This window comes from Eleutherodactylus coqui, chromosome 4 (genome assembly GCF_035609145.1).
Source record: "Eleutherodactylus coqui strain aEleCoq1 chromosome 4, aEleCoq1.hap1, whole genome shotgun sequence".
In the NCBI taxonomy this organism is placed as follows: Eukaryota; Metazoa; Chordata; class Amphibia; order Anura; family Eleutherodactylidae; genus Eleutherodactylus; species Eleutherodactylus coqui.
In genome coordinates, this window is record NC_089840.1 from 257,423,128 (window position 1) to 257,495,216 (window position 72,089).

General features: G+C 44.9%; 2 protein-coding genes across 2 annotated transcripts in view; one reads left to right on the plus strand and one right to left on the minus strand.

Annotated features, from left to right (window-relative positions):
- The first annotated feature begins 27,510 nt into the window (after window positions 1–27,510).
- Window positions 27,511–49,495, plus strand: CUZD1 (CUB and zona pellucida like domains 1). Its single transcript, XM_066598843.1, has 9 exons — window positions 27,511–27,592; window positions 29,326–29,455; window positions 35,122–35,324; window positions 38,310–38,457; window positions 39,469–39,680; window positions 42,670–42,842; window positions 45,067–45,455; window positions 47,153–47,418; window positions 49,137–49,495. Exons 1-9 carry the CDS (start codon window positions 27,511–27,513, stop codon window positions 49,304–49,306), a joined length of 1,773 nt encoding a protein of 590 aa, XP_066454940.1. The 3' UTR covers window positions 49,307–49,495.
- A 20,856-nt stretch (window positions 49,496–70,351) lies between these two features.
- C4H10orf88 (chromosome 4 C10orf88 homolog) overlaps window positions 70,352–72,089 on the minus strand; it is a 10,362-nt gene continuing 8,624 nt past the window's right edge. Inside the window, exon 5 of the mRNA XM_066601148.1 lies at window positions 70,352–71,106. Within this exon, the coding sequence (XP_066457245.1) occupies window positions 70,860–71,106 (247 nt within the window). The 3' untranslated portion in view covers window positions 70,352–70,859. The remainder of the gene's footprint in view (window positions 71,107–72,089) is intronic.

Consider the following 72,089-nt stretch of genomic DNA (forward strand, 5'->3'; position numbering starts at 1 on the left):
GAGGGTTTTATCAAAAATTGCGCAAGGGAAACATGCCACCATCAGATCGCTTTGCTCATTTTTCAGAGGATCAAGAGGATTATCATTAGAACCTGTAAGAGGGGTCACTTGTGCGAGTTGATGCAGCCGTTATTATAAATGTAAGGGTTCTAGTGCCATCTAGTGGTGCAGAGGAGGGATGCACTCACCCTATCATTTTAACCCCTTTTAAGACCAAGCCTGTTAGTGCCTTAATGATCAGGCCAAATTTTGAAAATCTGGCAGAGAATAACTCTGTGAAGGTTTTGTACATCCAAGTAATCCTAATATTGTTTTTTCGTCACATATCGTACTTTAGGTGATAAAAGTAGACCGATATTTGCATATATTTATTAAAAAAACACCAAAATTGAGGAATATTTTTAAAAATTGTGTATTTTTCATATTTTCAAATTCAGCATGTCACCTATGTACTTACCTAATGTACAAATCTTTCTTCAGATACATATTTATATTTGTTTCTATGTTGCATGTTTCTGACCAGTTTAGGAGACTTAGGCCCTCTGTCCACGGGCATTGCTCCCGTGGCCGCCGCCCAGAGCAGGAGCCGTCGCTGAATTTCCGCCGGTCAGCCCTATCTGATAGATAGGCTGACCGCGGAGAATCGGGGCAATTTGCACAATGATTCACTGCTCGTGGACAGATGCTTTCCATAGCAATGCGAATACACGCCCGTGGACAGGGGGACTTACAAAGTTAACTTTAAATTGTAACATTTTGAAATATATTTTGTTTTTAATTTTCATTTATTTTAGAATTTTTAATAAATGGTATTAAATGAATTGATGTAATAACTAATTGATGTGATAAATTAATTTAACAGTATATTTACACCAAAATCCATGGCAAATTCTGAATCCAAAACTGCCCCATTGCTGCAGATATTGGCATGAATATTGATGCAGATTCGCAGCACACACTGTGCAGCTGCATCAATAACCACATCAAAATTTGCACCAAAGGCTTCTGATTTTGGTGTGAATCCGCACCAAAATCTGCTTTGTGTGAGCATACCCATATAAATGTATTTCTATATAAATTTAAAAAATGAATCCTACTCTATACAATTGTACGAGGGGAGAGCACTACTCTTACTGTAGTGGCCCAGACCTGTAGGCCACTTCAGAATGTCTTTCATGTTTGCGTTGTGCCTTTGTATTGTATGCAACTTCTGTGTGCATGAAGTAGGTGTTGCACCTCTGCAGGAATGAAAGAGTTAATGTCTGCAAGTGAGCTGTCTATGTCTAGCAAAGTATCCTTTTGTGTTGTGAGTCTGTGGTCACCTGACCGTGCTATATATTAGTGTGCATGGAAGGGAGTTGTTGCAGAGAGTCTAGCTAGTCAGTCTTGTCTAGACTGCAAGGAGCGTCTGTCTGGAGCCTACCACGCTGTAGGAGAAACTGTGTCTTGTCCTACTGAGGCCCAGAAATGGAGGAGGCCGAGAGGATGGACTTATGGCTGTTTGAAAACTACTAAGCTCAGGAGGTCACAGCCTAAAGTATGTGAAAGAGAAGAAGGAAATCGCCATGCAGCATTGAGAGACGCTTGGACGAGTCAGTGTTGGCAGATCGAGAGTCTGGAGGGAAAAGAAGTGTGTCGTGTCCAGGAGCGGAGCTGCACAGATAACTAGGACTGTGGGCAAGGATTTTCATCCTGTGTTCTGCCTCCATGTCTGACTACCCGTTTTACTTGCACCCATGCTGTATGCTGGCACATGTACAACTGAACTGTTATTGGTGGAGTTTACAAGTAAAGCAACATTGCCAACCGTTCCCGGCATTAGTTTCAACTATACTCTGTGTGTGGAACATCATTTCACCATACAGCTTCACCGCAGAGGAAGGAACAATGGCATCACCCGTGACACAAGCCTCCCCCTCGGTCACCTAGGATACGTCTCTGGCTACCCTCCGAGTGGGAGATAGTAGTGTCACCATGACAATGCTTGCAGCCCAGCCACGCTGTCTCCTAAAGCTAGGGCCCACTCCTCAGTCGCTGCATTACTAATACATCAGCTCCTGGCAGCTCCATGCTAAGCTCCGCCCCCCTGTCAGGCATTACGGTGGGAGAAAAGGACAGCCAAAACAGAACTGTGCGCTACATTCAGGCACACTACAGTGAATTAAGGAGCGCTGAAGAAAGAAACTGTACCCAAGGACCGCAAACTTTCTCAGAGCAAAAAAAAAGTTTTGCTGCGCCTCTTAGGAGAAGTGCAGGGACTTGAGGTGCTGTCATGTAAAGATGACAGAGCAGGAATGCAGAGCAGCAAGGACTGAAAGCAGGGGCATAGCTAAAGGCTCAGAGGCCTGTGTACAAAAGTTAAAGGGGTGGTCTCGCGAAACCAAGTGGGGGTATACACTTCTGTATGGCCATATTAATGCACTTTGTAATATACATCGTGCATTAAATATGAGCCATACAGAAGTTATTCACTTACCTGCTCCGTTGCTAGCGTCCTCGTCTCCATGGTTCCGTCTAAATTCGCTGGCAGCTTGCTTTTTTAGACGCGCTTGCGCAGTCCGGTCTTCTCCTTTCAGCACGAGCCGCTTCAGTGTGCTCCCCGCTACAGCTCTTCTGCGCATGCGCAGATGAGCTGTCACTGCTCGGGAGCGCGCTGGAGTGGCCATTCTGTACCTTCCTCTGTTAGAGGAAGGTGCAGAGCCGCCCAGCTGTCCGGAGAAGCCGCCCAGCTGTCCTGCCGTCCAGCTGTCCTGCCGTCCAGGTAAGTGATGGGCCGGGGGGGGGCTGCCGCTGCGCCGGGGGGGGGGGATGTCGTCGCTGTCGCTGCGATGGGGGGGGGGCTGCTGCTGCGATGGGGGGGCTGTCGCTGCGATGGGGGGGCTGTCGCTAGGCCGGGGGGGGGCTGTCGCTGCGATGGGGGGGCTGTCGCTAGGCCGGGGGGGCTGTCGCTGCGATGGGGGGGCTGTCGCTAGGCCGGGGGGGGGCTGTCGCTGCGATGGGGGGGCTGTCGCTAGGCCGGGGGGGGCTGTCGCTCGATGGGGGGGCTGTCGCTAGGCCGGGGGGGGCTGTCGCTGCGATGGGGGGGCTGTCGCTAGGCCGGGGGGGGCTGTCGCTAGGCCGGGGGAACTAGCGCTGGGCCAGGGGGGTAAGTGATGGGTCGGGGGTGATGTTCACTGACAGGTGAAGCGCTGGACTCCGCGGCCTTCACCTGGGCTCCGGAACCTAGCGCTGGGCTCCGGGGCCTTCACCTGGGCTGAGGGTGTAGCGCTGGGGAGCCGGGGGCTAGCGCCGGTTACCTGCTGCCTGGCGGTGGGTGACTGGTCGGCGGCTGCGGGGCGTCTGGTCGGCGGCTGCGGGGCGTCTGGTCGGCGGCTGCGCGGCGTCTGGTCGGCGGCTGCAGGGCGTCCGGTTGCCATGGAGACACAGCTGGCAGCGTCTCGGGAGCGCGCACGTCGGGCTGCAGCGAGCGACAGGGAAAGAGCCGGCGGCCATCTTGGGGAAACTTTTATAAGTTGCTGAAACGCTGGAACGGTAAGTACAAACCAGCTAGGAAAGTCATTTACAGGGGTAATTAGTAATGTATGTTTAATTAGGGGGACTGGGCAAAAAAAAAAAATCACTGCTTCCTCGAGACATCTCCTTTAAGCTCGGGGCCCCCCCCATACCCATACCTAAATCATGCTGCATACAGTTGCAAAAGGAATTTCCATACATGATTTAGCCCCTTGGCGTAATCTTTCCAAGCATAACACATTTCCTGCACTACATGAAAAATGTGTTTGTAGCCCCTTAGGCCACTCTCACACACACACTGCTTTTTACCGCTATTAGCGTGGCGCCCCGAGCACAATGCTAACAGCAGTACAATGCCCCCATTGATTTTAATGGGGTTACTTAGACCTGAGCAGGTTAGAGAACGCAAGAAGGCCTTGACTCAGGAATACCTCCAAAGATCGAATCTATGTAGATTCCCCCAGGAGGCAATAGCTGTGATGAAGGAGCCAATCTCGCCGTCAGAGTTAGCAGAGGCGCTTGCAGAATCTCAGACAGGGAAAGCTCCGGGGCCGGGTGGGCTCACCCTAATATACTATAAGAAATACGCCGAAACTCTCTCCTCCCATTTTATTAAGGCCTTTAATTCCCTAACATCCAGAAACAAAATGCCCAGAGATACCTTAACAGCTCATATCGCGGTCCTACCTAAAAAAGGGAAGGACCCGTCACAGTGCCAGAGCTACAGTCCAATTTCTCTGCTGAATGGGGATTTGAAATTATTTTCCAAAATTCTGGCTAACCGGATATCCCCCTACCTGCATATTACAATTCATGAAGATCAAGTTGGTTTTGTCCCACTTAGAGAGGCAAGGGACAACATGGCTAAAAATATAAATCTGATACACTGGGCACGTAAACTTTCCCTGCCTTCTGCCTGTATGCCTTCTGTCCACAGATGCAGATAAGGCATTTAATAGGGTGGAGTGGGATTTCTGGTTTGACCCACATGGGATGGGGGCCTAATGTGCCACACTGGATCTCAAGCCTATTCTCCTGTCCAACGGCGTCAGTTAGAGTAAGTGGCCAGCTCTCTGAGCCTTTCTCCATCTCAAATGGTACAAGACAAGGCTGCCCTCTTTCACCTTTTATCTTTATGCTTGGAACCATTGTTGGGACAAATTCGTGCCAATCCCAATGTTCATGTGATCACATTGGGCGACACAGAACATAAGATCACAGCCTACGCAGACGATCTTCTGTTCTTCATATCTAATCGAAGAATTTCCCTTCCAAACCTAATGGCCGAAATTAACCAATACTCCGCATTGTCTAATTTTAAGATTAACAATCATAAATCGGAGGCTCTAAATCTCTCCCACAACCCCTAGTGAGTGAGCTGAAGGCAAGAGACCACATCCACTATCTGGGAATTAATCCCACGCCGGACAACGAGGAATTACACTCTGCCAATTTCTTTTTTTTTTTTTATAAACAATTTTTATTGAGTTTTCAAGAAAAAAGGTTCCATACAGACAAGATTGCAATGATGTAGTTGATATAGCTAAGAATGCTTATCCTAGCAAGAGCTCTATCGACAGTTTTACATTTATCAATCAGGCTGATGTACATTGCATTCTTTGCTTTCTGTGACTACAATAAACTACATTGAAAAAAGGCTTTTCTTTTCATAAACATTAAAGACCGTATTATTCGATCCAGTAACGTCCAGATGATGAGGTTTCTGCCTACGGGTGGGACCATAGTCATAGCTGTACTTGTTCGATTAGCGTCGGTCCACCGTGGCCGGGCCTCTTCGCTTTACGGTCTGATAAAATTAACTGAACATTGGGAGGCTACATGAAGTGCCATGATGGCCTTCGTTCTGTGTAAGCATATTGCAAAGCATAACATAAACAGGGAGGGGATGATGGGGGTAGGGGAGAGAAGGGTGGGTCACTCTAAGAGCTTGTGCGTGGGGTTACTCTCCCGCTCTTACTTTGTAGTCGTATCTTTCGAGGTGCAAGGTGCGTGTGTCGGCTGCGGCCAATATACCATGGGCGGTCCCCGACCGTGTCCGCCTCTGCGTCAGCTCCAACGTCCGGGGCCCCCCCCCCCCCGGCGAAACCTGGGCATTTGTTTCAGTGTTGTGGGTGTGGTTGTGAGTGGGGGCACTCTGCCTTTAGGCCTGTGGGTCCCCCGCCGACTCCCATCCCGGTCCAGGGGCACTCCAGCGATTGTGGAGTGGGCTGCGCTAAGGTATTCTTTTCCACAGCTCCCATTCCTTTATGAATTTATCTCGAGTGTTAGTTTTCCAACTCGTTAGTTCCTCCAAATTGTAGATTAAGTCTACCCTGTCTCTCCACTGTGCTGCGGTTGGGGGGGATTTTTAGAGCCACATAGTCGGGATTAAGGCCTTCGCGATGTCTAGCAGTAGGGCAATGAGTTTATCTTTGAGGGGATGGAAGTTGTCTGTCGGTTTCCATAAGAGCACCAGTTCTGGTGTTAGTTTTAGGTTCGGTTTAATGGTTTTCATTGATTCTTCGATGTCCTTTCAGAAAGTGCCCAGTGCTGGGCAGTCCCACCAGATGTGTCTGTATGAGCCTGTCGCGGTGTCGCACCTCCAGCATTTCTCGTGGGGGGCTAGTTTATGTGTGTATAGCCATTGGGGAGTTCTATACCACCTTGCTAGTATCTTGTAGTGGCTTTCTTGTAAGAGCACACAGGGGGATAGTCCAAAGGCCAGTCTGAGTATGATTTTTGTGTCCTCCGCCGAGATGGTGGTGTTAAGTTCGCGTTCCCATGAGCTAAGATAGGCGAGCTTGTACCCCGTGGAGGGTGAGATGTATTTTTTATGGAGGTTCGCGGTGATCTTGTTTTTTGATGCCCCTTCTAGATAGAATTTTTCGAACGGTGTTGAGGGTCTGGTTGATCTATATCTCTTAGCGAAGTCATCTATTTAATAATCTGAACTTTTTGTAAAAAGGGAATATTTAGGTCTGGGGCTAGGAGGTGGATGGCCTCTTCGGCACCTCAGTGGACTATGGGTTGCAAGTCACCTAACTTGATTCCTGCGAGTTTCTCCCAGACGCTCCTAGACGCGGGGTCTGGAGCAATTCCCAGTAGTTTACCCAGCGTGTTCAATGGAGTGATTGGGGAGGGGTTAGGGGCTATGTTGGGTCTCAGTGAGTCCCAGGTCTCGCATGGGGCTCTCAATAGGGGGTTAAACCCCTTGGAGCTGTAGCGGTGTCTAGCGATATACTAGAGATCGTCTAATGTGGTGTCTCCATGGGAGTGCCTAGCCAGGTTTAGCAGCAAGGGGTCTCTTGCTGGGTGGACTAGGTCCAGCCAGTAGCTTAGTTGAATAGATCTGTATATGTCCGGAACGTGTGGCAGGTCAATGCCCCTCTCCTCCTGGTGAGTAGGGTGTAGGCTATGCGCGGTCTCTTCTGTTTCCAGATATACTGAGAGAGGAGTCGCCGAAGGGATTGAAAGAAGGAACCGGGTATATGAATCGGGAGCATGCGCATTTTGTAGGTTATGATGGGGAGGACATATGATTTGACAATGTTTTTCCTTCCGAACTATGATATGTATGGTAAGTCATAAGTTCGTAGGATGTTTTTAATTAGTGGGAGAAGAGGTTGGAAGTTGGTTGTGTAGAGGTTTTCAATCTTTTTAGTAATTTTAATGCCAAGGTAGTCTATAGCGTCTTCCGTCCATGTGAAGGGGGAGTTGGACTTTAGGGCGGTGCTGAGTGCCCGTGGGACCGATACGTTCAAAATGGTCGATTTTGAATAATTTATTTTGAAGTCCGATATGGTGCCGAATGATTCTAGTAATGAGATCAGTTTGGGGATGCCTGTCGCTGGGTTGGATATCATAAACATGATGTCATCCGCGAATGTGACTGTTGAGAGTGAGTGTCTGCCTGCTGTGATCCCTCTTATTTCTGGGTGTGTTCTGACTTTGTGCAGCAGAGGTTCTAGGGCCAGCACAAACAGGATCGGGGAGAGCGGGCACCCCTGTCGGGTTCCGTTATGAATCCCGAATGCGGGTGAGAGGGTATTGTTAATCCTCAGTCTCGCGTGCGGGTTGCTATATAAGGAAAAGATTGCCGATATCCAGGAGCTTGGGAAATTAAAGTTGGCTAGCACCCTTTCCAGGTATATCCAGTTTACTCGATCGAACGCCTTTTCGGCGTCGGTCCCTATTAATACCAATGGGGTTTTTCGTGTTTGAGCTAGTCTTATTGCGTGCAGTATTCTATGGCAATTGTTCTTTTCTTCCCTTCCCTTTATGAAGCCTGTTTGTTCCTTGTGGATCAATTTGGGAATAAGGTCTTCCATCCTTTTGACCAGGAATTTTGCCCATAGTTTCACATCATGGTTGATAAGAGAGATTGGTCTATAATTCGTACAGGACGTTGGATCCTTGTTGTCTTTGTGTATGAGTGTGATGTGTGCCTCAAGGGCTTGCTTAGGGAGTTCTCCTCCTTGTAGGAGGGAATTGAATGGTTCTTTTAATTTGGGAGCTAGAATTGGTTTAAAGGTTTTGTAGTATCTATCTGAGAAACCATCCGGCCCCGGACCCTTGCCCGAAGGGCTTGAGTCAATTAGCTCCTCGACTTCTTGGTCTGACGCTGGTGACATGAGAGCTAGTGCAGATGCCTCGTCAAGTTTTGGAAGATTTATTGTGCGCAGGAAAGAGTTTATTCTTTCTTTTTGTAGGTCTTGGTCTGCTGGGCTTGGATGGTCCCTCAGATTGTACAGATCAGAGTAGAAAGAGTTGAAAACATTGGCTATGTCGTGAGAGTTGTTGGCTATCCTACCCGTCCGGTCTTTTATCATGTTGATATGGTTTCTTGTCTGGGATTTTTTAAGCAGGGCTGTCATGTATTTGCTGCCCTTATTGCCCTGGATATATCACTCTGCCAATTTCTCAACACTTTTCAACAAGGTCAGACAAGACCTAAATTCTTGGACCAAGGGTACTTTTTCTTGGTTTGGCAGGGCGGCAATTATTAAAATGAATATCCTCTCCAGAGTCCTATATTTGTTCCAGGCCCTTCCTATTCATGTGCCAAGACAATTCTTTTGCACATACACTCATTGATTACTTCCTTTATCTGGGCAGGTAAGTCTTCTCGTATAGCACGGAGTATGTTGTCCAGACCAAATAATGAAGGGGGGATGGGACTTCCAAATTTTGTACGATATTATCAGGCAGCTCACCTTGCACGTATTGTAGACTGGCACCATCACTAAGCCCTTAAGCAGTGGGTCACCATAGAACAAGCAGCCACTCCCGTCTCACTGGTAGCTCTTCTCTGGACTATGGCTCAAAGATCCATAGAACTGGCACATCACCCTACTATTGGCCCCAGAGATGTTAACCGCGACCAAAGTATTGGCTAGGGCAGACGTTTCTCCCAGGCCATCTCCTATGTTCCCGGTACTGGGCAACCCAATATTTCCTCCAGGCTGGGAAAACAAAGCATTTTGTACGTGGCTCTCAAGAGGCAGATTTAGAGCGGAGCACTTTCTACAAGATGGCCAATGGCTTTTAGCGGACGTGTTAATTGGAACAACCGACCCAGCCCCGCTCCCATTATGGCAGAAGATACAACTGAGACACTTTCTCTTAAACCCTCCCTCAGCCAAACACATTTGCTCGCCCAAAAACACAGTTTGAATTTATCTATAGTCAAGAGTGTCCCTCTAGGCATACTTATCTAGAGTAGACAATATATTTAACTCACAACTAGAGGCCTCACCTGCAAGTTAAATTCAGAAATGGGAAGAGGACCTGGAAATCACATTCACCCTGGAGGAAAGGGATAGAATTATCTCCATCACGCATTCCACTTCAATATCTAGTAAAATACAAGAATCAGGATTTAAGGTTCTTTCCAGGTGGTACAGGGTGCCCTCCTATCCACATAAGATTTTTCCTTTCGGTCTCCCTTCTATGCTGGAGATGCGGGTTGGAACATGGGACTCTGCTGCACATTTTCTAGGACTGTCCGTTGCTGGCGAGCTTCTGGTCAGAGGTATGGCAGATCCTATCTTAAGTTTACCCATTACTCCATACCAAAATCTCCAGCTTTCTTTCTCCTGCATCACAGCAATATTCCATTGGCGATCTCCAAAAAAATCAATGGTGTGCTATCCAGTGGAGGTGGTGAGATCTTGCTTTCCCAGACTCTGGATATAGACAGCCCCACTATCCGTTGCATTGTGGCTTAATACAGTAAGATGGATTATGGAGAGGGAGGACGTATCGGCGTCATTAAAAGGTACACAAGAAAGGTTTCGCAGAACATTGTACCATTGGTCATTGTATCAGGACTCTGAGGAGTATCGGCCTCTGCTTAACCCTTAAAGGGGTTGTCCCGCGATAGCAAGTGGGGTTATACACTTCTGTATGGCCATATTAATGCACTTTGTAATATACATCGTGCATTAAATATGAGCCATACAGAAGTTATACACTTACCTCCTCCGGTGCTGGCGTCCCCGTCGCCATGGTGCCGTCTAAAGCTGCCTTCTCCTTCCATTAGACGCGCTTGCGCTGTCCGGTCTTCTGCTCTGTTGAATGGGGCTGCTCCGGCGTGCTCGCGCCGGAGAGCTGGTCTGCACACGTGCAGAAGACATGTGCGGCGCGAGCACGCCGGAGCGGCCCCCTTCAACAGAGCAGAAGACCGGACAGCGCAAGCGCGTCTAATGGAAGGAGAAGGCCGCTTTAGTTGGCGCCATGGAGACGAGGACGCCAGCACCGGATTGGGTAAGTGAATAACTTCTGTATGGCTCATATTTAATGCACGATGTACATTACAAAGTGCATTAATATGGCCATACAGAAGTGTATAACCACACTTGCTATCGTGGGACAACCCCTTTAAGCTGTGTGGTTCTCTTATAGTTATATATTTACATTTTTCGATATCATTATTATCATATATTCTCCTTTTTTTTCCCTTTCTCTCCTCTTGTGTATCCTCAATGTGTCTGGTTGTATATGTCTCGTTTGTGTTAGATATAACAAGTTTCGTTGTTTGAAGAGAAGAGGTTCAAGGATCTATAAAGCGCTCTGTTGTATGTTAATTACCCAGTTATAGAAGAGAAAAGACTCTTGATTTACTGATATTGAAGTATTACTACAATCTGTATTTTGTTGATTGATGAGAGCAAAGGCCCATTTACACTGGACGATTATCGCTAAAACTTCGCTCATCGGTGATCGTTTTAGCGATAATCGGTGCGTGTAAATGGGCACGTGGCACCCGCATTTTGGGCTGTTTCCGCTGATCGCTAAAATCAAGTGAGCTTGATTTTAGAGATCAGTTTTATCAGTCGTTCTCCACGGGGGGAGTGCTGATAGCATTGTGTTGTCCTTGTCCCCTACCCCCCCCCCCACACACACACACACACACCTGTGGAGTACAATGGATATGAGCACAGCTAATAGCCTCCAGCTATTAGCATGCTCTCAGTGAAGGCTTCATTATCCTACATAATTGGCATTTAAGTATCTGAGAAGCTACTTGAATACCAATTATTTTTAAAGCAAAATAATCGCTCAAAGCTGTCGTTTGAGGGATCTTTGAGCGATTATCTGCTAGTGTAAATGGGCCTTAACAACTTAATTGTATCTGTTTAAAGATCGGTGATAAAGAATCAGATAAGCTCAGTGCGGAGAACCGTCAGCTGTCTCCTGCTCCCTGGGGGCGCCTCCCGCGGGATATCGCTACGCCCGTGGACAGGCGGCCTAAATCACAGAAAACAGTGATACATTTCAGTATCCCATTTCCCATATTGCGTAAGTGTAACAGGGTAAGAAGGGAATGATATGACACCTTACTGGGAGGAGTAGGTACTGGAGTGGGTGGATTGAACTGCATTGATTTGGAGGTAATGAGAAATAAAGTATCTCAGGTGGGAGCAGAGGTTACTGGGGCAATAAATCTACAGGCCCGGGGGATGCCATTTATATTGTTCCCTCAACATTTAATATTGGGCTATGATAATGATACGTTGCCAATATTTCATTTTAGCTTTGCCACACAGTCTTCGTTATATATATATTTCCCCCAGTCGTCTCCACGACAGCACCAATTGAGATTGCCTCCTCCTGATAGGACAGGAACAAACTGAGAGGTTAAAAGCTCCCCCCCTTCCCCACTTTCCTCAGTGTCTTCCTGTCCTGCCAGGAGGCAGGATCTCTGAGAGGAGCTGGTGGAGAAGCCAGCCAGGATTACTTACAGGCGGATCGGAAGGCAGTGGCTCACCCTGTCCTCCCTTCCCAGCCAGACGACTCCCGGGACGCCACATGGGGTGGTAACCCCCGGGCCAGGTTCCTCCCGCGGCGGCCCATGGGGGGTACAAAGCGGGAGCCTCAGTCCCCCTCGTCCTCCCTGCAGAAGTTACAGCGTGGCGCTCCAGGAAGCCCTCCGACGGCGGGGGGCGGGGCGCCGCGTCACGTGTCCAGCGCGATGACGTCATCACATCTGCATCAGGAGCGGAGGGGGCGGGGCTTAGCGCAGGAGCGCGAAAATTAAAAAAAAAAAAAATAGGAACCTGAGAGAAGCCAGAACAAACCAGCACTACAGGTCGCAGGGTGTCTGCAGCACCGGTATAGTAATGAGTGCTCCAGCCCCAGAGACAGCTGAAACCTCAGCCTCAGCGGCCGTAAGTAGCCAGTGCGGCAAAAAATACAATGCAATTATCCAGTGTATTGTGTATGGAAAATTGCATATGTACCCGCAAAAATACAATGCAAATATCCAGTGTATTGTGTATGGAAAATTGCATATTTACCCACAAAAAATGCTTTATTTGTCAGGGGGATATAAAAAGACATCACCCCCAGAACAAAACTCAGAAAATGCGCGGATTGCGGGATAAAACTGCCAGCTACGTACCAGAGGCCTCTATGCAAGGCATGCGTGGCTAGGCTAGTTAAAGAGGAATCAGGAGGACGTTAGGAAGCTGCTGAAAGAAGAGGTAGATCAGCCCTAACGTCACAGCTGGCGCTGCCAGCGAAACGCCAAAAAAGGGCGTATGTTCCTGACGAGCCTTCCGACTCAGAGAGTTCCATCGGTCGGAGCAAGAGGAACAGGCGGCCGAGGAGTCCTCAGATTAGGAGGACTACCAAAAAATACTTATTCCATCAGGACGACTTAATGGAATTGATTAAGTCAGTCAGGGCTACACTAAAAATGGAAGAGCCCAGAGAACCACGTACCCCACAAGATGAGATATTTGGGGGACTAGGGGAGAGGCGCAAGCATACCTTCCCTGCCCACAAGAATATCACCAAAATAATCCAAAAAGAGTGGAGGACGCCGCACAGTTAAAAGATCCCATGGATCGCAAAGCTGAGGGCCTTCTAAAGAAATCATGGGAGGCAGCGGCAAACAGACTTAGGCCAGGGATCGCAGCCACTTGTGTGGCGCGAACTCTGGGGGTACGGCTAGAACAGCTACAGCTACACCTAACCAATAATAAGACGCCGAGGGAACAGATCCTAAATTCCCTTCCGATCCTGCGTATGGCAACAAATTTCCTAGCGGACGCCGCGGCCGAAACTGTCAAACTCTCGGCGACAGCTACAGCCCGGTCTAACTCAGCCAGAAGAGTGTTATGGCTGAAATCGTGGTCAAAAATAAGCTATGCGCCCCAAAAACCCCGGAAGAAAAGCCACAGAGAGGGAAGACCTTCTTCCGGGCCCCAAGGCAACAGCCAGAGACCTACCGAGGCAGGGGCAAGACAGGCCGCTGGAGTTACCCCAAGGGGGGCAGAGGAAGGAATATCCTCTTTTACCCCCACCAGGGGGAGCCAAATCAGAGACCCTGACGCCATCCCCGTAGGGGCAAGGCTGGAGGGCTTTGTGGATCAAGGGGCCACGATTCCCGAAGGCCCATGGATCCCAAAGATCTTACAGCAGGAATACCGGATAGAACTGGTGTCCCTCCCCAGAAGAAAATTCATTATCACGGGAGGCTCCAAACAGTTACACCTACTAAGGCAAACCATTGGGGACCTGCAACAACTAAATGCAATATCCCCCGTACCCCAAAACGAGGAGACCCAGGGCCATTATTCCAGGCTCTTCCTAGCAAGGAAACCCTGTGGGAAACAGCGGATGATAGTGAACCTGAAACCTCTGAACACCTGCATCAGATACAGAAAATTCAAGATGTAGTCCATCTCCTCAACGATAAAGTTGATTCCCAAAGGAGCCTACAGGGCATCCATCGATTTAAAGGATGCTTATTTCCACGTACCGATCCACGAGGGGTCCCGGAAATACCTAAGGCTCGCAGTGGATATGGGCAAAGGAATAGAGCACCATCAATGCACCTCAGCACCCAGTATCTTCACCAAAATTATGGCGGAGGTAGCCGCCTACCTGAGGAAGAAGTCGGTCCAAATAATAGCAGAGTCCAGAGAACTCCTAACGAAAACACCTGAGGATAGTGCTAGAACTTCCCCAATCCTTGGGACGGATCATAAACTGGGAAAAATCCAGCCTAGATCCCGACAAACAGAAAACGTTTCTGGGTATAACGCTCGACTCAGAATCGCAATGCTCCTGCCTAACCGAGGAGAGAATACAAAAAATCCGACTGCTAGTCAAAACCTTTTTACGGAGACCATTATGCACAATTCGGGAAGCCAGGTCTCTCCTGGGAAGCTTGATTTCAGGCATTCCAGGAGTGGCATGGGCCCAGGCTCACACCAGAGCCCTGCAAGCCTCAGTCCTATCCACGTGGGACAAAAAGCGGTCCTCTCTAGGGACAAGAATGTACATTCCAAGCGCGGCGAAAACATGCCTGCGTTGGTGGGCATCCCCAGAGAACCCGCGGAGAGGGGTTCATTGGCTACAAAACCCAGCCACTCGCATCACAACGGATGCAAGCGCCTGGGGATGGGGAGCACACGTGGGGAACCAGTTCTTTCAGGGCCCATGACCTCAAAGAACAAAAGAACAGTCCTCAAATCACAGGGCGATCACGGCAACCCACTTGAAGGGGACGCTAAACCAAAAGCGGCCTTTCTCAGCAGGAGGCAAATAGACCCAGGAGAATGGTCTCTCTCCCTGAAAGCATTCAGAATCCTGATCAATCAGTGGGGGACCCCACAATTGGACCTGTTCGCAACCAGGGAAAAATGCCAAAGTAAGCAATTTCTTCTCCCTCCGGCCAGGAGATCGTCCGACAGCAGTAGACGCCCTAGGCCAAGACTGGGGAGAAGGGCTGGTGTACGCCTTCCCCCCTATACCATTAATCCCCAGAGTCTTACAATATTTCAGAACCCAGGTATGCACACTAATCCTGGTGACCCCCTTCTGGGCCAAAAGAAGCTGGTTCGGTCTTGTAGCAACTGAGCGTCCAGGACCCAGTCATCTTCCCTACCTGGACAGGTCTTCTATCGCAGGGCCCACTGAGCCATCTGAGCCTAGACAGGCTCCACTTAACAGCATGGCTCTTGAGGAATCCTCACCAAAAGAGAAGGGATTCTCAGAGAGAGGAGTAGAAACGTTAATGTCCAGCAGAAAAAAGACTACCCACCTTATCTACCAGAAAGTTGGAGAAGGGTCTCCTCATGGAGACAGGGAAGGGATCGCGGGGATTCTATCCCGGACATCCCTCTAATCTTAGAGTTCTTGCAGAGGGGCCTAGAGACGGGCCTCCCTCCAAGCACCCTGAAGTTCCAGGTCACAGCCCTTAGCGCCATATGTGACACAAAGTTCTCAGACAACAGATGGGTCAACAGGTTCCTAGCAGCAGCAACTAGATTACGGCCTGGGCCCATAAATCTTTTTCCAGACTGGAACCTTAACTGGGCCCTAGGGGCCATGACAACGGTACCATTCGAGCCGATCGAAGCACTACCCATAAAAATGCTTACTATTAAGACCATTTTCTTAGTAGCCATCACCTCCGCAAGACGGGCTAGCGAGCTGTAGGCCTTGTCCATTCGCCAGCCGTTCCTGAAAATCTCGGCCACCGAATTAGTACTTAAAACGGACCCGGCGTTTATGCCAAAAGTAGGATCACATTTTCATAGGTCCCAGGACATAATAATCCCCTCAAATTTTAGTAAACCTAAAAACGAGGAAGAAAAAACCCTCAACTGCCTGGACGTTAGGAGAGCAGTCCTAGGCTACATAGAGGCGACAAGCCACTGGAAGCGGGACGACAACTTGTTCATCCAGTTCAGTGGCCCAAATAAAGGGAGCAAAGCAGCAAAAAGCTCCATAGCCAGGTGGATCCACCTGGCCATCAGAGTCCTATAAGGCCCTCGGGAAGGAAATCCCCTTAGCTCTTAAAGCCCATTCTACAAGGGCAGTAGCATCCTCATGGGCCGAACATAGCTCAGCTTCGGTCGAGCAGATATGCAAAGCCGCAGCCTGGAAGAAACCCCACATGTTTGTTAAACACTATAGGGTAAAAGTGCAGCAGGACGAGGACAGGGCCTTCGGCCGCAAAGTCCTCTCGGCAGCAATCCCACCCTAGGGAAACTTTAGTTGGTACGTCTCAAGTGGTGCTGTCGTGGAGACGACTGGGGGAAAAAATGGATTATACCTACCTGATAATCAGGTTTCCAGTAGTCTCCACGACAGCACCCGTACCTTCCCTCCCTAAATTGATAGAAAAGAAACTATATAATATAAAGAAACATATATATATATATATAATATAATTTTATTTAAAAAAAAATAAATAAAAAAAATAAAAAATTTTAAGTTGAGCTCCTACCCCGGCAATTCGTTAGAATCCACTGAGGAAAGTGGGGAAGGGGGGGAGCTTTTAACCTCTCAGTTTGTTCCTGTCCTATCAGGAGGAGGCAATCTCAATTGGTGCTGTCGTGGAGACTACTGGAAACCTGATTATCAGGTAGGTATAATCCATTTTATATATATATATATATATATATATATATATGTGTGTGTTTCATGAAAAGGAGAAGGCTCAGTCTATTTTAATGACCAATAATGAGCACAAGTGTTAAAGGGGTTGTCCCGCGAAACAAAGTTGGGGTGTACACTTCTGTATGGCCATATTAATGCACTTTGTAATGTACATTGTGCATTAATTATGAGCCATACAGAAGTTATTCACTTACCTGTTCCGTTGCTAGCGTCCCCGTCTCCATGGTGCCGTCTAATTTTCAGCATCTAATCGCCCGATTAGACGCGCTTGCGCAGTCCGGTCTTCTTCGAGAGCTGCTCCTCGTAGCTCCGCCCCGTCACATGTGCTGATTCCAGCCAATCAGGAGGCTGGAATCGGCAATGGACCGCACAGAAGACCTGCGGTCCACCGAGGGTGAAGATCCCGGCGGCCATCTTCGCAAGGTAAGTAAGAAGTCACCGGAGTGCGGGAATTCGGGTAAGTACTATCCGTTTTTTTTCTTTAAACCCCTGCATCGGGTTTGTCTCGCGCCAAACGGGGGGGCTATTGAAAGAAAAAAAAAAACGTTTCGGCGCGGGACAACCCCTTTAAGGAAGCAGAAATGCAGTCCTAAGCTCTCGCTCACTACCTGAAGTTTGCGAGTTCAATTCCCCCATGGTTCAGGTAGCCGGCTCAAGGTCGACTCAGTGTTCCATCCTTCCAAGGTTGGTAAGATGAGTACCCAGCTTGGTGGGGGGTAATAAATGAATTACTTGAGAGCTCTATATGAGTGTTGTTTATTTTTTATTTTTAGATTGATGAAGGATACAAAACAGCTTGAAAAACACCTACAAATGATGAATCACACATTGATTGAAACTGAGAAACAGACAATTATAACTCCAAAAGGTCTAATATCTATAGCAACAAAAAGAGACCGATACCGGTCATCATTGGTATGACATTTTCACAGGATAGTCACCCTAAGCAAAGAAAATGCTAGATTGGCTGTGGAATTGTTGTCTTACATACAGGATTTGTAAATCCCCCTTAGTAAAAGGAAATCCTCCATTTTCATCCCCAAGGAGAAGTGCCATGTATCATAGTCTATGCAGCTGAATAAAAACAAAGCAGCAAGTGATGATCGCTCACTAAAGTGTGCATTCTGCATGAATCACTAAAGGACAGCTGATCAAAGATGGACTGTGCTTGGAAATGTGTTTTATAATGTTCTATTATTGCCACTTATTGGAACAAGCAAAAGGCTGGGCACCTCTGTAAAGTATTGGGTTCTGTTTCTGCTGGTCTCATAATGACACATGCACCCTCCTAACCAGGGATAGTGCAGTGATGATATTAACTTCTGGCATAGCAGCAACAATGTTATACGATTATATATCATTTTCTTTTTTGGAGGGGGGGGGGCGGGATTGGATTGCAACATATGCCTTGGGGCGTGTGCCTCTGATCTTTTAAGACTTAGGCATTGCCTCTGAGGGGCACTATAACAGAATAGGAGCACAGGAGGGGCTCTATAGCAAAGTGGGGCCACAGAAGCTACCCTATTACTATAGAGTAGGACCCGAAAGGTTTATTGGAAATACCAGCCGGAGAGAATGTGTAGAGACAAGTTGCAGTTAGAAGAAATCATCATGACAGTCAGAAAGAAGAAAAGTGAAAATGGATAACACAGATCAGAGAAGATGCCATCTGTGATCACTGGAGGTCCAGAGAAAGCAGGTCGTCAGCAGCACAAATGGTATATCCCTCCAAGGGCTGGGCATAGATTATGCAGTAGCCAAAGAAACAGGTGAATGGATCCTTATCACCAAATCACATGCAGCAATGAAAAAAAGACTTTGGCAGCATCCAGGGTGCAAATTGATATCCAAAGTTTTATTCCCCCATCACAGAAAAACAGGCAACGTTTCGGCCATGTTGGCCTTTGTCAAGTTTGAATCAAGCTGTAATCAAGTCTGTAAGATAGCCTTCAGACCTGCTGCCGCTATGAAATGTAACAGTTTGCGCGCCCCCGCCGAGTAATATTTATTATGATCTAAGTGACCAAAAATCACCCACGGAGGTTCTTGCGGGCAAAAATTGGTCAGGTGCGTTGTGGTATAGTTACGGATCCGTGACCAGAAGGCCCGTATTAGGGGGCAAGACCATAGACAATGGGGTGGTATATATGCCCATGTGGTGTCCCTTCACAGGAGTTAGGTAAGATCTATGGGTAATTTGTAGTCTCATCTCTAAAAATCTGGCCGAGGGTAAATACTTTTGAGCAGATGACATCGATTCTAGAATTGCCACCGGGGTCAGATCTGGAGCATCCATGGACCACTGTCTAACTCCAGAATCAATGTCATCTGATTCTCGCGTATTGCGAATCCATCTGTACAATTGAGAGATCAAGCCCCATGTAGTCATTAGTTTGGAGATCCAGGTATTTCCCATGGAATTCCAATCAAAGTCTCGGAATTCTGGTAGACGTTGTTGGACATAATGCCTAGCTTGTAGATAAGAAAAGATTGGCATTGGCAGCTATGGGAATTTTTGTCTCATCTCCTCATAGGACAAGATAAGTTTTTCATATTGTTGTGCAATAATTTGTCTATTGAATCGATTTCCCTGGTGTGCCAATCGTGAAAAATCCTATATGGGACAGATAGGGGAATATGTGAGGAGATGTGTGTGTGACTGTCACGATGCAGTCTGCCCCATGCCTTCCATGCAGTGATTATCAGGGGGTTGTTTCTAATGGTTTCCGGTAGTTCTGTGTATGGGAGGTGAAGAATGTTTTGCAGCTGTGTGGGGGCAGACATCTTTTGTTCTAAGGTTAGGTTTGTAAAGTTTGACTGGGATTATATCGAATCTTGGATGATGCGGGCCTGTGACACAAGGTGATAGTCTTTTATGTGGGGGAAATTAATTCGTAGATGTTAAGTGGCAGAGTAGGGGGTCTATGGACAGGTCAAAAAGAAGTGGCAAAAGTGGGCATCCCTGACAGCCCCCCCGGAACAAGTCAATTATCGGTGTGTTAAGGCCATTAATGGTAAGAGTAGTGGTGGCGTCTGTGTGCATCGAGTTTATGTAATTCATAAAGGTTTGTCCGAAATGACAGCGTTCGAGTGTTGTGTATAGGCAAGGCCATGCCATTTTGTCAAAAGCCTTCTCAGCATCTGAGCTTAGAACTATTGTAATTAGGCTATCCGGCGTTTGCGCTATTACGTTTGCCGCTATCGCAGTTCTAATATATTTACCATTCTGTGAAGTGTTGAGTATTGAGGGTGAGATAGATTGTAACCTGTCTGCTAGTATTTTAGATAACATTTTGTAATCTTGGTGGAGTAGGGCTATGGGTCTGTAGGAACACGGTCTTTATTCGGTTTGGGCAATAAAATGGTTCTGGAAGTCCCAAAGTCGGTTATTTGGGTCCCTTGCAAGTATATTGCATTGTGAAGCTTAGTAAGCGTTGGTACTAGGTCTATGGCAAGTATTTTGTAGTATTCCCCTGAAAAGCCGTCAGGTCTTGGTGGTTTCCCTCTTCTGATGTTGCTATTGCCCTACGCACCTTTTCCTCCATTTTTTCAGTATCCAGTGTTTGTTCTGTTGTGAGTTTAGGTAGTCCAACCATGTCTAGAAAGGTGTGTATGTCTTGTGTGTTAGAAGGGTCTGCTCTGTAGAGGTCTTCAAAATAGTCATAGAATATCTGAGCTACCTCTTCAGAGTTAGTCACAATTTTACCCGTAGTGAGGGGTTTTAGGGTCAAGATTGGTTTGTGTGGTTGGTGTTGTTTGGTAAGACTGGCTAGTAGGCGGCCTGTTTTATTGCCCCATCTATAAAATTTGTTCTTTGTTAATTGGACTTGCCAGTCTAAATGAGTGTGCACAAACGGGTCTAGGAGATGTTTCGCCGTCAAGAATGTTTGGTAGGAGTGCGCAGTTTGGGAGTTTGTGTATTCTTTCTGTGCCATCGACAAGGAGGCATGCAGTTTGGCAAATTACTCGTAAAATCTTGTCCTCCTGTGGGAAACATAGCCTATGATATGACTTCGTATTACTTCCTTGGAAGCTATCCAAAACAGCGCTATGTTTTCCTAGTGTTCCCTATTGTCATCTGAAATTGCCTTTTAATATGGTGACTTTCATGTGTTCTATCTTGCGTCTCTGATTAGAAAATGCTCAGCTAGAGGTAATTCTGTCTTTCTTTCTTTAATCATGTGGCGGTGAGATCTCATTTTTGCTTTCAGTTTTTGTCCTGTTTCACCAACATAAAAGCCCACAACAGGACATTTACTGCACCGGATCAGGTATATAACATCAGACGTGGAACATGTGAATGTCCCCGGGATCTTATAGTCCTGCTGGGTGTTGGGGATCCGTATTCTGTCCGCAGTCAGTATATGTGAGCCGGTCTTGCAGCTCCTTACCTTACAGGGATAAGTTCCTTTTTGTGTGTCGGAGGACAATGTACTCCTGTCTTTAACCCCTTCTCGCACAATGACGTAAGGGTACGTCATAGCAGGCTGGTACTTCGCGCAACATGACGTACCCTTATGTCATCGGGATAGCGCGAGATCATGACTGACCTCGCGCTATCCCGCAGCGGGAGCCGGCCGTCAATCCCAGCCGGCATCCTGCTGTTAACCCCTTCCCTGCCACGATCTAAGTAGATCGTGGCAGGAAAAGAGTTCACAGAGGGAGCGTGCTCCCTCTGTCTCCGGCCGGCTCCCGCGATGTTATCGCGAGAGCCCGGCCTGTCGCCATGGCAACAGGGCGCCAGACACTGGCGTCCTGTAGTGCCAATGCCTATGATCGCTGTATAAGCGATAAGGCATGGCAGGGCAGTAGCACAGCGATCATAAGTGCAGTGATGTAAGTCCCTCAAAGGGACTCAAATAGTGTAAAAAAAAAAGAAAAATGTAAAAAAAAAAAATGTCAAAAAACTCCCTTTTTTATGCTTTTTCTAATAGCATAAAAAAAATTAAAACCCCACATATTTGGTATTGACGCGTCCGCAACGACGTATACAAAAAGTTGAACACTTTTTATTTTGTACGGCAAAAAACGCTAAAAAACAGAGGCAAAATGCTAATTTTTAGCATTTTGCCTCCCAAAAAATGCAATAAAAGTGATCAAAAAAGCCGTACATACTACAGCTTGTCTCGCAAAAAATAAGCCCTTATAGAGCTCCGTACATAGAAAAATAAAAAAGTTCCTGGACTTTGAATGCAGCTATAGAGAGAAAAAAAATGTCCAAAAAAAAGGGTTTTTATTACAGATGAGCGAACATACTCATTTCGAGTAATTACTCGATCGAGCACCGCGATTTTCGAGTACTTCAGTACTCGGGTGAAAAGATTCGGGGGGGCGCCGTGGGGCTGGGGGAAACATGGCGGCGCGGGGGGGGTAGCAGCGGGGAACGGGGGAGCCCTCTCTCTCTCCCTCTCCCCTCCACTCCCCGCTGCAACCCCCCACTCACCCACGGCGCCCCCCGAATCTTTTCGCCCGAGTACGGAAGTACTCAAAAATCGCGGTACTCAGGCGATAAAGGGGTGTGGCCGAGTACACTCGCTCATCTCTAGTTTTTATTGCAAAAAAGTGTAAAAACCTAAAAAAAATATAAGAATTTTGGTATCGTTGTAACCGTACTGACCCGCAGAAAAAATGTAGTGTCTCATTTATGCTGCATGATTAACGCTGTAAAAAAAAAATCTATGTCAGAATTGATGCATTTTCTCTCCCTGTTATAAAAAAAAAATAATAAAAAGTTTAACGATATAGTCTATGTACCCAAAAGTGGCACCGATAAAAACTACAGCTCGCCAGTGTCGCCACACAAAAAACAAGCCCTTATACGGCCGCGTTGACGGAAAAATAAAAAAGTTATGGCTTTTGAAAAATGGAGATAGAAAAAAACAAAAATCGCTTGGTCCTCAACACCAAAATAGGCCGTGTCATTTTAAAGTTCCACAAATTTGGAGGTTGCCTGTAACACAGATGGAGACGGCTCCATTAATATGGTTTTCAGATGGTCATCCTTGTGTAGGGTAGTAAAATGGGCAGTAAAATGGCACCATAATATGCCAATCTTTTCATGACAAAACTGGAGAGTGTCTTTCTGGCCTCCTGCCCCAACAAACCATTGGCCTACTTCCGCTACATTGATGACATCATAATCATTTTGCTCTACTGGGTGACATGGTACCAAACTTTTTTCATTATATATATTATAGTACATCTCAGTTTTGAGTTTTGCTGTGAGATCCCATGAATTCTGTAGAAAAGGAAGATGAAACCTCTCGCATTTTAGTACTTTACACTAGGTTTATGTGATAACCCATAAGTGAATGCTACATCGGGGTTAAGTAGATTGCAGGTGAGGAAAACATCCAGCTCTCCATGTTCAAGGACTCTTTCAGATATCGTACAATATTCTAATATTCCTCATGCACCTCCTTAGCTGCTTTTCTACCTTTTACACTTAGTACATATGGCCTTTCTAAACAGAAAAAAAAACAAAAACATTCTCAGTTATATGCACATGCTGGGGCCCATTTATAAAGCAGTTATTTATGCAAACAATTTGCAACTGTTTCGGACCTGGCGTACATTTCTGAGAAGGCGCACGGAGTTGCCAGGATGCGCTAAATACATGAAAAGGTGTGTTAAGTGTGCTGGGGAAAATTATACTAAGCTTAGCATGGGAAATTTCTCCCATTGCCCTTTTTTTTTCTTTGGAAGGACCATATGACCCTACGGGAGGTGGTGAGTTCTCCTCCAATTGAAGTGTTCAAACAAAGGCTGGACAGACATCTGTCTGGGATGATTTAGTGAATCCTGCACTGAGCAGGGGGTTGGACCCGATGACCCTGGAGGTCCCTTCCAACTGAATCATGGAATGGTAGTGCTGGAAGGGACCTCCAGGGTCATCGGGTCCAACCCCCTGCTCAGTGCAGGATCACTAAATCATCCCAGACAGATATCTCTCCAGCCTCTTTTTGAAGACTTCCATTGAATAAGGGGCATTACTATTTTTAAAGGGGCACTACTGTGGGAATTATTGCTGTGTGGGAGCACAAAGGGGACACTATTATGGTGTGTGGAACTAAGAAGACAATTACTGTTGTTTGGGATACCAAAAAATTGCACCTTTACATTGTGGTGCACTAATAACCTGTGGCACATAACCTGGGGCACTATTCATTCGTTTAGCATTATTCTTTCCAGGGGTTGTTTTTGTGCTGCACTGTTTTTGGGGCGTAATGATAGTTATGATACTATTTATGAAGTATAGTATTTTGGAGCACTGTGCCACATGGGAGCTACAATAAAAAGGCAGATAGAGAAGCAAATGGCACAGAATTTGGGGCATTAGCACAGTGAACAGTTTGCGTTGGTTGGTAAAAAATTGGTTGGGTGCTGGAAAAGTCAGGAGCTAAAGATACCTCTGCGGCAATGTCTGCAGATACAAGTCATAGCTCAAGTATTTCCTGTAGATCTAAGGGCTCTTTTAAATGGGACAGTTATCATTCTGCGCTCCCATGGGAATTTTGGCATCGGTTGCCTGTCCGCTCATCCCATGTAAAAGGACCTTAAGCCAGGTGGAAGAGACAGCAAAAGTGGGACTCCAATCAAACAACATCACCTGTGAGTCGCTGCATTTTACTGTACTCTAATCACTAATTCGGTCTGCAGAGCACGCGGGTCTGATTAGTTTCTATGGCCACAGTATGGTGGTAATATTGGTAGTATTCAGTAATAATATGGTAGTATTATTCAGTCACTATTTAGTAGTTATAGTAGTGGTCGTGCTGTGGCGGCATTAATTTGGCCTTGTATAGTGGTATTATTAGTAATATTGGCCCTTGTATGGTGTGTTTTAGTCAGTAATAGTATGTAGATGATAAATTACTGTATGGTGGTAATCTAATACAATAAAGCCTACATGTATTTCTTGCACCACACTTTGACCCCTTTGCTTTACCTTTGGTGGATGCTTTTAGTGTCATTAGAGTTGTCAGATCCTCACCGCCACCGTAAAATTCTAAAATTTGAGTTTGATACATTCAGTGACCTGCGAGGGCACGCTAAAGTTCCAATGTTAAGCAGCGCCGCAAGGGACAGTCAAGCGTTGCAAACCAACGTTCATATAAAGAATAGTGCTTATGGAGGAGGAGACAGAGAGAGAGAGAAAGATTAAAAGTCAAAATATACACAGATTCACTTCAAGGGGAACGCTCAGATAGAATTTGGTACACTGAAAAAGTAGTTTATCCTGAAGTCCTTGACAATTAGAATAATTAGTTCCTAAAACATTCACAACCATTTTATGTTCTCATAGCGAACATCAGATCATTCTAGTATTGTTAATATTGGTAGCTTCAATATGGTAATATTATTCAGACACTATTTAGTAGTAATGCTGGTGCTCATGGTGTGACGGCACTATTGTGGTCTTGTATAGTGATATTACTTGTAATATTGGCCTTTTCAGAGTGCATGTCAGTCAGTAATAGTATGGTAATAGTATGGTGGTAAAATTTACCTCCTGGTATAGTGGCAATATTATTGGAACATAACTATATATATACTAGCTGATATACCCGGCTTCGCCCGAGTTAATTTGGTACTGGTGTTTATCTGGTGTTCACACGGAAAATCTTATGAAGTCCTGGTTACTTTAGAGATACTGAGGAAAAACATATGTTCACCATTTTGCATAGTTCTCTGTGTTACCCAGGAAACACCACGTGGAGGCAACCATGCGACGTGTCCTTCATATAAAATGACATCAGGAAGTGAGAGAATTAGATTACGTACATAAAATTTGGACGCTAATTCTTTTGCGCTTAGAATTGAATAATCGAGTTGGGACCTATTAACTTTTCATATTTATGACACAATCAATGCTTGTGCCAAATTTCATGTTTCTATGACATTGGGAAGTGAGAGATTTGGATTATGTACGTAAAATTTGGACGCTAATTCTTTTGCACATAGAATTGAATAATGGAGTTGGGACCCATTAGCTTTTCCTATTTATGACATAATCAATGCTCGTGCCAAATTTCCCATTTCTATGACACCGGAAAGTGAGAAAATTACATACCGCACGTAAAATTTGGACGCTAATTCTTTTGCGCATATAATTGAATAATCGAGTTGGGACCCATTAGCTTTTACTATTTATGACATAATCAATGCTCGTGCCAAATTTCCTGTTTCTATGACACTGGAAAGTGAAAAAATTACATTCCGCACGTAAAATTTGGACGCTAATTCTTTTGCACATAGAATTGAATAATCGAGTTGGGACCCATTAGCTTTTACTATTTATGACATAATCAATGCTCGTGCCAAATTTCCTGTTTCTATGACACTGGAAAGTGAAAAAATTACATACCGCACGTAAAATTTGGACGCTAATTCTTTTGCGCATAGAATTGAATAATCGAGTTGGGACCCATTAGCTTTTACTATTTATGACATAATCAATGCTCGTGCCAAATTTCCCGTTTCTATGACACCGGAAAGTGAACAAATTACATTCCGTACGTAAAATTTGGACGCTAATTCTTTTGCGCATAGAATTGAATAATGGAGTTGGGACCTATTAGCTTTCCTTATTTATGACATAATCAATGCTCGTGCCAAATTTCCTGTTTCTATGACACCGGAAAGTGAAAAAATTACATTCCGTACGTAAAATTTGGACGCTAATTCTTTTGCGCATAGAATTGAATAATGGAGTTGGGACCTATTAGCTTTTCTTATTTATGACATAATCAATGCTCGTGCCAAATTTCCTGTTTCTATGACACCGGAAAGGGAAGAAATTACATTCCGTACGTAAAATTTGGACGCTAATTCTTTTGCGCATAGAATTGAATAATCGAGTTGGCACCCATTAGCTTTTCCTATTTATGACATAATCAATGCGCGTGCCAAATTTCCTGTTTCTATGACACCGGAAAGTGAGAAAATTAGATTCCGTACGTAAAATTTGGACGCTAATTCTTTTGCGCATAGAATTGAATAACCGAGTTGGGACCCATCAGCTTTTACTATTTATGACATAATCAATGCTCGTGCCAAATTTCCCGTTTCTATGACATTGGGAAGTGAGTGATTTAGATTAGGTACGTAAAATTTCGACGCCAATTCTTTTGCGCTAGAATTGAATAATCGAGTTGGGACCCAATTACTTTTCCTATTTTGGAGATAATCTATGCTCGTGCCAAAATTCATGTTTCTACGATATCGGGAAGTTGGAGAACTTTTGGCGAGTCAGTGAGTGAGTGAGTGAGTGAGTGAGTGAGTGAGTCAGTGAGTCAGTGAGTGAGTCAGTCAGTGAGGGCTTTCAGCTTTATTATATATAGATAATATCTTTTTTTGGGGTGGACATAACATACACCTTGGGGTTTGTGTAATACTCCAGCAATGCTCCTTCAATCGCGTGATGGTCACACGAAGGTGTTGTTGACTCTGGCTGATAGCGGGAGGTGCTGATAGGAGATACATAATGGGGGAGATCCCATCCAGTTAACGCCACCACACGGCTAACCAATGGGAAAGTAAAGCTTGGCATTTGTTTGTCCAGAGCTCCCCATTCTAGATCTTTGGGTTGTCTTCCTCCTTGTTTGCTAACATTGTAGGACCTGTGGAAAGGAGATCAATGCAAAGGTTCTCCTCACCTATTAAGAGAATGGATGCAACTTGTACCTCCTCTGTATCTGCTCGGGCTGTGATTATGGCATGTGCGTACTTACCTTAAAGATTAAATGGACAACAATTGACGTTTAACACCGTGCTTTTAATCTTCACATTGGTTTTAATGGGAATACAATGTTGAACTATTGCAATTTCCGCTCTGTCTTGTGCAAGTACAGACCTGATGAATGTTTGTACCAATCCTTGCATGAGAAATAAGCAGCTGTTGATTTCCTGAACATGCCCATGGTTCTGATATACACTGAGAATCACCAGCTGGCCCTATCACCATGTGCCCCAATGAAGCCTTCTGAAGGACGTGGCGGGTCTACAAGCTGGTATATATATCTAATTATTTATTTTCCTTACTCTTATGAGCTCTTGTAACTAGCAGGTTCTTCTAAAATGTCTCCGGTGGGGCATCTAATATCTCTGCTCCTCCTTGTCGTCACTTCATTAGCGGAAGAGAAAGCTGTGGTAACTGAGGGTAAGTAATGCTCTTAATAGGCACAACCATTGTATTCTATTATATTGTTCTATGCCAGTGATTCCCAGCCAGGGGGCAGCGGGAACATGGTGTTCCTTGCAGCCGTATGAGTTGTACCAAGGATTTGAAATTGGCCTTGTTTGAGGACCTTCAAGCACATATTGTCCCCATCTAAAAAATACAAATTTATTTTAAATGGATTTCCAATCTGAGACATTTATGGAATATCCACAGATTTGGGGTGAAAGCTGCCCATTGACCCTTGTTTCACTTGGTATGGCAAATCCAGGTACGGACTAAATAGCCTAAGTGGCAGCAAATATGCACAACTTTCTCCATTGAAGTCAAAAGAAATTAAAAAAGCAAAATACTGTGAACTCCCCTATTCTCCCGATAGATAAAGGTCCCAGACATCACTAGAGTATTGGTCCACCGTCCTACCTGATGAGGTGGCAGCAACACGTAGAAGATGAATGGAGAGGTGGTCACTCATTTCCACAGTTCTCTCCATTCATTTCTATGGGGATAGGTCATCAATAGTAGATGGGGGGGGTCTACTGCCAAGGACCTCCATTGATTAGCGGTTTGCTGGGCCAGTGCACTTGTGCACTGAGATGACTTCTGCAGGAAGCAGACAGCTCCATTCTCATTGCAGTGACAAGGCTTGGTATTACAGGTAAAGTTCCCATTCATTTCAGTGGAAACTTAGTAATACCAACCTTGGCCAGTGCAGTGAGAACGGAGCTGTCTGCTTCCTGTAGAAATCAGCTCAGTGCACAAGAACAGCGGGCCAAAGAACAGCTGATCAGCATTGCTCCCAAGCAGCAAATCCTAACTGGACACCTCATTTAACATTCCCCAAATGTGTAATCTTGCATCTTTGTAATATATCTTTATTACAGGTTTTTGCTAATTATTGCATATTTTTTCATTTCATTCTACTATATGCATTGTAAAAATCTCCTGTCGCTACCTGGAAACTGTCAACGGGCTGCTGTAGATGGGTTTCTAGTAGAGATGAGCGAGTATACTCGCTAAGGCACATTACTTGAGCGAGTAGTGCCTTAGCCGAGTATCTCCCCGCTCGTCTCTAAAGATTCGGGAGCCGGCGAGGAGGAGCGGAGGGGAGATCCCTCTCTCCCTCCCGCTCCCCGCCGCAACTCACCTGTCACCCGCGTTGTATCTGTCATACAACTGATACCAATGACACCCAATGGACTCCATTAGCTCATAATGAGGTCAAGTCCGGGCATTCTTGATTTTGACAAAAAACTAGCGCTACTCTTCCCATCATATGTGGGCAATTGTGAGCAGCCTAATTCAGATGGCCAAAACAATTACTACGTCTTCCTACTGTATGGTAACCCAACTCCTTGGTCTCATATAATTAATTGTATCAAATCTGCATGTTTTAATAAGCCTGGTTCCCTAAAAAACCTATTAAAAACAAAACAACAAAGAAAAAAGTAATGAAAGTATATATCAAGGTACAACACATAATATACTACTACTACTGCTTCACATAATGGAGGTGCTGTAAGCGCTCGTGGTGGCCGCTTGTGAAGAATAATCCTTCTTGTAGACCATCGAAATCACATATATCCAGGACTAAGATGAGAACAGATTTTCTAGAGTTTTTATATTTTTATAGAAGGCTCTTCTTGTATGTCATGACCAAATGCCAATGTGCCAATAAGAGGAATCTTAATTCACTCTTTTCTTCTAATGCGCAGCACGATGTGGAGCCGTCTTTGCAGATCCCTATAAACCCGTTCAAATCCAAGTTTTCGAAAATTTTGATTGCACATGGACCATAGACAGACCGAGCAACGACACCACGAGGGTCATCTTCTCTGCCTTCGAGTAAGAACAATGCTATCCTTTTTTATTGGTGTTCTGGAGTCTACTTTTATAGCTTGTAGCCATTCTGAAGACGGATGCTCTATAATACATATAATATAAAGTTCTCAATAACCAGTATGTCTGGAAACTATGGTCATGCAAGGTCAACCAGTTATGGTTCGTGGTAGAGTAAGATCTTATACATCTAAAATAATAGTCCATGGAAGGAGAATCATCCACACTCTTCTTCCCCTTCTCCTCCGTGCCGGCTGCTATGTGGGCAACAGTCTCTACGTATATTTAAGGGTCAGGTCAATGTATTGGTCTTAGGCTCAGCAGTCTATGCCATCATTCGAGGGGTTTGGTGACCCTGGTGCTATAATTAGATGAAACTATTATATCTGTTTTGATTGGCGTGGTAGAGCTATGAAGGACAGGAAAGCTAGTGATGCCATAATGATTGATGAAAGACAACAAAACACTCATAGGGGTATTGAATGGTGCTGCTATAGCTGCTTATGTGTTAATTTGGCAAAATTTCCTTTCTAGTTTATCAACTGCATGTTTGCTAGATCTGCATATGCCTGGTTTAAGACCCCATTTGCACAACCGTTTGAGTGACAGTTTTGAGCGATCATCTTTGCATAGTCTATAGTAGCTAATTAGCTACTAAAGAGCTATGCAGGCAGAGCGCAACACCGCAGTGATCACTAGGAGAAAATACAGCTGTTTTGCATAAGCAAACAGTTGCATTGTTCTCCGTGCTTACAGATCACATCCCGCTGTGAACTACCAGCGGGACACGAGCTGAAAGAATCTTATCAGTGCTGCCGACTGTGATAACAGCCTGCACCGCTGATAAGAGTTCATTGCTTAATTCTAGAAAACTAGAATCGAGCGAGGAGTGAATCTTGCACGAAAACTGCACGATGTCCGTGCATTTAGATGACTTTAAACTAATTCTGAGCGATAATCGTTGTGTCTAAATGGGCTTTAACACAGGCATATTACTGGCACATTTAAATGTCCTAGCCACTGGACTGCTGAACTCAGACCAGTATAGGAAACTATGATGCTCAAAGCTTGGGTCAGAATACCCGTGGGCGGGCTGGGACACTCGCCCTTATCATGGACTCATAAATGTAGCCCCCGTAATTCGTTCGTGTGAAATTGATCTTAGATGTTTAATTCATTTATATAGCGCCAATATATTCCATAGCACTGCACCGTCCCTCATAATCTATTGTATATTCCAAATCAAGTTTACAAACTCCATTGTTGCATTCAAACCCAGAACCTCAGTACAGCAAAGTGACAATACCAACCCCTGAGCCGCCATGATGCCAATTTCTGATGTAGTCTCAATGCTGTTTTACGTGACGTTACTGTTTCATAGGACAGTTTTATTTCATTGCACTTTATATTTAAAGGGGTTGTACCACAACTGCAAGTTATTCCCTATCCATAGTATAGGGGATAACTTGCTGAGACCCCTGCAAAGCTCGACAACGGGCGTCTCGTTTTCCCTGTCCTCGCTGCGGAGTTACTGCATGCTTCGCCCTAAGGAGGGCACTAAAGAGAGCGCTGGTCGCGCAAGAGCGCTAGTGCTTCATTCACTTTCAATGGAATTGCAGAGATACCCGAGTGGCTGTCGCTCAGCTAGTTCACTCAGCCATTGAAATGGCGCTACATTCACAGTGACGTCACCATGAGGAAGAAACGACCCCCACAGTGACTGGAGACGGGTGTCCCATTCTCAACATTGGTGGGAATTTCAGCAGACTCCCATCAATCAGCAAGTTAGCCCCTATCCTGTGAATAGGCGATAACCTGCAATTGTGGTGCAACCCCTTTAACCCTTTCCAATCCACTGTCTGACCTCTGAAGACATTATGATTTAAGGCTGTACAGCTCTGATGTTGGAAGACGTCTGTCGGGGTTCTCTTACTGTATATTGCCAGCCTCTCTGCTGTCTGAGCCTATCCAACGTGTTACCTCATGCAGTACTGGCTTTAGCCAGCAGATAGCGCCGTTGTATACCAGCAGAAAAAGAGTAAGCCCCCTAGGAAAACCAGGATACAAATTGGATTGGAAAGGGTTAATAGGTCTTCATGTCTGTACTATGAACTATAATCTGTAATATATTTGTATGGTTGATTTTTGTGACTTTTCTCTTTTTTAGTTTCTTTTTAAAGTCTGTATATATAAGAGCTAGATTATTTTTTGCTCCATTGTTATGTATTTGCATACAATCATGTACTAATGCCTGCCCAGTATATTATTATATATTATTGTTCGCATCACTTTTAACTATTGGACATACATTTTGTGTATTGTTTGACTTGTAAGGGTCTGCATGGGCCGATTGACTCCTAGCGGTGCTTAGCCTGTAGTTATCATCCACATGAAGACTATTAGAGAAGTTTATTGCCAAGTTCTTAAAAAAAAAACTTTTAATTTGTTGACACTATCACTTTAAGAGAGATGATTATGAGAGAAGTTGTAATGGAGTGCTACTGCGTCTGACACGGCTGGCTGTGTACGGTATGTTGTATGGAGGCTGGGCTGATGTATGCTAATGGGACTGCCTTAAATATATGGGTTCCCAGTTCTCACACAGATCAGTGGTATGGATAATGATGATAAGAAATGGGACTGCAGTACAGTTGTGCAGATGGAATTAGCGAAGGAGATGTGTTGCTGGGAAGGAGGAAGACATGACCGTGGAGGACGTTGCTGAGAGCCTGATTGTGCTTAGTGGCATCAACCTTGTCGAATGCCGAGCTGTTGACGGTGAGACAGAGCCCAAGTTCACCCAGAAGAGGTATGCTTGGCAAGCATAATTGCAAGAGTTGTTGCAGAGCCAAGTAGACCAAGTGCCGTTGCCAGTCACTGTCTCCGTCAGTAAGAGACCGCCAGTTACTACTTACTGTTCCTTGAAAGTTTCTTCAGGAAAGGAATGGTAAAGCATTGCTATTTTATAGTGACACCATGAGACCCAACATGACCGCTACGGCTTCATGAAGGCTGGGCACCTGCTGAAGCTGAGGGTAGACCAGCCATGGTGGTAGCAGAGGGTCCCGTTCGCCCTGGCCAAATTGGTGAGCCTGAAGTCAGCTTACCAATAAAGATTAGATATATTTGACCACTTCTGGAGGTACTGCTATATTTTGTAGGTTTGAGTATCAGGGAATTAAAGGCAAACTGTAAGAAATGTTGAAATAAGTTGGTGGTAAAAAACAAGTAACTTAGGCCTCATGTCCACGGGCGTGTATGGTGGAATCCTGCAGCGGTTTTCACCCATACCTGCAGCCATGAGGCCAAAAATGTCATTATACTCCCCTGTCCGGACGCTGCGGGTCTCCCCTCTGTCGCGGCCGGATCTTCTTTCTTCTGCCCGGCGGATGTGCTCGGCACACCGACAGCGTGCACACTTTTCAAAAATCTCCTGCTCTCCCACAGCACGATGACAGCTGCGGGTGTGCCGCGGATCCGGATGACTTCCATTGACTTCAATGGACGCCGTCCATGTGGGAGATCTGCAGGAAAATGGTGCATGCTGTGATTTCGACCCGCAGGCCAGGAGAAAATTACATCTGTATGACATTTGCCCTGCGGATGCTAATGCATCCCTATAGGCTTCTGGAGCTGCGGATCTCCCGTGCTGGAGACACACTCAGATTTAATAATTAAAATCCGCACATGGACATTGGGCCTTAGCAGAAGCATAACTTGAAGCTCCCGGGCCCCGATGCAAAACCTGTAACAGGGCCCCCTACTATAATGCTTTATTCATAGTACTGGGCTCCCTATATGGAGAAGAGAGGCCTTATGGGCACCCTAAGGCTCCCCTGCATCCCCTATAATTACGTTAGTGAGCCTTACATTATGATATATATCTGGGGCTCGGAGGACCATTTAAAGCAGTGTTCCCCAACTCCAGTCCTCAGGGACCCCCAACAGGTCATGTTTTCAGGATTTCCTCAGTATTGCACAGGGGATGTAATTATTGTTGATGCCTCAGACATTGCCACTGGTGTTCTTACTATAGGATATCCTGAAAACATGACCTGTTGGTGGTCCCTGAGGACTGGAGTTGGGGACCCCTGATTTAAAGGTATTGTCCAGTTTCTGAATGAACCAACCAGAATTGGCTTTTATCACTAAATCAAGCAGTCACTTTCTCTTGCAGGCATTACACTGCATCTATTAGGCCAACATTTAAATGCAAGAATTTGTAGGAGAATTTCTTTAAGATTCCCACAGCGTTTTGCAACATTTTGCTTGATGCTTGTAACAGCTGTTGTTTTTTTTTAGGACAGAAACGCTGCGGCCAGATGTTGCTTTCAATTCCATAGCAAATTATCGAAAGCATTTTTCGTTTGCGCCATTTTTGATGTTTGTGGCAGTTTTTGAAATGCATCATGGCTCTGCGCATGTTTTTTGGTGTTTTTCCTGTAGGCGTCTCTTTAACACTTGAAAAACACCAAGAAAACTGCATGCCATTAGAGTTGAGCGAATGTACTCTGCCGAGCTTGATGCTCGTTCGAGCCAGAGAGACAAAAATAAGCTTGGGACCCGGCCTCCCACATACAAAAATGCTTGAATCTCCCATTGTAGTCAATGGGGTTCGTTACTCGAGTACAGCTCTCGAATTTTACGAAAAGCTCGACTCGAATAACGCGGACCCGAGCATTTGGGTGCTCGCTCATCTCTACATGGCATACAAGTACATCCACATGGGATGCATGGTCCGCAGCAAAATCCACATGAGTTACATGCAGATATGCCATCAGTTCTGGTGCGGATTCACCATAGAGATCACCCATCAATGGAAGAGATGAAATCTGCAGTACAATCCGTAGCATAAATTAACACGTTGCGGATTTAAAAACTGCAGCACAGGTTCCTTTACATTTTTTCTGCAGCATTTGGATGAGATTTCTAGAAATAGTGTCTAAAAGAACCTATGGGTTCTTATGGGCTCTTAAAGACAAACGGTTTTTGAACGCGTCGAAAAAAATCACGCATCAAAAGATAAGTGCATTTTTTGGACGCCAAGATTTCTCTCTCTGTCAAAAAAAAGTCCTATCTTTTGACGCCACAACGCTGGCGTCTCCCATAGACTTCTATGGAAACCAGGGAGGAGGAGCGGCGTGCTCACGGCTGCTATTCCTTTACACGATGTACCGCTCCGATAGCCGCGTTGTTTTAGCGCAGCTGAGCGTTAAACTGACGCTTGTCTGAAAGAACCCTCATTGAATAAAACGAAGTTGCTATACTCGGCATAGCTGAAATGTACAGCACTGTGCTTGATATGAAGTGATCAATGCGCTCACCCAAACTGCTCGGCCACTTCAACTGCTGATCGTTTGGGGTCCTGAATGACGGACCCCTAAAAATCTGATATTGATTGCCTATTCTTAGACAGCTCAGTAATATCTTAAGACCTCTTTAAGAGTAAAGGGTCAGCTTTGTATCAGAAGCAGCACCAGTCCTCATCATTGACTGTGTTTGGTATTACCATTAATGTGAATGGGGCTAAACTGCATTACCGGACACAGCCATGGGCAGGGGGGGTGCTGTTTGTGATAAAAAGCTAACCCTTTTCTTTAATTCTGGACAACCCACTGAAGTTTTCTAGAATGTGGCTGTATTTCTGTACACATTTTCTTCTGTTTCCTCAGCTTGAATCCATCTGCAGATTGTTCCCAAGAAAACATCACTGTCTTTGATGACAACTTTGAAGTTTTGGGCGTCCTGTGTCCAAATTCCCCCAAGATTGCTGTGTACGATTCTCCAGGCAGAGTGTATATCCAAGTGTCCACCGACTCCACAGAACGAGACAGGACTGTATATTTCTCCTACTATTCTGTTGCTGCAGTAAACGGTAAGAGAGCAACGTCATATGGTAAAAATAACCAAAACTCTTGACCAAAAAGGCAAATCATTCTATAAACCTGAAAAGCTGAGAACTCCGCTAAATCTCCCACGATAGAAGAGGTAAGAGAAGTAACCGTGTATCTATGGTGGAGGAGCAAGTATTTCCAGCCAATGGTTACAAACTTATTAAACATTCCATGGATTACACATACTGTATATCAATTAGCAGTTTTTTTCTGTGTTTCCAGCACTCACCCAAAGGTTTTCCATGTTGGGCAATACAAAAATTCAATTCTATTGACTTTAGCCAGATGGTCTTATTGGTGGAATGAAGTGGCGGGGGAAACTTCACTTCAGTTCTATGGTTACTGTCAAAGAATAACTGTAGGACTTGAGTTAATGTTGCCGATTCCCATATGCCCCACTCCACAAGATGATAAAGAATAGCAAAGTAAACACACCTAAAAACTCAGAATGCTGCACCGAGTTCATGCAGTGATCATGTACTACCAGCAAGGGTAGGAAGGGCTTGTAGGAGTATGAATATCCCTCACCAGCATTTCTAGTCAATGTGAGTGATTATGCTGATACAGGATTCCTCAACTTCAGAACTCAAGTGCCCTCCACAGGTCATGTTTGTTTTTAAGGTTTTCTTAAAGGGGTTGTGCCAGGTTATTAAGTTAATAGACAAAAAAGTTGCCAAAAGGCCACCTAAAGCCTGTTGGTTTTGACACCCACCAAAGTAAAACATAACCTTTATTATGTAAGTGAAATGAAACATGTATGAAGTTATTACAATTACAAGATTCTTGCAGCTCCTATAGACTAAAGTATTCATGGATCATAGATAACGCCGTAATAGTATAGAAATTGTGAGTCATCAAGCAGACTCCTACCACGTTAGAATATTGAGGGATTTAACGCCGGCCACGATTCCCCACATGTATATACAGAGCAGCAGTAAAATTCTGAGCCTAACTAGGCATCATCATTGGGAAGGAACAGGGCTATAATGATGCCTTGATGATGCCTAGTTAGGCAAAACATATTGAGGGGGGGGGGGGGAGAGAGGCATAATTTGAAGCTACTGGGCCCCCAACTATAATTCTTTATTCATAGTACTGGCTCCCTATATTGAGAGAAGAGGTCTTATGGCTATAAAGCTTCATTGAAAGTATTGGTTTTCAATATGGGAAAAAGAGACCTTATGGGCCCCTTAGGGACACCTAGGGCTCATGGGCCCAGGTGCGACCGCACTTACGCCCCGGTGAGGAGGGTTACATTTTAGCTCAGGGCTGTGAATAGGGTATAACTTTATAGCCTAGCACAATCCCTTTAACCCCTTGAGTGGCGGGTTTCCTACCACCCTGTCGTGCCCACCAGGGCAGGGTTTTTAAAATGGTCTAATCATTGAATTTCAACTAATTTTGCAGTTGCGTCTCAAGAGCCATAACTTTTTCATTTTTCCATTGACACGGCCATGTGAGGGCTTGTTTTTTGCGGGACAAGTTGTGATTTTTTTAAACAGGGGGGAGGAAAAAATGAAATGGGGAAAAAAGAAAAAAAGGGGCCATGTCATTAAGGGGTTAAATAATGTATTAACTTCCTTCTCTGGGTCATTACGACGCACACGGATACCACATGTGTGATTTTATTTTTGATTTTTTACAAAGTAAAGGGAGACAAGTGTTTTTATAATTTAACTTCTTTTTTTTTTGAATTTTTTTTTTTTTGTCCCTTTAGGGGACTTCCACAGGGACCCATCAGGACCCCCTGATCACTTTCTGGGGGTCTGATGGTGACAGCCCTTTACATGCTGCAGTGACAGCCCTTTACATGCTGCAGTCACATAGACTGCAGCATGTAAAGGGTTAACACAGCAGAGATCAGAGTTTTCTCTGATCTCTGCTGTAAGAGCAGGTACCTAGCTGTCCTCTCACAGCCAAGCACCAAGCTCTCCCTGCCACAGAGACCATCGGCTTGCTTCTGACAAGCCGATGGTCTCTATGGCAACCTGTAAACAAAGCAGGAGATTGCCGGCAGATCGGCAATATCTTCTGCTGGTTTTTCAAAGCCCTTGCACTGCTCTGTGTGGGTCTGTGCAGGCAGAGCACAATGTCACAGCTTGTGGCATTGTGCTCTGCAGCTCCCATAGTGATACATAGCCCGGAAATCTTCCGGGCTATATCGCTATGGGCAGTAGAGCTCGTCCCGGAAAATTTCCGGGCGTGCCACTCAAGGGGTTAAAGGGAATTTCCAAGACTTTAATATTGATGACTTATCCTCAGAATAGGACATGAAATGTTAATCTGGGGAGCCAGAATTGAGAGCTTCATCCGCATAACAGCATCTCAGGTTGGGATTGTATTGAATTCAATGGGAACTTTTCTTGCAATTACCAATCTGGGCCACTGCTATGCAGACAGAGCTGTCAGCTTCCGACTTTGTCCCCACTGACAGCTGACCTGATAGCAGCTGATCATCGGGGTCCCTGCCAATTAACTATTGACGAGCTATCTTCATAATAAAGTCCCTGAAAACATCTTTAATATTGCACAGGTAATATAATTATAGTCATTATATCAGGAATTGGAAAGGTAAGTGCTTTCTTTGCAGTTTTTGATGCAATTTTTTGAGCCAAAGTAGTGGATTTAGCAGGAAGGAGAAGTAGATGGCCTGCGTTTTTTTCACATTCCTTTGGAATCCATTTCTGCCTTTGCCTGAAAAACTTCATGTTGTATTTCAATCTAAGGGATATCCTCCAATCCTAACCCATTGGGCGCACTTGAGGAATAGAGATGAGAACCTCTGGTAGTGAAGATAAAAATTCTTGTGATCAATCCATACATGTAGCTGCACTCAAATATAGGTCCTCTGGGCAGGGAGTGAGGTAGGCCATGAGTAGTAGGCCATCAATAGTCGATCATATACCATCTTTTTCCTGACATTTTGCATTTAGAATTTTTTTTTCCTTTTCTTTGCTTTTTCTTAGCTGTTGACTGTGGACGAAACCTCAGAGGATACTCCGGAACCATCTCCAGTCCCAATTATCCCAATCGCCATCCACCCTTTTCATACTGTTTGTGGCACCTAGAAACACCAAAGAATACAAAAGTGAAGCTGTCTTTTACTGACATATTGTAAGTTTCTTAGTTGTGCAATTCATGAATAAGAGTGAAGCTTAATAAGGTTTTTCAGCTCTTCAAAACTGATAACCTACCCATAGGATAGGTCATCGATAGCTGCCCCAGCCAATCAGCTGTTTGTAGGTTGCCACCCAGCCGGTAAACCACTGGTCTAGATGGTAATTAAATCCAAAGGCCAGTGCCAGTATTCGGTGGCGGAGCAAGGTCAGGTGGTACCCAATGCGGTACCAGGGGGCATGGCTAGTTTACTCATGGCGTGGTTACTGCTCCAGGAGGTGAGGCTACAGGCTGCGGACGGCACTGTCTCGTGTGTGCAGCGCCTCCTCTCTGCGTTGCTCCAGGAGTAGTTTCATGTGCAGCTTGGCCCCTCACAGTCATGGTGCCATAGTGCGGCCTGCACCTACCTCCCTGCTGACTAAGCCGCCGCTGCAATCACCAGCATGGCACCCGGAGTCTGTCCGAGCAGCCTGCAGCAGACTCCTCTCCCACACTCCACCAACAACGAGAGGAACTTCTCCCAGCACAGGAAAACGGCGGTGTGGCTCTCCGACCCGCACCGTCCAGCTCCAACACCGCAGTCCGCGGACACCGCCGTCTCCTAACAGGACCTGTCATGAGCATGTGATCAGTCACGTTCCATGGAGGACTGGCGCTGTGTGTAGTGCCCGAAGCATATATTATTATAAGCTACACCCCCTTTTACCTTGGCCAGGACTTTTTGGTGACAAAGCTGGCAACCCTAGCTGCTTGCCAGGCTGCTGTTGCCCTGTATGGAGCAGGAAGCAGATAGACTGTGTAGTGTTCCGGCGTGGTAGGTCATTAATTTTGAAGAGATGGGGAAAACCCATTTAATGATATTTATCAATAAACCATATGATTATCGTGACATGGACCACTATTGTCACATTGGTACAGCCTAATAGCTGCATATACAAGACAAAACTGTACAGTGTTTTTACTCAAGACTTTTGAAATATTGCTAACTATGTTTTTTTCCCTACATAGTATAGAAATTGATCCACTCTGTCGATTTGACTTCATTGCTGTCTATGATGGTCCGGACACTAACGCGCCTCTCCGGGATGTACTGTGTGGTCGGAGAGTTGCTGAGGTGGAGACAACTTCCAATTTTTTGACTCTGCAGTTTAGCGGAGATTATGCCAACTCCCTGTTTGGTTTCTCTACTACCTATACAGCGTTACCTCAATCTAATAAGAGTAAGTACATACAAACTATTGTAAATGTGCAAAATATTACTTTTGTTAATGTCATCTATACTTAGTGGTTACTGAGGTAGAGTTTCCTAAATGGAACCCGTCACGTTGAAAATTCACTGCGATCTACTAGCATCATATTATAGAGCAAGAAGAGCTGAGTACATTGATATATGGTTTGTGGGAAAAGATTTGGTATAACTTGTCATTTATTGATCTAAATCTCTGCTTAGTTTGGGTTTAGGAGTCCAGTGGGCGGTCCTATCACTGATTGGCAGCTAACTCTATATGCACATTCAGAAAAGGCTGGCAATGGCTAAGTAGGACCGCCCACTGGACTCTTAAGCATAACGTGAGTAAAGATTTAGATCAATCGATTAGAAATAATACTCGGTCTTTTCGCACAAAATATACAGAGTGTAGTCAAAAAGATTGATCCAGCGCTAAATCTCAGTACTGGTGTCCTATACTGAAATAACAATAGTGTACTTGTATAGGAAGACATAATCGTATGTCGCACCCTGGGGCCCCGTAACATGAATTTTAATTTTGTGTTGAAAATCCATTTGCACTGAATTGGCGATTTGCCGTTCACTAACACAATCTCACAATGATGGCGTCAGCCCTGGACCGCGCTGTTGAACGTTTCCATGCATGTATCATAGTAGAAGGAGGCCACTTAGCGTATACTTAACTAACTTCAGTTATAGCAGGGGTTCCATTGGACCTAGAGAGATGCGGAAAGCAGATTTCTGCTTCTCACATGTCACTCATGAACTCTGCAATTGGTTATACTCTCTATCTCTTACAGGGGCCCCTACACAAGATTTAAATTCATGTTTCGGGGTCCCCAGGGGCCCATGCACTGTACCATTATGTAGCTCATCCATGCCTTCCTATTCAAGTACGCTACTGTTATTTCCATATAGGACACCAGTACTGAGATATAGCACTGGATCGGACATTTTGACTACACCCTATCAATCGTCTCCTCTTGCTCTATAACATGCGGACTGCAGAAAGGAATAAATGTGCAATGTGACAGGTTCCATTTAGGGGAAAGGAGCTACAAATGGGAGGGGATGCTAAACTAAAGACTATAACAGGGATAAATGAACAGGTTTCATACATGTCAGATGATACTCCATGTATAACAATGTACGGTATATGTCCAACTCCTACCTTCACATAGTCTTCAAACTACATTTTATGATACAAAGAGGAAACCAAAAGCTCTATCTCTCTATCACTGAATTTTACTGCTCTTATCAAAATGGCCTATCATAATTTTTGACCAATCTCCCCCACCTCCACCCCACCTTCTCGAATAATGACATACATTCTTTTACTTTTGGACAATTTGGCCATTTTATTAAAACATAACTTTTCAGAAATTAACATATCGTTAAACCCGACTTTAACCATAAAATGGAAAGGGGGTGAGGTCCTCTGAGCCCCAAAACATTTGTCGACTCACCATTTTGGAAAATGTTCACAATGCCTCCTGCTGCACACCAACTGACTCGGGAGACCCAATTGCCTCCAGCCACAAGCCAACTGACTTGGGAGACCCAATATCGCCATTTCCTCCAGCTGCCCAGCTCCCGACTCGGAGACCTGCTAGCCATTGCAAGACTAGACACCACCATCTCTGCAAGGACTCTGTCCTGTCAGAGCCAAGAAGTGACAGACCCACCATAACCATTAATCAAAGGGGGAAAGATGGCTATCCAGTCCCTGCCTTCCCCCCACCCCACTTTTATGCCGACTCCAAGGACACCCTCATCTGCCACTGCCATGACAATGCAACACATTTCCCCCATGCCCCTTATTATAACATTACCCATCCCAACCCCTTTATCCCTTCCATAGGGCGGGTGGTGGGACTTCCTCGTTCCTGCTGTTCATTCTTCAGTCTTCTTCTCCACACTGTCTTCCCCCTCTTGTGTAGCTCCTCCCTCTTCTTTCCCACTCTTCCCTGGCTCCTCGCCTTCAACATTCTTCACTGTTAACCCCTTCCTTCCAACTCCCTGTTAACCCTGTCATGGGCGGCCTCTGCCTACGGCCTTCCAGGCCTCCACTACGGCCTTACTTTACAGCTATACCTGGATCATTATGCCGATTGGTCAGCTCTGCAGCCATGAAACAGTAGAGCTGTAAGTGGCTAGCGGAGAAGCAGGACGGCATACTATGATAAAATCATAATAGATGAAACTATTTCCCTGAACAAAATAACATTTTAATGTTAATAGTACATACAGATGATAAAAAACCTGACACCATCTTATATGGTGCTACGAAACATCACTGGGGGTAAGGAGGTGGGTAAAAGGGCATACACAGGCACATTGTACTACCAGTCTGTAAATCCTGCTATCAACTGATGGTTTAAAGGGGTTTACTGGGACTGAGAAAAAAATCGAATGGTCAAGGAATACAGGTAAATATAAAAAAAACTATAATAAAAAAAATGTACTTGTCCCTTAAATGAGTCCTTGTCCATCCCTGATGCTCCAATCCCAGAAGAAGCTCTAGCGGTTACTGTGCGTATGACTAATAATCACCCAATTACGGACTTCAGTGGTCATGTGCTGTTCATAGCAGGATCACCACTCAAGCCTGCGATTGGCTGAGCACTTACATGCACAATGAACAGCACATGAGTGGTGGTGCTGAACATAGGGGTGACTGTGGCTTATTTTATTATTTTCCACCATTTCCTGCTCATTAGATGTATGTTTCAGTGCCAGTGAGCCCCTTTTAAATAGTAGATGAAGGTATAGTACAGGTGCCACATGTTAGTTCTGAATTACTCTCAGTGCTGTAATATGTTGGTGTGCACATGAGCTGTTAGAAGTATCACAAGTTGGCACAAAACTCTTTTGAAGAGATTATGACTTTTTTTTCCTCAAAAGAACTGAACCCATCAACACTCACAAGATGCGTTACTTCTGTAGTATTGATCATTTATCATCTTTGTGTTATATTGTAGGCTCCTTGGCTTGTAATGGTGACTCCATGACGGTTGTTTTCAATCCAGATTACATCCGTGGACTGGGATATAGCTCCTCTGACTTGACACTAATAAATGCCTCCTGCACTGCTCAGTCAGACAATCCTATTGTATTTGAGGTGCCATTCTATGGATGTGGCACAGTTAAAAAGGTGAGAGGACAAGAGTGGAAAATTATCGTCAGGGCAATTTTTGACACTTTTCTTGCATACTTTTGCTTCCTTTCCCAGTTTAAGGGCTTATTTAGACGACCGTATATCGGCTCGGTTTTCACGCCGAGCCAATATACGGTGTCCTTGTCTGCAGGGGGGGGGAATGGAAGAGCCAGGAGCAGGAACTGAGCTCCCGCCCCCTCTCCGCCCCTTGCCACTATTTGCAATAGAAGGGGGCAAGACGGGGCGGAGCTAAGTCCCGGCTCTGTAAGATCTGTTATTTTTTTAGACAAAATCAATAGTAAATCTATCTAGATTGCATATTAAATAATTTGGGGCAGAGGGGCACAATTAAGTAAAAAAAAATATATTATTTGAATAACCCATTTAATAGGCCTAAAATTTCAAAGGGTTGTGTGAAATTAAAAAACAAAATCGGCTTTTTTTTCCCCTCAGGAGCAGCACCACTTTTGTCTATAGGTTGTGTCTGGTATTGCATCTTGGTCCTGTTTAAGAGAATGGGAATAAGCTGCAGTACCACATACAACCCATGGACAAGAGTGGTGCTATTTCTGGGGGAAAAAAGGCTTTTTTTTATTTCATGCAACCATATACATTTCCATCACTCATATTAGTGCCAAATAACCTACTTTTTGAAATGTAGGGATAAAATGTAAATTCAAACCTGGTTTTAGCAATTCCTCCCTTAAAGGGGTTATCAGATTTGGACAATCCTAACTTGTTAACATTTTAGAAGCTAATTATAAAAGGTTCCCCTGCTGGGAGATCCAGCCATTAGCTGTATTCTGTGGAGAAACCTGGCATCAAGGGTAACTTAACACAGGAGAACAGGAGTTGCTTTAAATACAAGGTTATTCAAAAAGAAGGAACACATTTGGGGATTTAATTACAAACAAACTACAAAAGACGTGTCCACAATCCACACATCACTGAGAAGAGGAAGGTTCAACGTTTTTTAGGACATACGAGATCTGTTCCATTTTCTGCCACATTGCAGTGCTGGGTGTCTCATTTACAGTTTTATTGTCCTCGAGGTCCCTGGGATGGTACGCATTTTCTGTGCCACTCATAAATTTGCTTGTGACGAGGCGGCTGTTTTTGGAATAGATGACTGAATTCACGTTACATTTGAACAACGGTTTCACCCAAGCGTATATCAGACGCCGTTTTCACCGCCGGACGATATACGCTACGATGTGAGGTATAAAAACTTAAATTAACATTTGTGCACCCATTCAGATGCCATGGGCCCTGGCGCATAAATGCTGAGGCTACCATGCCATTGCCCCTTCCCTCCCCCTCACCGGCTTACCTCCTCTCTCCTCCCCTCCGGCTGATTGCATTGGAAGGGGGCGAGACGGGGAATGAGATAAGCGCCGCCCCATCCCACCGCCTCCTATTGCTGGCTGTGGACAAACGGCGGGAAGGGGGGTTTAAGCTTAACTCCACCCCTGTCCCTTATCCACAGCCAGCAATGGGAGGAGGTGGGATGGGGTGGTGCTTAGCTCCACCCCACCCCCTCCCATTGCAATCAGCCAGAAAGGAGGGGAGGAGAGAAGAGGGAGGGAGTTTAGCAGTTATGCTGCTAAACTCCCTCCCACCTCCCTTCTCTGGCCTCTGTCATAGGCTCCCATAGGAGCCCATGCAGCGGCCGACATATTCCGGACCAAAAGATAGTTCCGTGACTATCTTTTGGGCCCGACATAAAAACACCCATCGCTATATTGGCCGGGCGGGTGCTTTTACATCACGGGAATAGGGCCATGTGACCTGATGCATTAGAATCCAAACAACCAAAACAGTCGCTATATGCGCCCTGTAATCAAACACCATACATATTATATATAAAAACATCCGAAACGAAATGAGGAACCCGTTCCCATACTTTATTTTAAAAATAAATATACAAATTTTTTAAAAAGTCACTATAAATTATTTTTTTTAAATTTTTTTTTAGCTTTTTACCCTCAATAAAACTAAAAAACACAAAAAAGTCAGTGAACAAGATTATTTAAAAAATAGCCCTGTATGTCACGGGGGAAAAAACGCAGCAAAAATAATTTTGGTAGCTGAAGAAAAAAAAATAGGGCAGTTTAACCACAACATGGGTAATATCCTTAAAAAGTGTCTGGTCCTTAAGGGGTTAAGTAAGATACAGAAGTTTAAAGCTGAATGAAGGATCTTTCTATCTTTCCTTTCCCAGGCACGACACGACCACATCATTTTTTACACAAATGTAATCTACGGTACCGCAGGTGGGGACATGATCACGAGGCAGAAGGATCTGCAATTCTTTGTGACCTGTGAGCTGGACATGGACTCTACAGTGGAGATTATGTACATGTCAACCAATCAAGTCATCTACAACCATCAGGAGAATGGCAAATATGACGTCAGCCTGGCTTACTACCAATCAAAGGATTTTGACTCTCCAATCTTGGAATCTCCTTATCTCATTGACCTCAATGACACAATATTCCTCCAAGCGTCGGTAAACGCCCAGGATCCGGACCTCACCGTATTCATAGACACCTGCTTTGCATCCCCTGAGCCAGATTTCAAAGCACCTAATTATGATCTGATTAGAAGTGGGTAAGAAAGTAACCTCCACACCCATGAAGGGTTATAGCTCATAGGGGCGTGACCAAGATTAACCCTTTCCCGCTGCAGCACTTTGTTGTTTTTTTATGTTAATTTTTTTTCCCCCAACTTTCAAAAAAATCAAAACTTTTTATTTTTCTGCTATGAGGGATTTTTTTTTTTTTTGGCGGAACCAGTTTAATTGTTCAGTGGTACCATTTGATGTATCATAAGATATATTGGAAAACTTTTAAAGATTTAGAAGCGGAGTGAAATGAAAGAAAATTAAATTTTTGGAAGGGGTTTGCTTTTATGGCATTCACAATAAAGAAAACGTATTTTTTTATCTTTGGATCAGTATAATTATGGTGATATCAAATTTATATATTTTTATATTGTAATACTTAAAAAAATTGTATTCGGTCATCTTTTGACCCCCTTTCCTTTTTTTTTTAAATAGCGCAGTGTGAAGGCTCGTTTTTTGCGAAGTGACCTGTATTATTTATTGGTACCATTTTTTTTAATTTCTTGGAGCCCAGGTGACCAAAGCAGCACAATTCTGGCATTGTGTATTTTCTTTCTGACGGTTTTTACCATGCGGGATTCAAAATGTGATATTTTACTAAATTTGGTTGAAAGATAAGAATTTTTAAAATTATTTTTTTTTTAATTTTTTTTCTTTTTAACGTGACGACAGGGAAAATGAGAAATTAAACCTTTTTTTTAAGGCTGCATCCACACCGATGTTGGGGCTTTCTGGCATAATTCCCTCTCTCTGTTCTGTTTTGGGAGCGAAAAAACGTAATTAAATGTTTCTTTTCCCCGTTGCTTTCAATAGATTTTCAAAAAGAAGGTTTGCTGTCCATTTGCTTCTTTTCCATTCAGTTTCCTTTTTTACCAGAACAAATAGCGCTGCATTCTGTGCTATTTGTTCCAGGAAAAAACAGAAACCAAACAAAAAAAAAACCACAAATGGACAGCAAACCAAAAGGAAATGTAAAGTCTAATTCAGTTTTTCTGCTCCTAAATTGGAACAGAAAAATGAGATTTTGTCAGAATGCCCCAAAGCAGGTGAGAATACAGCTTAATTTTTTTTTGTAGTAATCAAAAAATCTTTATTTTGCTTATTTTCACATTATTTGTTAGTCCCCACAGGGAACTTGAAGCTGGTATAATTTGATCGCTTACACAGTATACTGAAATACTTCAGTATTGCATTATACTGTATTTTGAACGGCATTCTTTTGAGCCGTGACACAGGTAAGGCTTAATAGGAAACATTCATGGCAGTTCAGGGGACTTCACAAGGCCCTCGGCTGCCATGACACCAAAACAGCCACCCACAATCTCATTGCAGGTGATCCAGTTGGGACATTTAAATGCCACTGTCAGAATTGACAGCAGCATTTAGATGGTTAACAATTGCAATAGGAGTTACCTAAAATCACGGCTGCTGTACCCAGGTATCAGTAGTCAAGGACAGTCGACACTTGCCATGTTGTAGTGGTCTCAACTCCCAAGTGTGCTCCAAACAATGCACAGCTCTTCTTCTCTAAGAAACAGCGCAGGTCTGTGCACAGGTTGTGCCTGGTATTGCAGTTCAGTTCCGTTTAGGACTTAGACGCAATACCCAATAAAACATCTGCACAACCCCTTTAACATAACTTCTTTGCACAAGAACTTCATTAACTCCTTTTTTTCTATTACAGATGTATAAAAGACAACACTTACCACAACTTCGCTTCTGGCAGTGGATTTGCCCGGTTTAGTTTCAATGCCTTCCGGTTCCTGAAAGTGCATCCCTCTGTGTATCTACAGTGCCGACTTGTAATATGTGACATCAATGAGGCTGAATCCCGCTGTAATGAGGGGTGTGTCACCCGCCAGCGCAGAGATCTGGGCTCCCAGCTTTGGAAAACACATGCTGTACTTGGACCAATTCGTCTAAAGCACCATAGTGAATCCGAAGCTGCAGGTGAGATACTCTATCGCAGGGATAGGTTAAAAGTTTTCAGAGCGTAAGCTACTTTTTGCTGAGCCAGAATCAAGTGATCTACCAGACGCTGTCAAACTGGAACAGCTGCAACCCAACCGCCAAGTTCCTGCATTATAGTGTGCCAACGTTTTGCATGTTGCCTTATACTGACCCCAGTGTAGTTCTTATGCCAATAAGGTACTCAGTCTATCAGCATCAGATGCCCTTATAAAATCTGCTCCAGCCTATAGTCACAGATGCCCATCTTCCCTTGCTGACCACTCACTGTTGTCCTGCCTATGGTTTCTGCTGCCTCTACTGCCCCTCCCGTCCCTATCCCCATTCAACAGCCACACACCATGGACCTACAGTAGGAGCATAGTGTGATTTCATGTTCTCATAGCCTCTGTGCCAGCTGTTGGAAAGCTACAACTCTCAGGAAACCCTGACAGCATACTGGCTGTTGTAGTTTTGTACGATTCAGAAAGTTACGAGATGGACCGGGTGTTCACGGTGGTCCAGGACAGCGTAGGTTTGACAGGTCCTCAGCAGGCTGGGCTCCAGAATTGGTAGTACCACACCCAATGCCTTTAGAGACACCATTCTGCCCTTATCCTCAAAGGTAGGCAGGCGTGCTAGCAGAGACTCGTGTCCAGTTCAGGAGAGGGCTAAGTCTGGAAACAGACCTGTTGGTGGCCACGGCCCCTGTGGATAGCTAGTGTATGGATCAGGAGCCAACATATTTGCTTCCAACAGTGAACTCTCTTTAAAATGTTAAACAACTAAACAGTCTTAAGTCCCCATTCCCGGGTCTAATCAGTCTTAATTCGGAGTATCAAGTCCGGTGAATCCATATTGGTGGTTTTAACTCTGCTGTCACTACCTATTTATCAGGAGTGACCAAAGTCCTTACCCGGTACACCGGGAATGACAGTCCTTGCTTCTGAACACAAACCGACGTCGACAGGCGGGAGGAAGGAGAGCGCGGAGGCGTATGTCTGTGAGGGCTGCTTTCGGTATTGTCCGTTCTTCTCCCACAGGAGATTATCTCCAGCTACTCTCACCACAGCGTAGCTGCACACACTGACTTCCTTGTTCACCTTTCTGCTCAGAGACTCGCTCCTCGTTCCAGCTCCCTATTAAAGTACTCCAGAACACATTATACACAGTACAATGCAATAACATAAAATGCAACATGCTAAAAGGGAAAACGCGTAACCCTTTACAAGGGCACAGGTTGGAAACCACTGCTGCAAGCACTGCTCCCTTTTCAGTAAGTAAAGACAGGGTTAGAGCCACTGTAAGATGGGAAATCTTGTGCAATAGTCCACCTGCCAGATTGCCATGAGCAGTCAATATTTCCCCGTCACACATACCTATGCATTGGACTCCGAGGCGTAACTTGAAGCCTCTGGGCCCCAATGCAAAACCCGTAACAGGGCCCCCAACTATAATGGTTTATTCATAGTACTGGGCTCCCTATATGGAGAAGAGAGGCCTTATGGGCCCCCTAAGGCTCCTGGGCCTGGGTGCAACCGCATCCCCTGCATCCTCTATAGTTACGCCAGTGATTGGACTGTGTACGGACAACTGAATCAAACTGATGCATGCACACTGGAGCCGTGTGGCTGAAGTAAGCCTGGAAAATGAAATGTATCGTTTAAAGTTAATGCAATTACTAAGATTATCTTCTAAGGGTCTTGATTTTTTTTTTACAGGTTCCATCAGTGAAAAGAAAGAAGAAGTTGTCAAGACAGACCAAAGCAGCTTGTATATTATGGGCATCTCCGTTCTGGTGGTGAACATTCTCATATTAGCCCTGGTGCTGATGAGATATTACAGAAAGCAACCTACCGGATACAGATACCTCCCAGTGGCGACACAGTAACCCCCGACTCCATACCGATCTGCTCTTCATGGGGCACGATGCCTTCGGAAAATAAAAGCTCAAAAGCATGAACTTCTCAACAAGTTTCTGGGTGGTTAAGATACTAGATTTACCAATAGCCACTAGTTTTATGTTATCTGTCATCAGCATTTGACACCATTTAAAAGGGACATCTGGGTTATGGGCCATTTAAATGGGACGATTATCGCTCAAAATTCTCTCCAACGAAGTAATTTGAGTGATAATCGTGCGGTGTAAATGCAAAAAAAATCTCATTATTTGTTCACAAGATCTTAGCGCTGACTATCAGTCAGCATTAGAGATGAGCGAGCATACTCGATAAGGCAAACTACTCGAGTGAGTAGTGCCTTATTCGAGTACCTGCCCGCACGTCTCTAAAGATTCGGCTGCCGGCGCGGGTGACAGGTGAGTTGCGGGGGTGAGCGGGGGGGGGGGGGGGAGAGAGATCTCCCCTCCGTTCCTCCCCCATCGCTCCCCGCCCCCTGCCGGCACCTGAATCTTTAGAGATGAGCGGGCAGGTACTCGAATAAGGCACTACTCGCTCGAGTAGTTTGCCTTCTCGAGTATGCTCGCTCATCTCTAGTCAGCATTAAAACTATTGCTGGATCGCGGGCTTGTCGTTAAATGTAAACACTCCCCATAGAAGGTGAAGCGCTGAGTGAGAAGCCCGCGATCCAGCAGTGAAGTCTGTCAGTTAAACGCTCTGCACACGCGCTAATGACCTTAGTGGTGACATCAGTGCTCACACAGTCGTTTAGCCGACTGCTGTCCCGTGTAGACGGGCCATTAAACTCATGCATTCTTATTAGAGATGAGCGAACATACTCGTTAAGGGCGATTTCGCAATCGAGCATCGCTATTTTCGAGTACTTGGCTACTCGGGTGAAAAGATTCGGGGGGCGGCGTGGTGGAGCAGGGGGTAGCAGTGGGGAACAGGGGGGAGTTTTTTCTCTCCCCCCCCCCCCACTCCCCTCTGCAACCCCCTGCTCACCCCCGGCGCCCCCCGAATCTTTTCACCTGAGAAGCCAGGTACTCGAAAATAGCGATGCTCGATTGCGAAATTAACGAGTACGTTCGCTCATCTTTAATTCTTATGCCTCGTGAAGAGCCTAACATAGGAATTCTCTTTCTGGTGCTCTTTAAAGGGAAGCGGTCATGTTGAACATGGTGTCCAATCAGCAAGCAGGAGGCTGTGGAGCTGAGCAGACTTACATATAGTTGGTGGGAAAAGATTCAGCATAACTTTAGTTTTTCCTTTCCATTCCTGCTGGCTCTGGGCTTAGGAGTCCAGTGGGCGGTCTTATCAGTGACAGTCTACCCAGTATAACACACTAAGACCACCCACTGGACTCCTAAGCCCAAAATAAGAAGGAAACAAATTGAAAAAATACAATTTATTCTGAATCTTTTCCCACAAAACGATATCAGTTTGCTCAGCTCCTCCTGCCCTATAACATCCTGGTCAGACTAAATGTTTAATGTGACTGGTTCCCTTTAAATCCCAGTACAACCCCTTGGCCTTGCACTAGGCATAACCCAATTTTTGCTAAACTGTACATTGAACATTATTCCATTCTTCTTGAATTAGGAAATAATTAATGTTAAATTTAGCAGTATTTAGAAAATCTGTCCATTTTTAATGACCACCATGTTGTCCTGCAGTGTCTACGGGATCAGCTGTAACTAACGAAAATATGTTTTCTGATAACGCAATTAAAGGGAATGCATTAGCACAATGCACAAGAGCATCCGCTCAATGACAAACTCATCTTGATTCCATCCGAAATTCATTTATTCACACATTTCTTCACATATGAACTTAGGGGTGACCTCCATCTGCAACCTCTGATGAAAACCACAGGACATGGGCTAGTTTTCTCTATGCTTGTATAAGTCCTGTGTGATTGGTCTCAGTAAGAGAAACCAAGTAATCTTGTAGATATGATACCTTTTAATGGCTAACAAAAATACATGATGTTATAGTGAGCTTTTGGGGATATCTATACGATATCCCCGAAAGCTCGCTGTAACATCATGTATTTTTGTTAGCCATTAAAAGGTATCATATCTACAAGATTACTTGGTTTCTCTCACTGAGAACAATCACACTTTACTCTACTGGCTAACACCATACCAAACCTTTTTTTGATATGTATAAGTCCTGGACTGTCAGAGTGAGTATCTGTCATCAGAAGCTGCGAACATAAGTCTCCAATCATGCGCTTCTCCATATGCGGTTATATTATGAATAGAGCAGCCCATTGTCAGGGGTGCAAACCAGGAATGTGGCTTCATAAATAATAGAGATGAGCGAGTATACTCGCTAAGGCACATTACTTGAGCGAGTAGTGCCTTAGCTGAGTATCTCCCCGCTCGTCTCTAAAGATTCGGGGGGCGGGGAGAGCGGGGTGGAACGGAGGGGAGATCTCTCTCTCCCCCTGCTCCCCGCCGCAACTCACCTGTCACCCGCCGGCCCCGAATCTTTAGAGACGAGCGGGGAGATACTCGGCTAAGGCACTACTCGCTCGAGTAATGTGCCTTAGCGAGTATACTCGCTCATCTCTAATAAATAAGGAAAACTGTGAAAAACCTCTAAAACCAATTAGTAAATTGCCTACTATGATGTTTAGGATGCAATTGGACATGATGATCCTACAGTGGTCAATACGAGAGATGAGTGAGCACCAAAATGCTCGGGTGCTCGTTACTCAAGCTGAGCTTTTAGTAATGCTCGAGAGCTCGGTTCGAGTAACGAACCCCATTGAAGTCAATGGGAGAATCGAGTATTTTTCAAGGTGCCCCATGCTCGGCATAGGGGACGGTTCGTTCTCTCTCTCTCCTGAAATTTACCCGAGCATCTAATGGTGCTCGCTCGAGTGCCGAGTACTTTCGAGTAAGGCAAACTGTGCCTATTATAATATAGAGATGAGCATCAAGCTCGGACGAGCATGCTCGCTCATCTCTAGTCAATACCTTTGGCAGTTTAAAACCGCACCAAAAAGTGCAATTTTAAAACCATGTGCGTTTTTTGCCACATTTTACTAGAACTGTAGCAAAAACACACAAGATTTCACCGATGCACTTTTTGGTGCAGTTTAAATTGCAATTGAACTGCCCCGTGTGAATGGAGCCTAAAGAGGACCTGTCACCAGATAGAATCAATGGGTCTGGCTGCATAGCTCTGCAGTTGTGGCCCCGCTGACTCAATGATAGTTTATTTACTCCATATTCATCTCCCTTCACCTAGATGGCCCAGCCCCCGGGGCTCTCAATGTGTCACGTGGTCGGCCCTCACTGCTCACTCTAAATGAAAAATGGTGGACTTAATTGACAGTTCAATGTTAACTGCTATGAGTGAATATTGGGGATCACCCACTTGACACCAACACACTAGGAGCAGCATCTAAGAGTTAGAAAGGGATGTCAGGCCTGTTGATTCGATCCAGTGTCAAGTTGCTTTAAGTGACATTTTTTCTATCCGGTGACAAGTTGCTTTAAATCTATACCAAATGCATATGGCCATATTTCCCTAATGAGCGTCTCAACAAGTTTCTAGGTGGTTAAGATACTAGATCTCCCAATAGCCATTAGTTTTAGTGGCCGTTTAGAAAGGCTTGAACTCTATGAGATATACAGTTTTTGTTTTCTATTCGATTTAGCATAAATCCAGCCAAAAAAAAAAAAATCATAGCACGCTGTATCAGTATTCTACAATTGCAAGATTGTTACCTGACCATGCCCTGCATGGCAGCACAGAAAGAATCTCTTTAACTGTATGTACTATTTTCAGGTTCATGAAATTTGACTCTGAGCCGAGCACCGAGTCACGGAGACGGGCCGCCCGCAGCATGCTGAGTGACAGCTTTCCCTATACACAAAAGGAAAGAAAGCTGTCAGTCTGCATGATGCAGGCCGCCCGTCTCCGTGACTCGGCACTCAGCGCTGAGTCAAACTTCATGAACCTGGTGACAGAAGTTGTATGAAGTGGTACAGGTCTCTGTATGCCGTTATTAAGCTTCTATGCATCAGGGTCGTAGACCTGTACAAAGCTAATTAGTACTCACTACTAGAGATGAGCGAGGATACTCGCTAAGGCACATTACTTGAGCGAGTAGTGCCTTAGCCGAGTATCTCCCCGCTCGTCTCTAAAGATTCGGGGGCCGGTGGAGGGCGGGGAGCGGCGGGGGAGAGCGGGGAGGAACGGAGGGGAGATCTCTCTCTCCCCCGCTCCCCGCCGCAACTCACCTGTCACCCGCGCCGGCCCCCGAATCTTTAGAGACGAGCGGGGAGATACTCGGCTAAGGCACTACTTGCTCGAGTAATGTGCCTTAGCGAGTATACTCACTCATCTCTACTCACTACAGATCCGCACTGATTCAGGGAGGAAGATCTGTTAAATAGGTTGTCTGGTTATTGGATAAGATTCCCCCAATACCAGCAAATGTGCTAAAATAACAAAGGGCTCAGTACTTACCACACCTCTGCTGCTGCGATCCAACACTGCAACCCCAACCATGGTCTCAGAGTTTGTTGAGCCACTTGGCAGCTGCAGCCTCATTGTCCTGAACTCCTGGCATCATGGCGCCCAGGATTTGAGTAGATCGGGGAGGTGATGCAGCGATCAGGTGACTTTCGCGGACATCATCTGCCACAACAGACACTGGGACCACAGTAAAGCTGCAGTGCAGGATTATAGCAGCAGAGGAGGGAGGTGCAGGTACTGATCCTTTCATTTCAGCACAGGTAGTGATACGGAGGAATCTTATCTGGTAACCAGAACACCCCCAAAAATATAATGTGGGATATATATATCGTTGTAGTAACTGCAATTGGTCGTATGAAAAAAAAAAACATTTTTTTTTTTATTAATTGCACCTGGTGGCCAATCTAGTGAACTACACCAACTGCAATATGTCATACATCAACAGACCAATGAGAAATCGTCAAATTCCCTCTTTCTATAGAAAAGCAGCCAAGATGATGGGGGCAAAATTGGAATAGTTTTGTCTCTGGTGGGCTGCAGTTTGATAGCTTCGACATACAACCTGTTGCAGTTACCATGAGGATATGCAAATTGAATTTTTCACAGTCAGTGAGACCAACTCTTCAGACTACTTCGTTTACACCTGTATACTGTATCTTTGGACTGTTGGTTGCAACATAGGATGCATATTGCAGTGGCATCTAGTCATGTCTAATAGATTTTTAGCTAATTATTACATAATAATGTGAACTTGGGAGTAAAGCCAATTACTTATTTGTCACTGCTAGCTTTTCATTTCTACACAATATTTCATAAGACACCACCATTGCTTGCAAGACAAATGTGTCTACTAGAGATGAGCGAGTATACTCGCTAAGGCACATTACTCGAGCGAGTAGTGCCTTAGCCGAGTATCTCCCCGCTCGTCTCTAAAGATTCGGGGGCCGGTGAAGGGCGGGGAGGAAGGGAGATCTCTCTCTCCCTCTCTCCCCCCCGCAACTCACCTGTCACCCGCGCCAGCCGTGACTTTCGTTAAAACATACCCATACTTTCAGAATAAGTTCCATATGTGAGGAATATCACTATTTCAGGCCATTACATAAACGATATGTAACATTCTTCTGCAGTTTTTCCCTCTGCAGACTATAGCTCTAATTCTGACTCTTCCTTGAGCTGATGTATGGAGATTAGCTGCTATGATGCCTCCACACAATGCACACAGGAGAGCAGCTTGTACCACCCCTTCCCTCCATGGACTTCTATGGGCAGCATGGGACAACCCCCACACACTCCCTGTAATAGATTGTGAGTCTTTGCTTAGGTCTTCTTGCTCCTCCTTCCTTCTATTGCCTTTTGTGAGTCATCACCCTCCTCCACTTCTTGTTTTATCAGTCTTGTTATTCCTGTCACTATAGACCAACATCACCTGACAACAGGCAGTGGACAGAAAGTTAGAAGGATGTGAGGCCATTGGTGGTCAGCAGTTTAGTGCACTTTTCCTAGTTACCGTATTACATTGGCTTTCATATTAACACAAGCTTGATCAAAGAACAGTGACCATTTAAGAACTCCAATCTCTGATGATAAATTCGATACATTTGCAGGTAGACTCATATAGCATGAAAACACCCGGCAGAGTAATGCAAAATAACTTATTTTGTTTTTCAAGGCTGATCATTATCTTAGTATATATCGAAATACGGTAAGGAAGGACACATCTGTACCTTTTCTAGATTTTCCTATTTACTGTACTTATCTGCATTTGGAATAGTCAGCATGTGTGTCCGTTCACATCTGAATACTAAAAGGACAAACAAGACATTTTGGCTCTACCACCTCATATATGACCGATGCCAACAAGTCCACAGCAAGGGAAAAAATACTGTAAGTATGTGAAAACTCTGACAAGGAGTCCGTCAGTGAAGACTTCGGGAGAAATGTAGGCAGCAGCATCATATTTCCAGGCACGTTGGCTTCTGTGGTTCCTGGACTCGGTTTGGTAACACTTTGGGAGCCAGAGGTTGGTGATAACTAACATATACTAAGGGAACAATCAGCCTTTGGGTTATTTTGTGATGTACATCTCCGACGTAGGTCACTATTTCCATACCTCTCCACTAAACTCCCATGATATTTTTCTATGCCTGTAAGTCAACTACACTATTCTACTACCAGAAAACGGGTGTACCAGTTTATACCATTACAACAGAGGCCAAAAAGGAAAGAATTTTGGCCATCATTGGTTGAATCAGGGCCTATAGATACGTTTGACGTATACACTTGAAACGTGTTTCCGGTATGTGCTGGATTACGGTTTCTCCAGCAGGCTTTTGGGGTATTTTGTCGCTTCCAAATTGAGTATCGTGTGCACACATCATCGAACCAGAATCAGACACCAATGTTGGTCTAAAACTGGGAGAGTCTCTACCATGTGTAGAGGCTCAGGCTTTTTATTATAACACATGACAACCGCCCTTCAATGGGCGTGCAACAGATTACATCAGTAACATATAAGATTCTCATTTGTCGGTTCATATAGAATCCCCCACCTCTCTGCCCACCCCCTCCAAGTGTTGAGGTGGTATGGACTTCGTCCTCTAGCTGAAGTCATCTCCGTGTAGTGATGACTCATTGTTTACCTAGCTTCAGGATGAGGAGTGGAAGGGGGCTAGACAAACACTCAGTATTAAACACAGGATATAAGGATATACACAGAGACTATGGCCCTTAACTCTTAGAAGCTGGTTGTGCAACTTGTGTAACTTCTATGTACTTAACTAACATTAGATCAGACATCCATTGTCTAGCAAATACTATGATTAGATTGTGTGTGTGTCCTTTAAACTCCTGAGCTAAAAGTCATTACAATAGCAAAATACATTTGGGTTATATTAATCGATAGACATTTTATAAATAATCATCATGTCTATCACAATCCCCCCTTAAAATGTCTATCCTCTAATTTTCTATCTAATTTTCACAGTTTTCTGCGCATGAGCCTATAACTGGAGCGCGTTGAAGGTTCGTTTTAGGGTCTTCAAGGGGGTGTAGGACTTGTCCACTCCTTCTGGGGATGCATCCAGCAAACTCATGGTGGGAGCGGCTTTTCCAGCATCAGTTTCACAGGTCTCTCTGACACAGGGGATAACACAGCAGACTAGAACAGAAAAGGTAACCATCAGTTCACATACAACAGCGACGCCCGTCTGTGCCAGGATCCTTTTCCACCCGCTCATCCATGGCGAGGGCTGGTCCCAAAAGTTAGCTCTTTTTAGTTAGTGCGGTCAGCTTCTTAATAGCAACTGCGTCTTTACCCGCGGGTCACGTGTCGTCTAGGATGTAGGTACAACAAGTCTCCCCTATCACCTTACAGACACTCCCCTTTTTAGCTAAAGTCATATCTAAGGTCACTCTATTTTAAAAAAAGTCATAGTCGAGGTAGGTCCTATTGGTCGACTAGTCCCTATAAGGCGTCTCTAGTATAATTTATAAACCACTGCTAATTATAATAAACATAATTAATCCAGTCAACGTTTATTTACCCTAATGATCAGGAAAATGGACTCGAATCTAGTTTTAACTTGGTCTCTAATGTTTAAAACTTGTCAGGTACCCCCCTTGGCTATCCTATGACGTCAATGTACACGTGTAGATCAAAACTACCACCAGGGGTCTCTCTTCTCGCTCTAGCATAATGTTACAATACTAGTAGCGTACACAGGTACGCACGGCGTGGGACTCCCTAATCTTCACCCACACCAATGTCCCTCCTGGAGATAGTCCTAATGGTGAACACGTCCAAGTCGCCTCACCCTTGCGTCAGGGCTTTCCCACTGCCCGTAAGTCCCTACTCCTAGGAGGGGGGGGGATCCCTACCTTACCTCAGAGGGAGGCCATGGATTCCCTGGGCTCATTTCCGGGCATCCATACCCTCTATCTGTACAAGTTAACACCCCACAGGGTGTGCCCTCGCCGGAACCTAAGGTCTTCTGCACTATCCCTAGGCAAATGGGAATTCCACTGACAATCCATCTTAGGAGATCGGGGCAGGCACAGTACTAGTACATTTCTCCTTTTCTTTGGTAGCGTATGTGGTTTACATTATCGGAACTGGCTCTTCATCTTTTTCAAACAAGGGAAACGTTGGTGTCTGACAGGATGTGGAGGAGCATAAGGGCTTTACTAAGGCACACTCCCCTGTCCAATTACCCTCCAGGCGGGTCCTCTACCTTATGTCTCCACAAAGCCAGTAAACGTCTCCTAAGGACTGGACCTGATTCTGCACCTATTCCCCTCCTATCATACTGTAGGAGGAGCAATACCCGTTGGTGAGTTCCCCAAAAATCTCCCTCCACCCTGCCTATTTGCCTGGCAGGTGTAGTTTCCAGGGTAGTCAGTAATACTCTCTCCGGTGCAAAACACTTAAGTAGTTATAGAGTATTCCTTCTTCCATTTCTCACGGACAGTGTAATTAGCGGAAATGTTCGTGAAGAGACTAATAAACCACTCTTCAGCATCTACAGGGAGATTTAGGGGGACCATCCCCGAGTGTGGTCGGGCACTACCGCACACGCAACAGTTAGACTTGTTGCTCCTGTTAGCATTGTACCTCATCAACTCCAACCAGAGATTCTGGTCAGAGTAGCCAGTCGCTACTGTCAAGGTGTCCTCAAAGGTAGGGTCGGCTATGATCATCATGTTCGTCAAGGTCTTTATCTTACGGCGGAGGGGGTTAATTATGGGCACGGGACTAAGTGAAGGCTTCCATTCGGCTGCATCTACCATACCCCTTATTTTAAACTTCCCTAAGGGATCTGTCCTCCCGTACCGGTATGTCCCCAGACTATAAGTCTCCCCGTCCCCCGGGCTTGGATCTCCCATGGTTAGTGTAACAACCGCATTAAAACCAAGCAGCATACTAAGTTCAGCCTTCCAATACCTGCTGTCCTTATTATTCTCAAGGAGGGTTATACGACTAATTAGGGATTTCCCGCTCTTATTTTTCTTATTTAAGGCACTTCGCGGTTTATAGGACTAGTCTGTTCCTGCGTTCCATCCCACTAATCCCCAATAACGGCAGTCTTCTCCCCAGACGTTATCAGTGGCACAAACATATTGTATTCCCCGGGTATATAAGTCATATAACCAGCTGGACTGAGCTAAATCTGGCCTGCGGTGGGATCTTGCGCCTAGACACGGGACCACAGTACAATAGTCGAAGGAATATGCGGCTACTTGAGCATTGGACGAGTTATACTAGAAGGTAACCATACCCTCATATTCTTCCGACTAAGGATTCCAGTTGCCACCCTCCTCTCTCACTAGCCCTAACCAGAGTAATGTCTTTGGCACAACTAAGACTGGTCTCCCGGATCTGAAGCTTTCTTACAGTATGAAGCATGGATCCATGTAAGTCTTTCGGCTAGTTTCACAGCTGTGGCAGTAGTCAGAAGCACCTGGTAGGGGCCATCAAATCGGGGCTCAAGAGGGTGCTTCCTGAGGAACTTCTTGACGCACACCCAATCCCCAGGCTGCAAGATATGTGTCCCAGTGTCTGCCTCTGAGTCTGGAAGAGAACACCTGTGCATAGGCTTTGGTTAGTTCTTTAACAACGGAAATCACATACTCAGTCAACACATCAGATTGTAATTGTAACCACTGAGGATAGTAACGACCTAGCCTTGGGGCTAGCCCAAACAATCTCGTAGGGAGACAATGTATAATCCCCCCTGGGTTCATATCTAACACTGTATAAGGCTATTGGAGGACAGTCTTTCCAAAGTGGCGTCATTTTTTAAGTATCTTACTTTTTAGCGTGCCACTACGTCTCTCCACCTTTCCACTACTCTAAAGATGGTAGAGTATGTAAAAGGCCTGGGATACACCCAGAGCAGACATGACATGTTACATTCACCTGCGAAGTTTATACCTCTGTCTGACTCTGAATCACTTCTGGTACCCCATATTCACAGTTTACCTCGTTCATGAGCTTCTTTGCGGTTACCTACTTGTTTACCTTGGTAACAGGGTCGGCCTCCAACCTGCAAAGACATCAACAACAACAAGCACGTAGTCATACTTCCCAACAAGTGGGAGCTGAACGTAGTCAATTTGCAATCCCTGAAATGGGTAGAGTGGTCCCGGCAAGTGTGATGTGGCAAATTTACTTCTGCCCTGACTTACCCATGGCATAGATCATGCTAAACCGGACAAATGATGCAGCAGCTACAGAGAACCTAGAAGTCGCCCAACCTCTTTCAAGCGTCGTCGTCATTACTGCTTTACTAGGTGGGTCTTTCCGTCCATCAGCTGGGCCATCATGGGATACAGGAACTGTGGTGGGCAAGTGCTGTTGACCGTTCACCACACACTGTCCTGTTTCTGCTGCTCCCATATTAGTCCATTTATTCTTTTCTTCCTTGCTGGCTTGTAACTGTAAAAGTCTTTAGCATATCAAAGTCCAAATTTTTGTCAATGTCCAAAGTTTTTTTTTACCACTGACTCATGCTGTCAGTATCTTTCTTCTTTCTTCCACGGCTTGAGGGCCGCTGCCTTTGCTATGCTGTCAGCGAGGGTGTCGTCTCTCGCCTCTCCAGTGTAGGAATCGGTGCGAACTCTCAACTTTGTCAGGTAGAAGTAGGGCCTCCATGCGACTCTGTACCGTTGCACCATTCTCAATTGGTTGTCCTGCTAAGGTAAAAAAACTGTCTGGCCTTCCATATTGGGCCGTAATCATGAGCTATGCCAAATGCATACCAGGAGTCAGTGTAAAGGATTGCCGGTCTTACCTCTCGCCACTCTACACGCCTCAGTGAGGGCCTTCCATTCCGCTTATTGTACTGTGACATGCGGAGGCAGAGCTTCTGCTTCTAGGACATCTTGTTGTGTGACCACTGCATATCCGATGTGGAGTCATCAGTCCTCACCCTGGTACCATCTGCAAAAAGCTCAACATATGCATTATCAACAGAGGTTCTGATAACTGTTTGCATACCTGCAGTTTCTTACTGAATTAGTACTAAATAATCGTTCTGATGTTCTATTTCACATGGCTCGGAATCTTGTAGCACAAAATCATTTATTTATTTTTTTTCAAACCCAATAGCTGATCTACAACACCTAGATCATCTATGACCCAGATCACCTATGCCTCCCCCCTTTTGAACCGCAATACTCAATGGAAAAAGAGTCATTGCGTTCAAACTAGTAAACCAAGAGGCACAAAAACAAGCACTTTGTAGGTCAAGGTGACATTGTATGCAGCGAAGTCTGAGCGAAAATCTCCTTAAAAAAATTTTTTTTTAATTTCAGGTCGCAGTTAGCATTTTTTAACACAAGGGGGCGCCACACAATTCAAATTTTACGTCACCCAGTGTAATAGTATTTCAGGGTATGGCCAGCGTTTAGCTTTTACTCTCCTGTCGGAATATAATTATAGCTTCAGTGTAGACTGACACTAGAATATACAAAAGACTTAAAGAAAAAATTAAAGAATACGGATGAATTAACATCCTACTCTGGGCAATTCAGTCCCTCTTTCTTCACATAAAAAGTAAAATTATTTCACCAAATTGCATGAAAAAGTTTGCTGGGTGACTATAGGGAAATTATTCCATCTGTAGGAGCCTTCCATAACATCATCTGTCTGAGCATCCATTGGAGAAGCGGGCAGTGGAAAACAGAGCCCCTGGGAACATGAGAGAGCGTCCCCTGTCATGTATTCCTGGCCTCTGTCCCCCATGCATCAACTCCAATCTTCCATGCACTATAAACCAGCTTAGTCATCTACTATGTCCCAAGCTGCATCTCCACAAAGGTTTGTTTCCCTGAACTTATCACACATCCAAAGTGGCCACATCTTGGAGCGTAACAAAGTCTGGTCAAACAAAACCTTTGTTCAGACAATCATGATGTTAGCACTGGATACAGTGGCATTGGGAAATATAGGCTTCCCAAATGCAGCAAAATGGCCGCCAGAGGCAGAAAGGGGCGGGGCTACAAATCTCCCAAGTGAGGCAAAATGGCTGCCGGAGGAACGGGCGGGGCCAGGGGCAGCAGCACTCCCAGGTGAGGCAAAATGGCTGCTGAGTAGCAGCACTTCCAGGTGAGGCAAGATGGCCGCTGGAGGAGGAAAGGGCGGGGCCAGGTCCTGTCCCGGATGGGGAGGGACCGGAAGTAACATCACACACCCTGAAAGTGAGCACATGGGGGGAAATAACTTCAGGGTGGGGGCAGGCCTCACTACATTTACTGCAGAGTCACACTATGTTGGATTGTAAACATTGCAAGCACGGCCGCCATTACAGGGAGGGGCTGTAGTCAACACAAAGACATTACATTGTTCATAAGCAATACACATACCCCCCTACATGCTTTCCCCTCTTCAATCTCTCAACTATGTTATACCTCCTCCTAGCAATCTAAAAACACATTTCTTTCTGCTAGGCTTCCTGCTCATCTTCTGAAAACTTTCTACAATCTATCTTATCTGTCTATAACCTGGCATTTCTTTCTGCAACTTTTCCTGATCCTTTCCCATTGTTCAGTAACCAAATCACAAGCTCTATGACCTTTGTCCTTGCTCACTTTGCTCAACTCTATTCTATTCGAAGTTTCTGGACACAATAGTGTTTCTCTTGTAAAATCTGCTTTCTTCAAATCCTTCCCATATAACCTCTCTTTCCCACTCAGAAAAGACAAAGGAAACAGAAAGGGTTAATTGAAAAAGCTTTCAGTTCACTCTCTTACCAGCACCCCTCCCCCAATAATCAACACTGCACATTCTTTCTATAATACCAGACAGATGGGATTACTGGAGAATACCCACAACGGCTCAAGGTATATATATATATCCACCTTTATATCAACCCAAGGTATATATCTCATCTACCTTTATAACAGCCCACCGTATACTAGTAATCCCCAAGAGCACTCCTTGTACACGATCTAGACAGGACATTTAGCTATACACAGAGACTGACGATTATTTTCAATGACCGAGAGTTTCTGGAGCCAGCCGTCACACCACGGCTATATTCACCCGTAAATACCTTTCCACATATGAGAACATAACACGCTCAATCATAAAAGGTAAGTATACGTATCATAAATCTTCCTAACCTCACACTAGTTTTACCTAGGAGCACGTGTCACTGGCGTGTTCCCTCAGACTTAAACAGCCGAGTCCGCCCTCCCGACACATTAACCCTCACAGAATTTATCTCTTGGTCTTGTATACACAATTTTTAACCGTCTCAGACATAATATACACAGCATACAAAATACCCCTTGAGCAGGTTAAAACGGTGGTCTTTTTTCCGAGTAAGAAAGAACTATATTACCTGCCTTTCATTGATTTATCACTCTGGATCAGGAACAGGCAGAAAAGCAGTCAGAACCCAGATCACATCGGTAGATTTACATAAAGCAATCTTACCGTGTTCTGTAGATTTTCGGGCCCCTGAGTTCTGCGTGCCGTCTGCCGATCTCTGTATTTTTCCAGAATGAAAGAAATCAAAATCTCTTAACTCGGCCCACCCAGGGACGCCAATTGTGCTGGATTACGGTTTCTCCAGCAGGCTTTTGGGGTATTTTGTCGCTTCCAAATTGAGTATCGTGTGCACACATCATCGAACCAGAATCAGACACCAATGTTGGTCTAAAACTGGGAGAGTCTCTACCATGTGTAGAGGCTCAGGCTTTTTATTATAACACATGACAACCGCCCTTCAATGGGCGTGCAACAGATTACATCAGTAACATATAAGATTCTCATTTGTCGGTTCATATAGAATCCCCCACCTCTCTGCCCACCCCCTCCAAGTGTTGAGGTGGTATGGACTTCGTCCTCTAGCTGAAGTCATCTCCGTGTAGTGATGACTCATTGTTTACCTAGCTTCAGGATGAGGAGTGGAAGGGGGCTAGACAAACACTCAGTATTAAACACAGGATATAAGGATATACACAGAGACTATGGCCCTTAACTCTTAGAAGCTGGTTGTGCAACTTGTGTAACTTCTATGTACTTAACTAACATTAGATCAGACATCCATTGTCTAGCAAATACTATGATTAGATTGTGTGTGTGTCCTTTAAACTCCTGAGCTAAAAGTCATTACAATAGCAAAATACATTTGGGTTATATTAATCGATAGACATTTTATAAATAATCATCATGTCTATCACAGGTACACGTCAAATGTACGTTGCAAACACAGTGCGAATGCACCCGTAACATATAGCTCTTCTCATTGCAGTCTGCCCAGGGTGGTTTGCTTCCCAAGTGCCCCTTCTACTTTTGGCCAGGCCCAAACCCTCAGCATCGGATGTGTGTTGTGTGTACACAGACTATAACATGTCCCCAAATCCTAAGGGTACATTTGTACACTCGTAAGTCCATTCTGAAGACTATGTGCATTTTATTTTTCCTTTGGGAAGGGGGCTTAAAGGGGTTGTGCCAACTTGCAAATTTACTCCAAGAACGAACAGCTGATCACCTCCATTCTTTCTCTCCGCAACCCCATCATTTGGCTGATTTTATCAGGGGAAGATAAAGTCAGTCACACTACAGGACCCACAAGCCATTTATATGAAGGATTCTCCTGTAGCACCAGGACAACAGAAGGTCATCCAAAATGAGCAGCTCTCTGTTTCAACTTATAGAGTGGGCAGAGGCGTAATTTGAAGCTGCTGGGCCCTAATGCAAAACCTGTAACAGGGCCCCCAACTATAATGCTTTATTCATAGTACTGGGTTCCCTAAATGGAGAAGAAAGGGCTTATGGGCCCCCTAAGGCTCCTGGGCCCAGGTGCAACTGCATGCTTTATAGTGATGCACTCGCCAGTAAGAGTGGGGTCTCAAGTGGGAGAACTTGCTCTATGACATTCATAACAGGCCATATGAACAGAGGTTGTGCTCCTGGCACAGGGTTGTACTAAGATTACAAGTTAGCTTCCAAATGACAGGGGATAACTTGCTGATCGGTGGGAGTCTCACCTCTAAGAACCCCACCGATCTCGAGAACTGGACTCTCATGTCCTGCTCTGCCTAGCACTGCTACTCCATCCCATGTGCCCCATCCACCTCATTACAGGGTTACTGCGCCCCTCGCAGTGATGTCAGAACAAATGGCGCGCTGGGCAGTGCATCATTAATTTCAATGGGGCTGACACAAATACCTGAGTGGGTGCCATTCAGCTATGACCGCATTCCCATTGAAAGTGAATGGAATGCTAGTGCGTTTGCGCAACCAGTGCTCCATTCGGTCTTCTCCACACTGTGAGGGGTGCAGTGACCCCGTAGTGAGGTGGATGGAGGACATGGGACCCCCATTCGAGATCAGCAGGTGTCTCAGTGGTGAAACCCAGCTAGCTACCGATCAGCAAGCTATTCCCTATCCTTCGAGGGCTAACTTGCAATCCTGGTACAACCCTTTTAAGCAAATAGCCTCAAGAGAGCAAGTAGTAGTATATAGCTTTGTAAATAAGGTCTCAGCACTACCAAATTAAAGGGGTTTTCCCAGGGAGAATACAATTGATGACCTATCCTCAGGATAGAAAGACGTGGCAGCATAAACGGTGAAGTATCAATCACAAGAATCTTTATTCTTCTATGTTTTTCAGACAGCTATATTCCAGCCTTTATCAAGAAGGTGAGTGAGTGAGGAGACTTAAAAGGCCATTCATGCTCCTCTGGGTAATATGCAAATAAAGGAGATGGAACAATACCTCTGCAGCGCCACCTATTGGAAGGCAGCATTTCTTCACTCACTATCTAGGTGCTCTCCCTAAGGAGAAAAGATAACGTTCCTGACCCCCCCATCCCAGGCCTTTCCCTAGCCCAGCCAGAAACCTACTGTACACTGATGAGGGGCAAATACCCTGAAACAGCTGTCTGTACATGGAGTCTGGCTTTGCTTTCAATTCCCGGTCATTGTTACAAGGCTTGTATAAAGAGTCTTACATTGACTAGCAGGAATGCTGCCTTCCAATAGGTGGCACTATGGAGGTATTGTTCCAGCTCTCTTATTTGCATATTACCTAGAGGAGCATAAAGTCTCCTCACTCACCGTCTAGGTGCTCTCCTTAAGGAGAAAAGATAGCGTTTCTGAGGAATCAAAGCAGTACCCTACCATATTGTGATTGACAAATTTCTGAAAGTAGAGCAACTACAGAGCACGTTTGTGGAGGATATATCTCTATCTATGCAAGTGAAAGGTCTATTTCACGATCTGAGCCAGTAGAATGGAATGTGTTGACCGCATCCTGTACTGCTAACCGTTATCAGAATATGCAGCTTGATAGAAACACACGCTCATAACCTCAGGACACATTTTTTTACCCGCACATAACCCTCAGGCGTCATTTGACGACACATTGCTCATTCCTGCCCCTGCCCCTCCATCGAACTCTGAAAGATGGCACTGATTTTGTACCTGAAACCACGTGATGTCAGACGTCCATGACGACAGCAACTCATGCAGGACCGTGTGTAAAAAGACCATATTTGGACCACCCAATCCCATGCTTTGATTTCCAACCACGTATTGCTTCCTGCCTGCCCATAAAGGGCAACTCACTCATCATGCTATATAAGATGCTATACGCCTACTAATAAACAGTCAGGAAGACTTTCTACACTGACAGTCCATCTCTGTGTCAAGTTCTTCTGTGCATGCACAATCTCTGAGGGTTGATCAAGAAGGGTGCAAACATTCCTATTGATTACGCCGACACACTATTGGAATGCCAACACCGTCCGGAACTGTTGATAGTACGATTTATTCTTATTGGGATTGCTTCCAAATCCATGGTAATTTTTAACATAGTGGACCTTGGCCTCAGGTTCTCCCGATCTAATCTGCCAAATGCTGGGGGTGCTGATAGAAAGACCGATGCTGATCAGCTTTTCGTCCTTGCAGGAAACTTGGCAGAACCCCTTTAAGCCCCCTCCCATCGCCAAAAAAAAAAAAAAAAAAAAAGGAAAACAATTGTGGAGAATCTCATGCTCAACACTTGTATCGCCCGCTCGCGAATCATAAAAGCCTTTAATACAAATGTTACACGTTGCATTAAATACTGTTGTAATAGATATATAGAGAGGGAACATTTTCGGATAAACACATTTCAATGCCACCACTTTTGACAGTATCAGTGATACATACAAGCTTCTCTGGACGGAGACAGACAATAGTTAGCTACATATAAGAACAGAATATAACATTAAAGGGGTTTTCCCAGACACTAAAAATGTATCTTGCTCTGGTCGTAAAATAAATGACTTTTTTTGCCTTCCTCTGGATCAACAACACAGGAGGATGGACAGGCTGGACTAGATGGACGTTGTCTTCATTCGGCCTTACGAACTATGTTACCAAGATCCAGGGCTTCTCATACCCACAGCGACAGTCACATAGCGCTGGACGTTGTGTCATTGCTGTCGCAGATCATGTGATGAATGGCATTTGTCCAACAGCCTCCTTGCGATGCAAGTCAACCCCCCTTCCTGCATTATAAGTATAGATGCTACAGTGGGCATAACTTTCCGAACCAGTGGAAAGAGGGTGCTGCCAGCTTCAGTACTGCCCCATAAACAGACGTCTTACAGGTTTGCAGAATGACACAGAGGCTACTGGAAGGATGAAGATTTCGGAAACACCAACTTCGACCCTGTCCTGGAGATCAAGTAATAACTTGGCAAATTATTTCAGGGTTCTCGGGTGGTTTGTCTGGTGGAAAACCCCTTTAATAATGATATTTTAAAAAAATAGGCATTGATGGCAGGACGACTGCCAGGAGGTAAAATATAATGACCAAGATCTTCCTTAGAACCAGCAAGTTTCAGTTCCTTAGATGATGTCCACAGGTTACACCACGTCAGCGGTCCAGTAACTTCAACAGTTTAGTTTTACTTGACTTGCGCCAATCCTTAGTTAGGCCGCATATATTTCTAGAGCCTGCAGCATAAAATCAGCGCTAAATCAGCCCAGGAACATGCCAAGAGGGCACAATGGAAACCAGTAGGACCTTATTAGAGGTAATGGGGTCCATTTGGCGCCATTTGATTCAGTCATAGGATGGATCCGTTCGGGGAGGGATTTTACTGCTCCGATAGTGGAGTATTAAAAAGGAATTCCGAACGGCAGCCAAAGCACAGATGTTAATGAGGCCTTACAGGAAGCAATGGTCTTTATTGAAGGGATTGTTCGAGACTTTTGCTATTGATGACCTATCCTCAGGCTAGACCTTCAATAGTGGATTGCTGAGGTCCAGCACTCGGGACTCCCACCAATCAGATGATTGCCAGACCCACTGATAGCGCTGTCTATAGTACAGTAGCCCATTTCGGTACTACAGTGGTGGCTGTAGTACCAAACTGAGCAAGTGCAATGATGACAGCGCTATATGCTTCCAGCGCTGTGCACAATGACTGCGGCCCGGCAATCAGTGCGGATCCTGAGTCGCCAACCCCAATCCTGAGGATCAATATTAACGACCTGGAAACCACTTTTAAACACTAAATTCATAATTCTGCAGGACTACGAGGTAGAAACGGAGCTCTGCAGTATTCTGACAGCAGCTTTATATATGATGAGGAACTCAAGATTGGTGCGCAAACAGTAAAGAGAAGAATTTGCAAAGTTGTAAGACTTTTTAAAGAGCTACAAAAAAATCTGGAAAAGTTAAAAATGAGTAACTAAAATAAGGGTACTCCATCACTTGCTGATAGGTGGGAGGGAGGTCCAATGCTTTACCAGCCCCTTAGTTCTAGGGATTGCAGGGGTTTCAGCAGTTGCACCCTCGCAGATCGGCATTATTACAGCTTTTACCAAAATTTGTTGTGCTGAGGAACCCCCCCTGCTCATAAAGCACAGTATACAATGCAGCCCAGATAAGCAGCGCATAGATGAAGATACCGTACCTCTCCATCAAAGAAAAGACTCGCAAAGACGACTCAACCGGTGAGCGGCTGGTAGTGTGTAATAAAAGGGCTATACAGAGGATAATGGCTCGGTCCACCTTCACAACCAGTTTTTTTTTTATTATCCCAATAAATGGAAAATGAACAATACAGCAACTTTGTAACAGGCATTAACTAAAACATTCCTACCGTTTTTTATCTCCAGCTCCTATACAGACTCTGAGTCTCCATGATGGCAGCAAACAAATTCTGCGGAGAGTAATCCTGCAGTCCTTCAGCCAGTTGGCCCAACTTTGTGCAAACATACTAGGTGAGCGGGAAGTAGAAGACTGATAGCAAGGAATGACTGCAGGATCTGACTACAGTGTTTGTTGTCTGTTACCATGGAGACACAAAGATTTGCATAAGAGCTGAAGGAACAAACCAGCAGGAATTTTTTTTTTTTTTTAACTCAAATATCTGGTACAAAGGGACGTCATTTTCCATTTCATATGCATTGACAGGATTAAAACATAGTTTGCAAAGGCGGACGCAACCTTTACAGGCAATGATTTACCAGAAAATGAACAATTGTTTACGTTTTTATGCTAATCGTGTTTTGTAATTTTTTTTTAACATTTTCCATGTTATGAATATTTGATAAATTCCAATACCTTATAGTTTTCACTTTGACCACCCAAGTTTAATAATGGTCCGCCGCTTCCTGCTGTGCACAGCAGCATCAAGGACATAGATGCAATAATATGGAAATTACTCGTATTGGGAGAGTGCTGTAGGCATGCTCGGTGATATGTGCAAAGAGGCCATTGTGCAGGGAGGGGGAGGAGGTGAGCTGCATCCAACTATTGTAAATAGTGGACCCCGTAATGAATTTGATTACACACACATATACATACATACTGAGTGTATGTTACCAGCAATTGTAATCCTGCCTGTCATAATGAGATGACTGCTGAAAAGTTTTCTCTACAGAACAGTTTCAGACTATTAGGATTAGTGGTCAGCATGAAAACTGCAGGATTTTAGGATTTATTTTAATCTTAGATCATGGGATCAAAAATTAAAAAAATAAATATAAATCAGTCAGAAGTTCAAAAATATATTAACATAAAAACGTGATTTAAACAATATTTCATTTTCTGAAGACACATTCACTTTAAAAAGTGAATCAGCCATCATCTTCATGCTTCCCTCTCCGATATGTCTGGCGCATCTGTGTAATAGTTTGGAATTATACTCGCATGGTAAATAAGGGGGATGGAATAAATCCTCCACAGTGCCACCTATTGAAAGGCAGCATTCCTTCGAGTCAAAGTGGGACTTTTTATACAAGTCTTGTTACAATGACTGGGAATGAAAAGCAAAGCCAGACCCCACGTACATACAGCTGTTTCCGGGTTATTGCCCATCATCAGTGTACAGTAGGAGTCTGGCTTTTGCTAGTGAGAGGCCTGGGACAGGGGTCAGAAACGCTCTTTTCTCCTTAGGGAGAGCAACTATATACTATAAACTAAGTGAGGAGACTCAAATGGCCACGCACGCTCCTGCGTGGCCATTTGAGTCTCCTCACTTAGTTTATAGTATATAGTTGCTCTCCCTAAGGAGAAAAGAGCGTTTCTGACTCGCATGGTAAAAACGCAACAAAGCTGATGTAAATAAGCACAAAACACTCAGTCTTTTTTTTTTTTCTTCACTAACCGAAATCACGCTCGCCCAAGTGAATAAGGCCCGATAGGAAGACCGTCGTCAGCCAGTGGCTGGAGGGCAGAGTGGGCTGGCGCTGCGAGTGGCCGAGATAACCGAAGCTCATGAATATCGAAGACAAGTCCCCTATGCTTGGCTGCTACTAATAAAATGCAACTTTCTCCAAACTCTGCAAAACAGATACGTACAACAGACATATCCCAGATCAGCATTCCTGTCACTTCATATACTGCTCTCAGAGAGGACGGCATAAAGATGGTGACAGATTCCCTATAGGTCACATTGCTTCTGCATTCATCTATCTTTTCTTAGGCGAAAACTATTAATTTAAACAGATTCACCGCTGACTTTACTGATACAGAACCCTTAGAGACCATGAAAGCGTTCATGCAGAGACTCCCAGAGGAGGGCGGGCATGTCCCCTTACTAATGCATGGTCAATTCTTCACCGTCAGACCCCTGCTGGTGACCACTTTGGCCGTTGACTAGTTTTTCTGCAGAGTTTTTGGATGAGGAATTGCTCTGCATTAGATGTATTAGCCGGTCCAGTCTGGTATCCAGATGCTGCTGTAAACTTCTCATTCTCTGATCAATATGTGCCATAAGTGTCCTCTCCATACGCTCCATGTGTGCCGACAGAAGTTTCTCCAACGCCGGATCAGCCTTTGCTTCTCTGCAATAATACATAATGGGGGAGATTTAAAAATTAATGTAAGAAGAGTCGTGCGTCACAACAGAAGTGTAAAAGAGATGGCTATTTCTTGAACAAGCTGTACTTCCAAGTTCACCAAATTTACTGCAAAAACAAGTATAGAGAATAGACTAAATGGACATCCGCGCACGTAGATTTAACATCCTAGTGCATGAACGGCCAGAAATGCACCAGATTTATTAAGAGGCGAGCTGGATCTTACTCCAGGGACTCTGTGCCAAGAGAGGCGTATAGAGATGAGCGAATGTACTCGTTTAGGGCGATTTCGCAATTGAGCAGCGCTTTTTTCGAGTAACTGACTATTTGGACGAAAAGATTCGGGGGGGGGGGGGGGGGCGCCGTGGTGGAGCGGGGGGGAAGAATTGGGGAACAGGGGGGAGCTCTCTCTCTCCCCCCACTGCAACCCCCCGCTTAGCCCCGGTGCCCCCCGAACCTTTTCGCCCAAGTAGTCAGTTACTCGAAAAAAGCGGTGCTCGATTGCGAAATCGCCCTAAACGAGTACGTTCACGCATCTCTAGTGGCGTATGAGAAAACAGTTATTGCAAATGTAGCAGAATGTGGTTTTCATACAATCCATGCCGCAGCAGTACAAACCTACCCTATCCCAGAATCTAGGCTGATGGTTCTCACCTACAGTAGCACAACGCAATAGACTAAGTAAAACTAGGTTGGAAAAAGTTGTTTTAGCCTCTGAATGGAAACAAAAATGTTTTTATTCACCGACAGCATGCAAGCAATTTAAAAGTTGGCCAACCTTTCATTCGAAGGTCACGTTTACATCTCTCTTGCTTCGCTGGTATAATTTCCATCATTTCGCGCTGTCATAGGAGCCAAACAAAAATGCCAGATGCGCCCGGTTCAGCACATGCCAGATCTGAATCGCACCCGGTGGAACACATTGACTATAATGGGGTCCGACGGCCTTCCGGCATGCTACTCGGCAT

Bases quoted from the DNA above. Each gene is read 5' to 3' on its own strand.
- CUZD1 (XM_066598843.1), top strand. From the start codon at position 27,511: ATGTCTCCGGTGGGGCATCTAATATCTCTGCTCCTCCTTGTCGTCACT. The intron at 27,593-29,325 runs GTAAGTAATGCT...TCTAATGCGCAG, and splicing joins GAAAGCTGTGGTAACTGAGG to CACGATGTGGAGCCGTCTTT. The intron at 39,681-42,669 runs GTAAGTACATAC...GTTATATTGTAG, and splicing joins GTTACCTCAATCTAATAAGA to GCTCCTTGGCTTGTAATGGT.